General features: G+C 44.9%; 1 protein-coding gene and 1 long non-coding RNA gene across 5 annotated transcripts in view; one reads left to right on the top strand and one right to left on the bottom strand.

Annotated features, from left to right (window-relative positions):
* Positions 1 to 8,558: 8,558 nt before the first annotated feature.
* Positions 8,559 to 51,366, top strand: LOC123759604 (5-hydroxytryptamine receptor 1; the record flags this gene model as incomplete). Of its 4 annotated transcripts, XM_069316589.1 has the most annotated exon segments (6): positions 8,559 to 8,682; positions 15,332 to 15,379; positions 21,029 to 21,314; positions 27,867 to 28,057; positions 37,839 to 37,895; positions 42,696 to 51,366. In XM_069316589.1, coding segments are annotated over 6 exon segments (916 nt in total), but the record flags the coding sequence as incomplete, so codon positions are not given.
* An 8,884-nt stretch (positions 51,367 to 60,250) lies between these two features.
* Positions 60,251 to 61,592, bottom strand: part of LOC123759870 (uncharacterized) — a 79,848-nt gene continuing 78,506 nt past the window's right edge. The window contains exons 2-5 of the long non-coding RNA XR_006773083.2: positions 61,297 to 61,592; positions 60,992 to 61,152; positions 60,764 to 60,862; positions 60,251 to 60,546 (exon numbers count right to left, since the gene is read on the bottom strand). The exon at positions 61,297 to 61,592 is cut by the window's right edge and continues 70 nt beyond it. This is a non-coding gene — a long non-coding RNA (uncharacterized lncRNA). The remainder of the gene's footprint in view (positions 60,547 to 60,763; positions 60,863 to 60,991; positions 61,153 to 61,296) is intronic.

Here is a 61,592-nt window from a genome sequence, read left to right as displayed (position 1 = left end):
AGTCAATATTGGCTTATTTAATAAGTGCATATGTGACATACTAATTGATTGTGAATATTTTAGTTTACCTCGTAAAGCTTCATAGAAAACACCGACCTCACCTAACCTTCTTAGTATGTTAAGATAAGCATCTTATTGCTTCTTAATTACAATTATTACTTAACCTATACCGTTGATAGGTTAAGTAATAATTGTAAATAAGAAGCAATAAGATGCTTATCTTAACATACTAAGATGGTTAGGTGAGGTCGGTGTTTTCTGTGAAGCTTTTCAAGGTAAACTAAAATATTCACAATCAATTAGTATGTCACATATGCACTTATTAAATAAGCCAATATTGACCGCAAGCAAGTGCGAGAACGGGTTGACAGGCTAGGCCTTGTGAGCTCAGCAGATGTTTGACAACGAAGACTAAACCTTAAATGGAGTTGATTGGTCAAGGTGCAAAACGCAGTTCAGGAAATCCTTTGAAAATCTTGCACAATTTACCTTGAGGCAGCGACACAGCGCCAGCCACCCTCAGTCACAGCTGCTGCCTCTTAACTTAACTCCAAGACAAGCAAATTTAAGTTCGCTCGAAGGAAAGTGTGAATTAAAACTGTTGGTCGTCTTTCTGTAAGTTTGTTTCGTGGGAGTGTTTATAGGGCGGTTACGGACACGTGTCTGGGCGACACGGGCGGTTACGGACACCTGTCTGGGCGACACGGGCGGTTACGGACACCTGTCTGGGCGACACGGGCGGTTACGGACACCTGTCTGGGCGACACGGGCGGTTACGGACACGTGTCTGGGCGACACGGGCGGTTACGGACACCTGTCTGGGCGACACGGGCGGTGTGCCGTGCCGCTGCGGGACGACACGAGCGACAAGCCTGTTGACAAGCAGGATATCGTTCGTTACACAGAAAGGAAATGGAAGCTTAATGTGATTTTGTGAGAGTGGGCGGGTCATGGGTGATCAGTGTACTTTATGTTGTGGGGAGATTAGCTTCCTGTTAGTTTTTGATTAGCTCATCGATCGCTGGGCTGGATTGGGGTCGGGGGGGGGGGGAGGGGGAAGTAGCGCTCGGTGTGTGTGTGTATTCGCCTAGTTGTGCTTGCGGGAGTTGAACTCTAGCTCTTTTGGTCCCGCTTTTCAGCTGTCAATCAACTGGTGTACAGAGTCCTGAGCCTATTGGGCTCTATCATATCAACACTTGAAACTGTGTATGGAGTCAGCCTCCACCACATCACTGCCTAATGCATTCCTTCTGTTAACTACTCTAACACTAAAAAAGTTCTTTCTGACGTCCCTGTGGCTCATTTGGGTATTCAGTTTCCACTTGAACTCACAAGTGGATCTACGTGTGTGTGTGTGTACTCACCTATTTGTGTAAGCAAGATCGAGAATTAGCTCTTGGACCCCGCCGTTCTTGCCTTCTGACTAAAGCAATGACCATCTAGCCTATTTCTCTATCATATCTACTTTTAATTTTGAATGGAGTTTGCTTTTACAACCTGTTCCTTGAGTTCATTCCCTTTTCCCACAACTCTTACGCTAAATGAAAAGTTCCTAACATCTCTATGATTCGCCTGAGTCGTTAGATTAGCCTCCACACAAGCCCTATTGTTCTATTAGTATTCAGTGTGAATATTTCCTCTATTCCCACTCTGTCACCCTGAGTATTGTGTACGTCTCTATCATGTCCTCCCTCTCTCTCCATTTTTTCTTGTCGTTAGGTTTAGTTCCTTCAGTCTTCATAACCTATCCCTCGCAGTTCTGGGACGAGCCTCGTCGCAATCTTCTGAACCCTTTCTTGTTTCTTAATGTGTTTCTTTAGGTGTGTGTGTGTGTGTGTGTGTGTGTGTGTGTGTGTGTGTGTGTGTGTGTGTGTGTGTGTGTGTGTGTGTGTGTGTGTGTGTGTGTGTGTGAGGGGGGGGGGTGTACGTGTATGACGGTGTGTGATATCTCTTTCTCGCTCTTTCTTGTTCTCTTTCTCGTGCTCTTTCTCTCGCGCTCTCTCTAGCTCTCTCTCTAGCTCTCTCTCTCTCTCTCTCTCTCTCTCTCTCTCTCTCTCTCTCTCTCTCTCTCTCTCTCTTTCTCTCTCTCTCTCTCTCTCTCTCTCTCTCTCTCTCTCTCTCTCTCTCTCTCTCTCTCTCTCTCTCTCTCTCTCTCTCTCTCTCTCTCTCTCTCTCTCCCCCTCTCCCTCTCTCCCTCTCGCTCTCGCTCTCGCTCTCTCTCCCTCTCTCCTCTCCCTCTGAACTTCAGCTGTTAAACAGAAAACGGTGACTCCCAGGAGCGGTGATCGGAGCCTTATTTTAAAAGAGGCGAGTCAGGTTAGCTTCTCTGGTAACTGGACCGACCTTAATTGGGGTAACGTTTTGCTATATTCACTTCTTAACCTCATACGGATCCGCAAAGAATAGGTTGGTGGTGATGGTGGTGGTGATGGTGGTGATGGTGGTGGTGGTTGTGGTGGTGGTTGAATGTGGTAGTGGTGTTGAGGGTTGTGAAATATGGTAGGTGGAGTTGTTGTAGTGTTTACCTATATGTGACTACAGGGGAAGTGAGGTGTTAGTTACCTTAATCTATCCTCAAAGCTTAACCCCTTTTAGTCATTGATGGAAACTTTAAAACCTCTGAACTTTTTAACATTTTTGCTTTGTGCTTCCCAAGATGCGGATTCCAGGCCGGTGTTGCATACTCCAGTGTTGTTCTGGTATTGGATGTAAATGATGAGTGTAAACTGCGCATTTTATGTTTGGATTTTTTAGATGTACAAAGTGAGGATCACTACAAGTCGGTGGGTGGTTGTGGTAGTGGTGGTGCTGGGTGAGGTGGTGGTGATTGTGGTAGTGGTGGTGCTGGGTGAGGTGGTTGTGGTAGTGGTGGTGCTGGGTGAGGTGGTGGTGGTTGTGGTAGTGGTGGTGCTGGGTGAGGTGGTGGTGGTTGTGGTAGTGGTGGTGCTGGGTGAGGTGGTGGTGGTTGTGGTAGTGGTGGTGCTGGGTGAGGTGGTGGTGCTGGGTGAGGTGGTGCTGGGTGAGGTGGTGGTGGTTGTGGTAGTGGTGGTGCTGGGTGAGGTGGTGGTGGTTGTGGTAGTGGTGGTGCTGGGTGAGGTGGTGGTGGTTGTGGTAGGATGTGATAGTGGTGTTGGTTGTTGCGGTGGTGACGTGGTGGTGGCAGTTGAGGCGGTGGTGATGGTGCTGGTGGTGGTGGTGATGGTGGTGGTGGTGGTGATGGTGGTAGTGGTGGTGGCGGTGGTGATAGTGGTGGCGGTGGTGATGGTGTTGGTGGCGGTGGTGATGGTGTTGGTGGTGGTGGTGGCGGTGGTGATAGTGGTGGTGGTGGTGGTGGTGGTGATGGTGGTGGTGGTGGTGGTGGTGGTGGTGGTGGTGGTGGCGGTGGTGATGGAGCTGGTGGCGGTGGTGGTGGTGATGGTGTTGGAATGTGGCAGGAAAACCTGTACCTTAGGAGGGATATCACACACACGCCGCACTCCTCCTTGTGGGAAGATAGGATAACAATCTGTTCTTGATGTTATCCAACCATGGCAGACGGAACAAGAACCCCCCCCCCCCGCAGGCCACGAGGGAGTCAACCACCAAGCACAGGAAGATTTGTCACTGTGCAGCCGAAATAACTCTAGATTCTGTGCTGCTGCTGCCCCTATCTCGGACGCCATCTTGCATTGCGGTCTTCCTAATTATTCAAACGCAACCCCATGCTTGATGTGGATGACGGCTGCAGTGTCCGGCGTCCTCTCTTGGTCAACGCTTCCTCTCGTTCGTTTAAATCGAAGTTTCTCTTTTGTCTCAATCATTAATGCGAGTCCACCGATGACATAAGGAGCTCCCAGTTGCTAGCTCCCGCTACTGAGGGCCTCCAAGGTGCGAGTCTACCCTCGCTCTGATTGGCTAGCGGCACAGTCTCTGATATTTCGACCAATCCCAACGAGTAGTATGTCTCCTGGCTCTTCATTGGATTACAGCTCCGTGGCACGAAAGGAGAAACTCTCCACAGGGCTCGGGGAGGCGACATTTCTTTAGGCTTCTGACCATTTTTGACAAACAAAAGATCACGTTGTTTACAATGCAGTAACTATAACGATAACAGATGACCCAACAATGTTGATATGATGGAATAATTCGCTGTATGGCTCTCAGAAGAGCCGAGGTGACCTTACACACTCTGCAGCCAACAGCCTCGTAACTGAACATCTGTATAGCCACATCGAACACTTGAGTGTAAACTGTGTACTGTAAAGGATACCAGTACACTTCAGCGAGTCGCTATACCTCCTCTTCCCGCCTAGACACGCGTGACGCCAACTCGGGTTCAACAATTCGTGGAACGGCACATTCAAGTGGGTGTAATTATGAGAACATTTAGCACCAAACATATGTGTTACACCCCACACATGGTCACAGGGATGAAGACATGTGTATACGCACATATATATGGTATTATTTACATGGTCGTGTCACTGGGGGGGTTTGCAATATGGTACTGGTTGCATGGTAGCACCACTGGAGGACTGCAACACTGGTTGCATGGTAGCACCACTGGCGGCCTGCACCACTGGTTGCATGATAGCACCACTGGAGGCCTGCAACACTGGTTGCATGGTAGCACCACTGGAGGCCTGCAACACTGGTTGCATGGTAGCACCACTGGAGGCCTGCAACACTGGTTGCATGGTAGCACCACTGGAGGCCTGCAACACTGGTTGCATGGTAGCACCACTGGAGGCCTGCAACACTGGTTGCATGGTAGCACCACTGGAGGACTGCAACACTGGTTGCATGGTAGCACCACTGGAGGCCTGCAACACTGGTTGCATGGTAGCACCACTGGAGGCCTGCAACACTGGTTGCATGGTAGCAGGTGTAGTAGGAACATGAAGTATCAGGGAGTGTGCTGCTGTTGGCTGGCCGGCCTCGCTGGTGGAGGGGAAAACACCTGTGTACTGATTAGCCATTGTTCCCTGATGGCTGAAATTAAGCGCTAGCTACGTTAAAAGTGCCATAACGGGTTTAATCACTCCTCTCCATCTCTCTCCTTTCCCTCCCTGCATCCCATCTCTCTCTCTCTCTCTCGCTGCCCTCTTCCATTGACCTCCCACACCCCATTCCCTCTATTTTTACCCCTTCCCATGGCTTCCCCTCAACTTTTCTCTGTCACGTTCACAATCCCTCGCTTTCCATTCCACTTAGCTCCTTTCTGTGTCCTTCCCTAATACACCTTTCTGGCCCCTTTTTGAACCCTTTTCATGCCTTGATCACAAACCCTCTCGATATAATGCGAGTTATGATTGCTGGATGACACGATATCATGATAGCAGGTGAGCTGCCCGCCTTGCTGACACGATTGTGTGTATGTGTGTTTGGCAGCTAAGCTAAGCTTGCTCTCTCTTGTCAGGGAGCTTCAAGTGTGAGTAAGGTTATTCACATGTATTTCAACATATACAATGTGTATGTTTATTGATGAATTATGTGTAGCATGAACATATGTACATCCAGATTCTTATGCACATGTTTTCCTGATGCTCTTTCCACGACCACATATTTTTTCATGGGGAGTTGTTTCCAAGTCTGGATTTAAGCTTGTAATTATGTAGAGTAGGTCTAGGTTTGCCCTTGAGTGGATCGTAGGTCTTGGACCAATAGCTCTGGCTGTAGAGCATTTCATCTTGTAGAAGTAGTAGTAGAAGACATCCATCAGTCTCAGGAGACTATGGAGTTGCCTGGTTGATACCTGGTTACCTGGTTGATGGGGTTCTGGGAGTTCTTCTACTCCCCAAGCCCGGCCCGAGGCCAGGTTCGACTTGTGAGAGTTTGGTCCACCAGGCCCTTGCGCTCTGGTTGTCGGTCTGGAGTGGCCTCTCCAGGGCGCAAAGCCACGGTAGGTTAATATGGAGAAGAAGGTGTCACGTCTTGAAGTAATCTTTCTAGAAGTGGGTCTTGGAACATTTCGACGGTATTCGACACCCTGGTGGCTTGCTGTCGAGGTCTGATGTTCAGAGATTCGTGGAGCTCCTGGATAGTGTGGTATGTTAGTGTGTGTTTAGTGGGTGTTTAGCAGGTCTTGTTAGTGCAGACTGTCGGTTGTTGACCTCAGTGGAGGGGCCAGTATGTCCTCATACTCCCTTCGCCAGACTGAAACAATCATAATTATCAGTCCTACTAGGTACCAGTGTGACTTTAAAAGATGTCAAATGCTCGGTTTCATTTACAAATAGATTTCAAAGAGCAGACGACCTAAAAGAAAGCATAACGATTTGATCTATAGAATATCGGCACCTCACAAATACACAAGTTGGTTGCGTCTAGTGAGAGATTTTTGTTGATATTTTTATACAATCAAAATATGGAGGTGTTCCGGGTATAATTAACGACACAAGGGGTTCAGGTTATCTTGAGATGATTTCGGGGCTTTAGTGTCCCCGCGGCCCGGTCCTCGACCAGGCCTCCACCCCTAGGAAGCAGCCCGTGACAGCTGACTAACACCCAGGTACCTATTTTACTGCTAGGTAACAGGGGCATAGGGTGAAAGAAACTTTGCCCATTGTTTCTCGCCGGCGCCTGGGATTGAACCCGGGACCACAGGATCACAAGTCCCGCGTGCTGTCCACTCGGCCGACACAGCTTTCACCTTGACGACCTTGAGCTTGATCCACACGGAAGTAACTAGTATTAGTGTTGATCAGTCTCTCAAACTTTCCAACAGTTGACACAATATACAGGCGACCTATGGACCCAAAGGTCACGTGTAGAGCGTTGACACAATATACAGGTGACCTATGGACCCAAAGGTCACGTGTAGAGCGTCGCCCATGCACCTCCCTCTACCCAAAGATATTAGTGGCAACTTCCTCTCTCCCATAGACCCAGAGACAGCAGGCGATGAGTCACAATAACGTGGCTGAAGTATGTGACAATCGACTTGAGAATGGTCCAGGACGGACCGAAACGTCGTCGTCTCTTCAATTTCTAGTGTGTGGTCTGGTCAACACCCAGAGACAGACTAGTGGCAGCTCAAACACTCTGCCTCGTGACGATAGATAAACTCAGATGAATCGAACGTCCTCCGCACGGATGCTTGACTTGGACAGCAGTAAAAAAGGATAAATCAATGGGGGGGGGGGGGGTAGGAGGGTCGGAGGGAGAGGGGAGTGGTGTGAGGGGGGGTTCAGTAGTGTAGGGGAGGGGAGGCGGGGGGGATAAAAACAAAACACTAACGTGAAGCCACACCACTGCGGCGCGATATTCAATCTCCGTCACGTAATTGCTTTTCGCCCTGTTTTTTTCTCGCTAAAAACGAGACGACGATGAAGGTGAATTGAACAGCCACCACCCCTGCCCTGTGTGTCTGTGTCTGCCCTGTGTGTCTGTGTCTGCCCTGTGTGTGTCTGTGTCTGCCCTGTGTGTGTCTGTGTCTGCCCTGTGTGTGTCTGCCCCTGTGTCTGCCCTGTGTGTGTCTGTGTCTGCCCTGTGTGTCTGTGTCTGCCCCTGTGTCTGCCCTGTGTGTGTCTGTGTCTGTCCTGTGTGTCTGTGTCTGCCCTGTGTGTGTCTGTGTCTGCCCCTGTGTCTGCCCTGTGTGTGTCTGCCCCTGTGTCTGCGCTGTGTGTGTCTGTGTCTGCCCTGTGTGTGTCTGTGTCTGCCCCTGTGTCTGCCCTGTGTGTGTCTGTCTGCCCTGTGTGTCTGTGTCTGCCCCTGTGTCTGCCCTGTGTGTGTCTGTGTCTGTCCTGTGTGTCTGTGTCTGCCCTGTGTGTGTCTGTGTCTGCCCCTGTGTCTGCCCTGTGTGTGTCTGTGTCTGCCCTGTGTCTGCCCTGTGTGTGTCTGTGTCTGCCCTCTGGGGCTCCCCTGCGGCTCTCCTGTGCCTGCCTTTCACAAGACATGTCGAATTATTCCGTCTCAGATAAGAAATACCATTGTGTTATAATGCTGAAACTACTGAGGGCGGGACTATATAAAATAAAAAGAATCATTTTGCCTGAGATTGTGTGTTATTATCGCTTTCACTCTGAGCACATCCATCACCCAAGCTCTTAAACCCATTGTACATGTATGTGTACATACGCACATACAACCTACTGTATCTGCTTGTGTATATATGTATGTATAAATAAAATTACTGCTATGCCAAGCTGAGATAAGGGGTTAAATGGCCCTATAGGTAAAGACTGGAAATAGGTAAATAGGTAATGCTGGTAAATAGGAAACTAGGAACAATTTAGTTCCTTACGAGTAAGTTATTTTTTGAATGCCATATATAATGTGTTTTTCTAGCTGATAGCATAATATATTCTGTATTGAGTGTCGATCATAGCTATAAACTAATATGTCTGGAAATTTGACCAGTGAATCTGGTGGTTTACCTGTAGTTGGTTTCAAGAGTTGTGTTGCCCTTCAAGTTAGATCTGGGAAGGGCCAGGCTTGTCTAATGCTAACTTGCTCCACCAGGCTGTTGCTTGCAGCTGCCCCCTGCAGGTGGTGTGAGGGGGTTGGAGGAGGTTGCCTGAAGCCTACTAATGAGGTACCTTGTCTATTCCGTCCCTCCATTTCCTCTCCTGGTGCAGGTACAGCGTGGTGGAGGTGAATAACGGTGGGGTGGAGACCAGACTAGCGCCGGACGCCCCAACTCTCTGTTCCAGAGGAGAGACTGGAAGCCTCTTGGGCCCAGAAAGTCCACACCATCTGGAGGTGAGCTCTCTCTCTCTCTCTCTCTCTCTCTCTCTCTCTCTCTCTCTCTCTCTCTCTCTCTCTCTCTCTCTCTCTCTCTCTCTCTCTCTCTCTCTCTCTCTCTCTCCACGTCTGCTGCAGCAGATAATTTAGCGATAACCAGATACATATTTGTTATATATTTACATATTTATATTTATATATTTACATATATAATAGATACATATTTGATACATATTTACGGGATATTATATTTGATATCGGTAATTATTCCGTCTTGAGTGACGTCGGGGTAAGCCTAATACAAGGTTGAAAATACTCTGGTAAAGTGTAAACCATAAACTTTGTGGTACACTTCTGGTAATAACTGGGTCGTCTCCCTCTCAGTAACCTAGTACCAGTCCCAGCATCTTGCTTAGTACATAGCTGGTGTTAGTCCCCGTACCTGGTAATATCCCGGCACCTAGCCTAGTGCCTAGCCTAGTGCCAGTCCTCCTACCCGGCCTAGTGCCAGTTTCAGCACCTGGCACTAAGCCAGTCTCAGCACCTGGCCTAGTGCCAGTCTCAGCACCTAGCACTAAGCCAGTCTCAGCACCTAGCACTAAGCCAGTCTCAGCACCTGGCCTAGTGTTAGTCTCAGCACCTAGCACTAAGCCAGTCTCAGCACCTGGCCTAGTGTTAGTCTCAGCACCTAGCACTAAGCCAGTCTCAGCACTTGGCACTAAGCCATTCTCAGCACCTAGCACTAAGCCAGTCTCAGCACCTAGCACTAAGTCAGTCTCAGCACCTAGCACTAAGCCAGTCTCAGCACCTAGCACTAAGCCAGTCTCAGCACTTGGCACTAAGCCAGTCTCAGCACTTGGCACTAAGCCAGTCTCAGCACCTGGCACCAAACTGTTATGACGGCAACTGACGCTTTTGGGCGAGTTAGTCCAACATGTCGTGCACAACCTGTTCCTAAAGTTATGTCACAATGCTACGTGTGCTCTGTTGTGAATGCCTTTTATATCTTCATAATTTCCCCTTCTGTATGGTAGACTTGTGCTTTCTGCGCCCCCCCCCCCTTCCTTGAGTAAGCTATACCTACCTGGTACCAGATACTCAGGTGTGAGTACACTGTGGTCACTCATTATCACAGGGGGAGGTCACTCATTACCACAGGGGGAGGTCACTCATTACGACAGGGGAGGTCACTCATTATCACAGGGGGAGGTCACTCATTATCACAGGGGGAGGTCACTCATTACGACAGGGGAGGTCACTCATTACGACAGGGGAGGTCACTCATTATCACAGGGGGAGGTCACTCATTACGACAGGGGAGGTCACTCATTACGACAGGGGAGGTCACTCATTACAACAGGGGAGGTCACTCATTATCACAGGGGGAGGTCACTCATTACGACAGGGGAGGTCACTCATTATCACAGGGGGAGGTCACTCATTACGACAGGGGAGGCCACTCATTATCACAGGGGGAGGTCACTCATTACGACAGGGGAGGTCACTCATTACGACAGGGGAGGTCACTCATTATCACAGGGGGAGGTCACTCATTACGACAGGGGAGGTCACTCATTACGACAGGGGAGGTCACTCATTACGACAGGGGAGGTCACTCATTATCACAGGGGGAGGTCACTCATTACGACAGGGGAGGTCACTCATTACGACAGGGGAGGTCACTCATTATCACAGGGGAGGTCACTCATTACGACAGGGGAGGTCACTCATTACGACAGGGGAGGTCACTCATTATCACAGGGGAGGTCACTCATTACGACAGGGGAGGTCACTCATTATCACAGGGGGAGGTCACTCATTACCACAGGAGAGGGGAGAGGGCCTTAGCTAGTTCGTCGTCACCTCTCATTCTCACAGATCTCCAGTATCAGCTCTTGATACTGGTAATGGCTTAAAATGGCCACCACTTACGGGCTATTTATGCCCATGCCACCTTTTTGGGTTGCTTCATCTTAACACATTCACAAGGGAGACATCTCCCGTCATGCAGGGTGCATTCGCACCTCCACAGATCTCCAGTATCAGCTCTTGATACTGGTAATGGCTTAAAAGGGCCACCACTTACGGGCTATTCATGCCCGTGCCACCTTTTGGGTGGCTTAATCTTCATCAATCAATCAATCTCTCATTCTTGTCGATCATAAGACGTGCTGGCTTAAAAAGTTTCTAGTTGTCACGTCCAATAGTTTAGCTCTCCATGTTTCTGTGCCAGCCCATAACTTTTTTGTTACTTCTCCCAGTCTATATTTCCATGGTTGAAATCTTCCAAGAATACCAGTTGGGATCGAATCCTACAGGCGACAAAAACTGATTTTTCTATTATGGTAATAATCAACATGTTTATGCCGTATTCCTGTCTCGTTAGTGGAGGGCTGTACTCACGTAATTGTGCTTGCGGGGGTTGAGCTTTGGCTCTTTGGTCCCGCCTCTCAACTGTCAATCAACTGATGTACAGGTTCCTGAGCCTACTGGGCTGTATATCACTGCTATTACTACCACACTCTTTGGTTTTCCCATTATGATGGTGCCTGCTAGGTAGTCCCTAAACCCTTCACAGCCAATTACAGCAACATTACATATGAATGAAAGTAACAGCAGAGGACTTATTGGCTCATTCGAGGCAGCTCCTATGTATATCCACCCAATCACATTCATATATATATGTCTAACGTATGCTTGAAACAATCAAAGGATCGTACCTCTATTATGTTACACGGTAATTGGTTCCACAAATCAACAACCCTATTACCGAACCAGTATTTACTCAGGTCTTTCCTAAATCTAAACTTATCCAATTTATACCCATTATTGCGTTTTCTGTTGATACTTTTAATACCCTATTAATATCCCCTTTGTTATGCCCAGTCATCCACTTGTACACCTCTATCATGTCACCCTTAATTCTTGTCCTTTTCTTGAGTATGCAATTTAAGCTTTGTCAGTCTTTCTTCATATGACAAGTTTCTAATTTGCGGGATTAACTTTGTCATCCTTAGCTGGACGTTTTCCAGTGAATTTTTATCCATTCTATAATACGGCGACCAAAGCTGAACTTCATAATCTAATCTAAACTGAACTTCATAATCTAAGTTCATAATCTAATCTAAACTGAACTTCATAATCTAAGTTCATAATCTAATCTAAACTGAACTTCATAATCTAAGTTCATAATCTAATCTAAACTGAACTTCATAATCTAATGAGGAAACACTTCAGGATATGTGTATGTGTATTACATCATATTCTACAAGATAGGTTCTTGCAAAATATTCACTAAATTCATTATTAATAACTCGGGCATCGCCTTGTATTATTCAGTTACAGCCCCGCTCCCGTGCCAGGTAAGTCCACTACGGGCTCACCATAGCCCGTGCTACTTGGATCTTTTTGTTCCGAGTAGCTGAATCTAAAACAACAAACAATAACAACAGCCTTGTTCAGTTACACACACACTCACACACACACACACACACACACACACACACACACACACACACACGCACACACACAGTCTATTTAACACACGGGGCACACGCACTAGGGGGACACAGGTGGAAACTGAGTGCCCAAATGAGCCACAGAGATATTAGAAAGAACTTTTTTAGTGTCAGAGTGGTTGACAAATGGAATGCATTAGGGGGTGATGTGGTGGAGGCTCACTCCATACACAGTTTCAAGTGTAGATATGACAGAGCCCGATAGGCTCAGGAATCTGTACACCTGTTGATTGACGGTTGAGAGGCGGGACCAAAGAGCCAGAGCTCAACCCCCGCAAACACAACTAGGTGAGTACACACACACACACAGTGTAAGCGCAGTGGAAGCGTGCTGGGCCCATAACCCAGAGGTCCGTAGATCGTAACTACGGTTTTTTTATATGACAAAGAGTGCTGGGAAGACGGGACACCACGAGCGTAGCTCTCATCCTGTAACTACACTTAGGTAATTACACTTAGGTAATTACACACACACGAGTGACTCTAAAGCCGTCCCAACCCGCCAAACACACAGCGAAACTACGACGTTGGTACAACGTTCGAACAAGTTTTAACACCTAACCAGTTATAACAACCAATATAGCAAGTTGTAACAACGTTCTAATACGTCATAAACACGTTAAGCCAAGATGCAACAACTTTATTGCAAGTTGTAACAAGCGGAAAATAGAGACAGTTTCAGTTTGTGTTTCCAGGGAAGAGTGTATTTGGCGAGATCCGAACAGCTTAGTGGCAAGCATCTTGACTCCCAGTGACTGCAGCGTGTAGTATGCCCTTGGAACGAGGCTTTAATTAAACTCTTAGATCACAATTACCTCATTGTTGACCAACAATTACCTGTCGCTAATCTCCACCACAAGCCAGTGTGACTGCGTCTGATGCGCCTGATGCGCCTGATGCGCCGACGCCGCCTGATGCGTCTGTCATCAGCTTTCAACCCTTGAAGCTAAATCCCTCTACACAACACTGTAAGCTCTCTCTAACCTCTCAACACAACATGTCATTAACAAAGGTCAAGTGAACGCTAATCCACCCGCCAACACAACATGTCATTAACAAAGGTCAAGTGAACGCTAATCCACCCGCCAACACAACATGTCATTAACAAAGGTCAAGTGAACGCTAATCCACCCGCCAACACAACATGTCATTAACAAAGGTCAAGTGAACGCTAATCCACCCGCCAAACCGCCTGTTTATAAGCTAAGAACATTCTACATACAAACGACTCACAACTCAGGGCGTTCGAACTTTTTTCGAGCGATGCCTCACTCTCCTCCCGCGTTCGAATCGAGGCTCAATCTCTCACCCACGTGCTCCGGATACAAACAGATGCTAATGGAACGTAGACGCCTGATCTATCTTGGATTTTACAGAAAACAGAAATGTGGGAATGTTAATTTATATTTTGAATACGCAGTTAGGTAAAAATTTGTGAATACGACTGTGGGGTCGGCCGCCGCTTGCACTAGTCTTGTCTGAGGACCGGTTGGTCAGCGTTACCAGTGCACTCTCGGCTGTCAACAAGGCACCAGTGTGTACTCAGCTGTCAACAAGGCACCAGTGTGTACTCAGCTGTCAACAAGGCACGAGTGTGTACTCAGCTGTCAACAAGCCACCAGTGTGTACTCAGCTGCCAACAAGCCACCAGTGTGTACTCAGCTGTCAACAAGGCACCAGTGTGTACTCAGCTGTCAACAAGGCACCAGTGTGTACTCAGCTGTCAACAAGGCACCAGTGTGTACTCAACTGTCAACAAGCCACCAGTGTGTACTCAGCTGTCAACAAGCCACGAGTGTGTACTCAGCTGTCAACAAGCCACCAGTGTGTACTCAGCTGTCAACAAGCCACCAGTGTGTACTCAGCTGTCAACAAGCCACCAGTGTGTACTCAACTGTCAACAAGCCACCAGTGTGTACTCAGCTGTCAACAAGCCACCAGTGTGTACTCAACTGTCAACAAGCCACCAGTGTGTACTCAGCTGTCAACAAGCCACCAGTGTGTACTCAACTGTCAACAAGCCACCAGTGTGTACTCAGCTGTCAACAAGCCACCAGTGTGTACTCAGCTGTCAACAAGCCACCAGTGTGTACTCAACTGTCAACAAGCCACCAGTGTGTACTCAACTGTCAACAAGCCACCAGTGTGTACTCAGCTGTCAACAAGCCACCAGTGTGTACTCAGCTGTCAACAAGCCACCAGTGTGTACTCAGCTGTCAACAAGCCACCAGTGTGTACTCAGCTGTCAACAAGCCACCAGCTGTAAACAATAGAATCAATATGAAATTCTGTGTATCCAAGGTCGGGTTTGATGTTTTTTTGGTAATATTTCGTTTATACAACTTTCTAAAAGTTATATACAAAGTTATAAAAGTTATCTTTCTAAAAGTTATATAAACTTTCTAAATTTAATAAACTATTTATATAAAGTTTTGACAAGGCAAATATATAACTTTCCTTGTCAAAGGAGTAAGATAGGTGTATCATTTTTCATTGAGCATGTAGAAATACCCTGTGAGGGGCAGCTTAGCTGTACAGCTTATGGGAGTATCTTGTATAATACTGCCCTGTGGCGCGGTAGCATAAGCACTGATGGTTTAAAGCATACTGATCCTGGGTTCGATACCCATTTAGTGCACGTTTTATATTCACTCGACGCCTCTGTTTACTTAGAAGTAAATAGGTTACCTGGGAGTTAATTGACTGTTGTGGGGTTGCATCCTGTAGCAGGTCAGTCATTGGCTGAGGTCCTCAATAAGCGAACAGGTTGCAGATAGTGGAAACCCCGTACGATAGTTACGTTCCAGCATATGGGTAGCGTCACCATCCAACGTATCGTAGGATGATGACGCTACCTACACTCACTGCAGGTAGTGTAGATACCTGCTGCGTGTGTCTGAAGCACATTGCTGCCTTCCCTCTCACTGTAGCAACGTCTTCCCCTATATAAAGGCCTCCCCCCACTGCTACGTGTTGTACCCTATATAAAGGCCTCCACCCACTGCTACGTGCTGTACCCCTATGTAAAGGCCTCCACCCACTGCTACGTGTTGTACCCTATATAAAGGCCTCCACCCACTGCTATATAAAGGTCGCCCTCGCTGCAGGAACATGTTGTACCCCTATATAAAGGCCACCTTCTCCTGCAGGTTGAGAGTGTGGGGTCTCCACAGTCCGGCCAGAAAACTTGTGCTATGGTAAGCGTCCTCTGGAGACATACTATGTAGCTTTATAGACATAGAGTAAACAAACACTTTAGTGAGCAGTTTATATATATATATATATATATATATATATATATATATATATATATATATATATATATATATATATATATATATATATATATATATATATATATCGATCATGGCTTCATGTGTGCTATGCATGTGTTGTAGAGGCGAGTTGTGTGCTTAATTAATATGCAGTTTACATACATATTTCTAAGATGGGATGATGGATACCAGAAGCGTACACTGCTTCTCGGTGTATACCCACACATGAGTTTACCTTCGTCCAGAACTACGTTCAGTATGCTTGCTGGTTAGTATAAGCTAATTACAGAGGTCTTGTTAACCATTCCGCGGTTTGGTAAGCCTTAAATCCAACCAAACCAAATCAAACATTTTTTGGTTGGTTTTTAAATTGTTGTGCTGGAGTTTCATTTGGGACAATGTCGTCATTGTATTGTTCATTGGTCCAGAACATCTCTTACATGCCACCAGGTGCTGTCCTTCGTGTATATTTTGTATATACATTTATTTGGTTTTCAAAACTGGTATGATTATAGACCTATGAATGTAAAAGACCACTAAGATGGGAATAGATAATGCATGTAGAAGTAGATTATGGTTATAGATACTAACATTAATAATGTATAATAATAGATTATCAATTATGGACTAAAATGATATAGATAATGATTTGACATGTTCATGATTTCTATGGATGATTCCACATTACAGATTCAAACTGGTAAATAATATTCAAAAATTATATAGAACAAATTTATGTAATTACTGCAGATAATGAATAAAGATATCATGCATATTATGCAGTTAACAGACAGAAAAGAATTCTCAAAGTAGCAAACGACCTGCTTGGAGGAAGGTGAGTGTTTAGGAGGGATGGTTTATAGTTTGAGGAATTTGTAAATTTCTATAAATTTCTATAAATTTCTATAAATTCTATTTCTATAAATTTCTATTTCTATAAATTTCTATAAATTTAAATTTCTATTGGGAACGTCTACAAGCATGATGGAGGCGGAAGCTATGTTAAGATGGAGGATAATAGCTGAAACGTAAGCTTAGTAAGCAATTAGGAAGGGACTGTAAATTGGGGGATAATAGCTGAAACGTAAGCTTAGTAAGCTATTAGGAAGGGACTGTAAATTGGGGGATAATAGCTGAAACGTAAGCTTAGTAAGCTATTAAGAAGGGACTGTAAATTGGGGGATAATAGCTGAAACGTACGTTTAGTAAGCTATTAGGAAGGGACTGTAAATTGGGGGATAATAGCTGAAACGTAAGCTTAGTAAGCTATTAAGAAGGGACTGTAAATTGGGGGATAATAGCTGAAACGTACGTTTAGTAAGCTATTAGGAAGGGACTGTAAATTGGGGGATAATAGCTGAAACGTAAGCTTAGTAAGCTATTAGGAAGGGACTGTAAATTGGGGGATAATAGCTGAAACGTACGTTTAGTAAGCTATTAGGAAGGGACTGTAAATTGGGGGATAATAGCTGAAACGTACGTTTAGTAAGCTATTAGGAAGGGACTGTAAATTGGGGGATAATAGCTGAAACGTAAGCTTAGTAAGCTATTAGGAAGGGACTGTAAATTGGGGGATAATAGCTGAAACGTACGTTTAGTAAGCTATTAGGAAGGGACTGTAAATTGGGGGATAATAGCTGAAACGTAAGCTTAGTAAGCTATTAAGAAGGGACTGTAAATTAAATTAAGTGAACACTAACTCGGGTAAATATGTTCTTTGTTCATTTGATTACTTATATTTTCAGTGCCTTTCTTAATAGTTTACAAAGCCTATATTGTAGCTATTATCCCCAGTTCATCATAGTTCCCTTCTTTATCAACTTGATTTGTTTTTAAATCTATAATGTTCATAGTATCTTTATTTATTCTTTGTATATCGTAGCCATCCGTTCCATTATCCTTCCCCGTTCTCTCTCTCCCAGTGGGTGAAGCATTTACAAACGTGAAATTCGAACACAGAATGCCAGCGAAGCTACTCTCGAAATGTTCGAACGTCTTCAGTTGTCAGTCGTGTGTAATGAGTAGGGGGGTGGGGGGGAGGGGGTAAGGGAACTCAAACAGGGGGGGGGAGGTGGGCAGGCAATTGGGTTAATGAGTATTTGACCTTCGTTGATGAGGCCGGACTGTGTCTTTATATCCTCACGTTCGTAAAATTGATCTAGTCTCATTATTATTATATGTGAAACAGAGTAGGAAGGAGAGTCGCTTTATGTATAGTATGTATGGGCGTGTGTGTATGGGCGTGTGTGTATGGGCGTGTGTGTATGGGCGTGTGTGTATGCGTGGATTCTTTATTACACAGCTTCTGTATACAATTGTGGCATACCAAACGAGGCCCCGTGTCCAATTAGGGCATGTTGTATGTAGAGAGAGAGAGAGAGAGAGAGAGAGAGAGAGAGAGAGAGAGAGAGAGAGAGAGAGAGAGAGAGAGAGAGAGAGAGAGAGAGACACACACACACACACACACACACACACACACACGAAGATGATAGTAAGCTTAGTGCGAGCAGGGCAGTGATTTGTGTAGAGTTTACAAGCATCGTTAAGGACTGTTGAAGACTGTTGAAGTGCTCAACTACACAGAAGCTCATTATTGCAGCTTGTGTGTTATTAGCACGAGGTGTATTGAGTTAGTGTGGGCGAGACGGAGGTAGTGTAGAGGCCAGGTAGACGGGTAGACGGGTAGACGGGTAGAGAGTATTGACAGCGTGTTTGTTGGTTGTCATTAGTGGTGGTTGATGAATACTCCCCGAATACAATGATACAATACTATGATGAATACAACATTGGTGGTAGTTATTGCGCGGGTCCGTAATGTGCAGGGGGAAGGGTGTGGGGGAGGGGGTGGTCATGGACATGTATTAAGCTCCGCTATTTTGGGGCCCAAATTCACGAAGCAGTCACGCAAGTACTTACGAACGTGTACATCTTTTCTCAATCTTTGACGGCTTTGGTTACATTTATTAAACAGTTTATAAGCATGAAAACTTGCCAATCAACTGTTGTTATTGTTATAAACAGCCTCCTGGTGCTTCGGAGCTCATTAACTGTTTAATAATTGTAAACAAAGCAGCCAAAGATTGAGAAAAGATGTACAGGTTCGTAAGTACTTGCGTAACTGCTTCGTGAATCTGGCCCATGAGTCCTACCTGTTGATTGTGTACTTACCTGTTAGTGATTACAGGAGAAGTGAAGTCTAGCTCTTCATCCCCCGCCTACTTGCCTTGTTGTATTTGTTACCTTATAATTTGAATATTCTGACATCTGAATTCTTTTATCACATCAGGCCTTAAAGTTGTGGATGGAGGTGGCTTCCAGACCTTCTTCTTTCATTGCATTGCACCTGTTGATCACCGGAGTATTTCCATACACATATATTACTCATATGCGCTTCCAACCTTTGTCCTCTCATCGTACTTTCTCCCATGTATGTTGTGATCATGTCCCCTCTGTTCCTTCCATCCAGGATTGTTAAGTCAAGTTCCCTTAACCTATCTGCGTAGTTTAACCCTCTTAGCTCTGGCGCTATATCTTGCTACAATCACCTCTGCTTATATGTATCATAAGGTGCAGTTTCCTGGCCGCACCTTGTGAAGCAAAGTGTTCTAGTATTGGTCTAGCAGAAGCTGTGTGAACTACCTTGAGTGAGTCCTAGTTTAGGTTGCTAGATAATGCCTTAATGTTTGCAAGCGTTTGCATGCTGCTACTGTAACCCCTGGTGATGTGGAATTATATCCACTCATAAATCTTTTCTCTCTCCATCTCTTGCAGTTGCCTAATTCCCATGGGAAGGGAGAGTGTGTAGGAGGGGTCATAGGTAGGGGAGTGTGGGGAGATGGGGGGGGGGGGGTCTCATAGGGAGTGTGTATGTGTGTGTGTGGGGGGGGGGGTCATGGGGTCAGAGAATGAGGGGGGGAGGGGGGGGGGGAGACTGAAAATTGGAGCTGAGACAAGCCATCTTTACAACTATTTATCGTGAAGCATCAGGCTAGTTAAGATGGAACTTCTTGATTTCGTAAACATACAGTACAGGAGGCCTGGTCGACGACCGGGCCGCGGGGACGCTAAGCCCCGGAAGCACCTCAAGGTAACCTCAAGGTAACCTACACTAAACATATAAATATATTAGAGCAAAGTGAACATATTGAATTTAACCATTACGTCGACGAGGCAGACGCTAAACTGATATAATTAATTAACTCTAAGCTGTATGGAGTTTTGATTTAATATTAGTATGTTATCTCCCAGGGAAGAGTTGTGTGTATGTTATCTCCCAGGGAAGAGTTGTGTGTATGTTATCTCCCAGGGAAGAGTTGTGTGTATGTTATCTCCCAGGGAAGAGTTGTGTGTATGTTATCTCCCAGGGAAGAGTTGTGTGTATGTTATCTCCCAGGGAAGAGTTGTGTGTATGTTATCTCCCAGGGAAGAGTTGTGAGTATGTTATCTCCCAGGGAAGAGTTGTGTGTATGTTATCTCCCAGGGAAGAGTTGTGTGTATGTTATCTCCCAGGGAAGAGTTGTGTGTATGTTATCTCCCAGGGAAGAGTTGTGTGTATGTTATCTCCCAGGGAAGAGTTGTGTGTATGTTATCTCCCAGGGAAGAGTTGTGTGTATGTTATCTCCCAGGGAAGAGTTGTGTGTATGTTATCTCCCAGGGAAGAGTTGTGTGTATGTTATCTCGCAGGGAAGAGTTGTGTGTATGTTATCTCCCAGGGAAGAGTTGTGTGTATGTTATCTCCCAGGGAAGAGTTGTGTGTATGTTATCTCCCAGGGAAGAGTTGTGTGTATGTTATCTCCCAGGGAAGAGTTGTGTGTATGTTATCTCCCAGGGAAGAGTTGTGTGTATCTTTGACTTTGATACACAATACACTGTCTTAGATGATACACACAGTTGTTACACCGTGAGAAACAATCGCTACTTGCCGAGAGACGCGTTCGGTACTCAATATGTACTTAACGTGTACTCAACACGTCCTGTACTCAATATGTACTCAACGGGTCCTGTACTCAACATGTACTCAACACGTCCTGTACTCATCGGGTCCTCTACTCAATATGTACTCAACGCGTCCTGTACTCATCGGGTCCTGTACTCAATATGTACTCAACGCGTCCTGTACTCAACATGTACTGTACTCAACGGGTCCTGTACTCAATATGTACTCAACGCGTCCTGTACTCAACGGGTCCTGTACTCAACATGTACTGTACTCAACATGTACTCAACGTGTCCTGTACTCAACATGTACTCAACGCGTCCTGTACTCAACATGTTTTAACCCTGTTAGTTCAGAATCCTCGCCGATCCCACCTAAATTTCAACCCAATTTGGAAAACTACGGCAAAACAAAACTCCCGCTACCCAATAATTAGTTCCCAAAACACACACAACTAATCAGTGTTAAAAAAAAACTTGAAACTCTAACGTAACACAAATTATTGTACATACCGACTTGTATTTCGCCTACAAGACTCCCTCGAGTCCCGGGGTATTGTTTCCAACCGCCTTATAACTGTTATGTCAAGTCAAAAATTTATAGATTTAGTATTGTAAGATGATCATGGGTTTCAGGTTCCACCCCGGTTGGTAGTGTGTAGTTCTTCGGTGTCTTCGGCCGCTTCCGCCGACTCCACTACGGGGTCCCGATGGTCTCTTTGTGAGACCAATGGCAAGGCCCACCCGCCCACTTCTCCCCGTACGCCCACACAGCAGCCCACGCACGCCCACAACTGCTATAACGCCTGTCAGTCCACTAACGGCTCCGGTGATCCAAATTCTCCCAGAAAGCGCATTCAGCCGCCTAAGACCAAGTTGAAGTTTGCGCTCGCTAAAGAGCGCAAGGCCTCCACCACTCTAGGTAAGCACATGGGTGTATATTTCTGGAGTATATCTCTGGAGTATATCTCTGCCTTGTTATGATGCTGTAACCGTCCTAACACTTTTTTGTGTATTATGGATTCTTGATATGTATACAACGCTTCTAGACCACCTTATGTATTGTCATTTATGTATACAATGCCCCCTTCCATCTCATGTATTATCACCATTATGTATATAACGCCCCCCCCCCCCGACACCAGCTTATGTATTGTCACTATTATGTATACAATGCTCTCAGACCATCTTGTGTATTTTCACTCTTACAGGCAAATCATTCGAAAAATCTAACACATTCACTAAAAAACATGTATTATAAATTCATGGAAAATCTGTTGTTTATATTCACCAGTATGAACAGAATTTGTATACATACAGCAGAGATCGTTTGCCCGCGCGTATACATGGAGCAGAGATCGTTTGCCCGCGCGTATACATGTAGCAGAGATCGTTTGCCCGCGCGTATACATGGAGCAGAGATCGTTTGCCCGCGCGTATACATGGAGCAGAGATCGTTTGCCCGCGCGTATACATACAGCAGAGATCGTTTGCCCGCGCGTATACATGGAGCAGAGATCGTTTGCCCGCGCGTATACATACAGCAGAGATCGTTTGCCCGCGCGTATACATACAGCAGAGATCGTTTGCCCGCGCGTATACATACAGCAGAGATCGTTTGCCCGCGCGTATACATACAGCAGAGATCGTTTGCCCGCGCGTATACATGGAGCAGAGATCGTTTGCCCGCGCGTATACATACAGCAGAGATCGTTTGCCCGCGCGTATACATACAGCAGAGATCGTTTGCCCGCGCGTATACATACAGCAGAGATCGTTTGCCCGCGCGTATACATACAGCAGAGATCGTTTGCCCGCGCGTATACATGGAGCAGAGATCGTTTGCCCGCGCGTATACATACAGCAGAGATCGTTTGCCCGCGCGTATACATACAGCAGAGATCGTTTGCCCGCGCGTATACATACAGCAGAGATCGTTTGCCAGCGCGTATACATACAGCAGAGATCGTTTGCCAGCGCTAAATGAACAAGCAATGAGCGCATATTATGGGTATTTGAAAATATTTTGAGTACATGTATCAACAGTTGAATTATTGCAAAGTCAATATGTATAAAATTAGAGGTAAAAATGCTCACAGTAAACATGGTTGGAATCGGCCCGTTCACGCTCATCAAACTATATAGAGAGTCCAACAGTCAACAGTTTGGTAATTGATCTTTCCACAGTGTTAGGCATGACTGTTTACCCGAAATAGCACCAGCGAGGCATGTAATATATATATATATATATATATATATATATATATATATATATATATATATATATATATATATATATATATGTCGTACCTAGTAGCCAGAACGCTCTTCTCAGCTTACTATGCAAGGCCGAATTTGCCTAATAAGCCAAGTTTTCATGAATTAATGGTTTTTCGACTACCTAACCTACCTAACCTAACCTAACTTTTTCGGTTACTTAACCTAACCTAACCTGTAAATATAGGTTAGGTTAGGTTAGGTAGGGTTGGTTAGGTTCGGGCATATATCTACGTTAATTTTAACTCCAATAAAAAACAATTGAACTCATACATAATGAAATGGGTAGCTTTATCATTTCACAAGAAAAAAAATAGAGAAAATATATTAATTCAGGAAAACTTGGCTTATTAGGCAAATCGGGCCTTGCATAGTAGGCTGAGAAGTGCGTTCTGGCTACTAGGTACGACATATATATATATATATATATATATATATATATATATATATATATATATATATATATATATATATATATATACTTGAGACGAAGTTACCCCGTTGAGAGGACTGGGTAATATGTTCCTGCACTCTGATTGGTCTACTGGATCAGTAGGTGCGGGGTGCATTAGTACTTGTATCGTGCTCCAAGCAACAGCCTGGTGGACCAAGCTCTCACGAGTCAAGCCTGGCCTCGGGCCGGGCTTGGTGGAGTAAAAGAACTCCAAGAACCCCATCAACCAGGTACATGAACGCGCACGACTGTCTCCCCCTACGGATTAAACAGGAGCCATAGGCGATCCTGTCGATAGGAATCAGCAGGAAAGACCTTTACAGCTGTAGGACTTTCCTGCCGATATTCGCCTGCTAACGAGACCTCTTACACTAATATCCAGATACTAATGGTGCTCCTGCGATAATATCCGGTTAGAAATGTTGTCTCCAACGCAAATATCCGGCCGCAAATGAGCATCCTTCGAAAATATCCGGATATAAGTGGCTCGTACGATGATATCCGGACACGTGTTTGGTTTATATGTTATCTCACTCCATCACCTTAAAAATATGTCCGATAAATTAATTCCCACGTAGTCATTCCCACGCTGACATAATCATTCCCACGCTGACATAATCATTCCCACGCTGACATAATCATTCCCACGCTGACATAATCATTCCCACGCTGACATAATCATTCCCACGCTGACATAATCATTCCCACGCTGACATAATAATTCCCACGCTGACATAATCATTCCCACGCTGACATAATCATTCCCACCCTGACATAATCATTCCCACGCTGACATAATCATTCCCACCCTGACATAATCATTCCCACGCTGACATAATCATTCCCACGCTGACATAATCATTCCCACGCTGACATAATCATTCCCACGCTGACATAATCATTCCCACGCTGACATAATCATTCCCACGCTGACATAATCATTCCCACGCTGACATAATCATTCCCACGCTGACATAATCATTCCCACCCTGACATATTAATGGTTTCAGCATTATCACGACGGAATTGATAATCCACAATTGAATCCCGGGAAGCTAAAAACGTTCACTGAAGTCACAATTTGCATGTCGGATTCAAATTCTTACGCTCGCAGAATTTGTCAAACGTTGCAACTGATTAATGTGATTAATGTGATGGTTAATGTGACCCATCATGAGGATAAGGCCTGAAGAAGCATGGAAATTACTCTTCATTCATCAGACAGACATTGAATTAGGACTAATCGCCTATCAGAGAGGCTATACACTATTGTGGTGATGGTGGTGGAATGTGCCAGTACTCACCTAGTTGTGCTTGCGGGGGTTGAGCTCTGGCTCTTTTGGTCCTGCTTCTCAACTGTCAATCAACCTGTGTACAGATTCCTGAGCCTATTGGGCTCCCCCGGTAGGCTGGGGAGTGTTGTTTGTGGCGATGGTGGTCGAATGTGGCAGCAGTTTTACCCACAATACGGGAGCCGGTCGGCCGAGCGGACAGCACGCGGGACTTGTGATCCTGTGGTCCTGGGTTCGATCCCAGGCGCCGGCGAGAAATAATGGGCAGAGTTTCTTTCACCCTATGCCCCTGTTACCTAGCAGTAAAATAGGTACCTGGGTGTTAGTCAGCTGTCACGGGCTGCTTCCTGGGGGTGGAGGCCTGGTCGAGGACCGGGCCGCGGGGACACTAAAAGCCCCGAAATCATCTCAAGATAACCTCAAGATAACCTACCCACAAGGTAGGCGGGTAAGTGGTGGTGATTGTGGTACTAATGTTTGTTACCTCAGGTTAGTACAATACAAGTCGATTCCTTCCTCAACGTGTCAATAAAAAAATAAATATCAATAAAGAAAAATGAGCGCAGTCTTGATAAGAACAATGTTGTAGTGAATGACCGTCTATCTCATTCACCTGGGCTGTATGGGTCTCGAACCCTGGACCCCACGATTGTGAGGTCGAAAGTTTTACCGTCTATTATAACAACTTAATGGCCAAATTTCAACATCATGGTTTCCCGGAAGTATACAAAACATAGCTAAACCTGTTTTAAAAGCTTTAACAGAAAGGGATAACGAAATAGATTAGACGAAAGCTGCAACAAACCAGTGATTTGTAGGTATTAGTGATTTCCTGATGTTGAAGAGTATACCCTGTTTCTGCTCTTTATAGCAAATTGCCTGAAGTGTTTCCCTTCCAGTTATATAGAAGGGTTATATTTGATATATCCTTCTATATATATATATAGAAGGAAGGGTGAGGTATTATATTGCCACGAAGGAGCTGGGTGGGTGCCATAAGCCCCGTGTGGGGCTCGAACTATGGGTGCCACAAGCCCCCCTGTATGGGGCTGAAACCATGGGTGCCACAACCCCCCCTGTGTGGGGCTGAAACCATGGGTGCCACAAGCCCCCCTGTGTGGGGCTGAAACCATGGGTGCCACAAGCCCCCCTGTATGGGGCTGAAACCATGGGTGCCACAAGCCCCCCCTGTGTGGGGCTGAAACCATGGGTGCCACAAGCCCCCCTGTATGGGGCTGAAACCATGGGTGCAACAAGCCCCCCTGTATGGGGCTGAAACCATGGGTGCCACAAGCCCCCCTGTATGGGGCTGAAACCATGGGTGCCACAAGCCCCCCTGTATGGGGCTGAAACCATGGGTGCCACAAGCCCCCCCTGTGTGGGGCTGAAACCATGGGTGCCACAAGCCCCCCTGTATGGGGCTGAAACCATGGGTGCCACAAGCCCCCCTGTATGGGGCTGAAACCATGGGTGCCACAAGCCCCCCTGTATGGGGCTGAAACCATGGGTGCCACAAGCCCCCCTGTATGGGGCTGAAACCATGGGTGCCACAAGCCCCCCTGTATGGGGCTGAAACCATGGGTGCCACAAGCCCCCCCTGTGTGGGGCTGAAACCATGGGTGCCACAAGCCCCCCTGTATGGGGCTGAAATCATGGGTGCCACAAGCTTTAAATTACACGTCATAAAGACCAGTTCAATTTTAACATCAGTCTCCAGGGCTCCCAAACATGGCGCATTTGTAAAACTGTAAAAAAAAAAAATCCACACATTTCGCTACACATTTTTTCGATTTAGATCTAAAAGGAAGAGAATATGACTTTCTTTTTTTTTTTGTAACCTAAACGGCGAATCAAACGAATCAAACAAAATCAAACGAAGGGAAGTGGAAATTATATTTTCTAGTCGCACAGTGTTCTCCTTCTGTGTCTTTATCAATACATTGTGTTCACTACCGATACAATGTGTTCGTTTCCCCTCGCCCAGAGGAAGAACGGCGTGTGTTGTCTTTCACAAGAGATGATTAGAAATAAAATGTGAAATTGATAAAGAATGAAACACTGATAACGACATTGATAGCTCTAATTGATATATTTAGATAACGATATCATTGGACCATTAATGTCAGCAGGAGTGATAAGAACTATGGTGATAACATTAATGATAACGACTATAATAGGACCGATAATGTCAGCAGTGTAATAAAGTAAGTTACATTCAATAATGTCACTACTGCACAACCGCAACGGCAGGTCCAGGGGCCAGATTCACGAAGCAGTTACGCAAGTATTTACGAACCTGTACATCTTTCCTCAATCTTTGACGGCTTTGTTTACAATTATTAAACAGTTAATGAGCTCCGAAGCACCAGGAGGCTGTTTATAACAATAACAACAGTTGATTGGCAAGTTTTCATGCTTGTAAACTGTTCAATAAATGTAACCAAAGCCGCTAAAGATTGAGGAAAGATGTACACGTTCGTAAGTACTTGCGTAACTGCTTCGTGAATCTGGCCCCAAGCTCGTAAGTACAGTACTTGCTTCGTAGGCCCCTGGTCGTGTCTTTGTCGTCCAGCTGTTTCGCTGCCAGTTACTGGCGTCTAAATCTGGTTGTTATTGGTAGCAAATTAATGAAACTCATCTATGTACTTACTAATTTTTCTTTGAACTTGGTTTTGTCAACTCATAATTTGTTTAAAATCATTGTCCTTGTAGTTTGATCCATTCGGTAATAGATTAAAGCCACCATTGCCTGTATAGCATATATACTTAATATTTTTGTATTAATAAAACCCTTCATATATTCTACATTATGTTTATTGCATAATCAATTGGAATGTTTATCAATCTCGAGAGGCCTATATTATATATCTATCCATTTATATATTTAAGTATTGAATGACTTCCATATGTGGAGATATCTTTATTTCTGTCTGTGTACACTTGTACGTTATCATGAGAATAGTGGTTACAGCATAGTGAGCTTGTTGGTCATAATTGTTGTTTGTTGTTGTTTTAGATTCAGCTACTGGGAACAAAAATTTCCAAGCAGCACGGGCTATGGTGATCCCATAGTATTGCTCCAGTGTGTGGTGATTGATAAAGATTAGGCCACCCAAGAGGTGACACCGGCATGAATAGCCTGTAAAGGCCAGTATGTGGGTTTGATCATCATATATATATATATATATATATATATATATATATATATATATATATATATATATATATATATATATATATATATATATGTACCCAGTCACAGGAGACATCTCCCGTCACGCAGGGTGCAGTCGCACCTCCACAGATCTCCAGTATCAGCTCCTGATACTGGTAATGGCTCAAAAGGGCCACCACTTACGGGCTATTCATGCCCGTGCCACCTTTTGGGTGGCTTAATCTTCATCAATCAATCAATCTGTACCCAGTGTATCATGCGGGTGTTGCCTTGCAGGAATTATCATGAGCGCCTTCGTGGTATGTTGGCTGCCCTTCTTCGTGTTGGCCTTGGTACGTCCCTTCAAGACGCCCTCGTCCATTCCCGCCTGGATCTCCTCTCTCTTCCTGTGGCTGGGCTACGCCAACTCGCTCCTCAATCCAATTATCTACGCCACTCTCAACAAGGACTTCAGGAAACCCTTCCAGGTAATGCCTGTTAATTGTTCAGTTACCTTATGTCAACGAGTATTTTATCTTAACCTTTCTTGGCACAAAACTTGAATATTGTGACCCTTTCAGCTTACGAGGTATTTAGGAAGCTTGCAGATACTGCTAATATTTACTTTAGTTACAATAACTTAAAATATCATTTAATTTGTACGTGAAAATCAACGAATTTAAGTTAGCAAGATCTGTAAGTTACATACTTCAGGGATCCTTCAGTTGCTTATAATTAAATTCAGGGACTAACAAGAGCCACGTGTAGCTGCTTCAAGTCATGGTTAATCTATATATATATTATAATGTGGAGAAGCCATGATCTTGAGGTAACTTCTCGGGTTAAATATTTGTATTTTGACTCAGACTGAGGTTATGACACTAGGAAGCTGCGACGGGCAATTCGTGTATCGTCTATCACATGTCTTATAGCAGTGTCTTTTAGATTTTTAAGATATATTGGACTCTTCAATATATATTGGACTATAATATCTTATATTGAACTAATCTTTCAACTCGGAGGCTCCTGAAAGATATTGGACTATTATCTTTCAACTCGGAGGCTCCTGAAAGATATTGGACTATTATCTTTCAACTCGGAGGCTCCTGAAAGATATTGGACTATTATCTTTCAACTCGGAGGCTCCTGAAAGATATTGGACTATTATCTTTCAACTCGGAGGCTCCTGAAAGATATTGGACTATTATCTTTCAACTCGGAGGCTCCTGAAAGATATTGGACTATTATCTTTCAACTCGGAGGCTCTATTTAGGCTCTGTTGTTCCAAAACATCCCCAGAACTACTGCCAGGCCTGTGTCTTTTTGTATTATTCTGATGAGTGTACAAATATCTTTTATTTTTTTTGCTGGCTCAACCAATTTCCTTAAAACATTCTCTAATCTAATTATAACGTGAATTACTTCAGCTTTTCTGGCCTCAGTTCTTCTAAATAATTGTACGTTTCACTTCATCGTAGATATCTTCTTATTCATAGTGCTGTCGACAGGACCAAGAATATTTAGGTCTTCAGTGGTGGGCCTCATATTTTGCTAACGCCACCAACGACGACATCATTAATTAACATGTTGCCGTTAATCCTCGTTTGTGTTCCTTCGCTCTTTTCACTCCGGTAAATCTAGAAGGAATTGGGGACCTGATAAAAACACGGCTCTAAAAAAAGACATGAATGGGTCCCCCCTGTATGTAGCCTTTTGTGTACATTACAGTAATGCTGAGGACGCATGAACGGTTCTCTGTATGTGACCTTTTGCGTACATTACAGTAATGCTGAGGACGCATGAACGGTTCTCTGTATGTGACCTTCTGCGTACATTACAGTAATGCTGAGGACGCATGAACGGTTCTCTGTATGTGACCTTTTGCGTACATTACAGTAATGCTGAGGACGCATGAACGGTTCTCTGTATGTGACCTTTTGCGTACATTACAGTAATGCTGAGGACGCATGAACGGTTCTCTGTATGTGACCTTTTGCGTACATTACAGTAATGCTGAGGACGCATGAACGGTTCTCTGTATGTGACCTTTTGCGTACATTACAGTAATGCTGAGGACGCATGAACGGTTCTCTGTATGTGACCTTCTGCGTACATTACAGTAATGCTGAGGACGCATGAACGGTTCTCTGTATGTGACCTTTTGCGTACATTACAGTAATGCTGAGGACGCATGAACGGTTCTCTGTATGTGACCTTTTGCGTACATTACAGTAATGCTGAGGACGCATGAACGGTTCTCTGTATGTGACCTTTTGCGTACATTACAGTAATGCTGAGGACGCATGAACGGTTCTCTGTATGTGACCTTTTGCGTACATTACAGTAATGCTGAGGACGCATGAACGGTTCTCTGTATGTGACCTTTTGCGTACATTACAGTAATGCTGAGGACGCATGAACGGTTCTCTGTATGTGACCTTTTGCGTACATTACAGTAATGCTGAGGACGCATGAACGGTTCTCTGTATGTGACCTTCTGCGTACATTACAGTAATGCTGAGGACGCATGAACGGTTCTCTGCATGTGACCTTCTGCGTACATTACAGTAATGCTGAGGACGCATGAACTGTTCTCTGCATGTGACCTTCTGCGTACATTACAGTAATACTGAGCTCGCGTACCTCTAAGATTGCGTCTATATTGGCTTCTCTATTTCACTGCCAGTCTGCTGTTTAATCCGTCCAGACAAAATGTCTAATTACTTCAATCCTTCTGATGAACCTTAATTCTCTTTCCATTAACTACTACGTTTGCAAGGTTTTGTTCTGCGAACCGTTCTTTTTGTTCACTGATGATTTCCACAGTGCAAATAATGTCCGCTGTTGTTATACAGATAACTTCTTGCACTCAAATGCTTTCACACTAAATCTCGCACTTTTGCAGACCATTTCGCTTATGTTTGATCTTTAAACCATCTCTCTTTGGAGAAAATAAGAATTCAAAAATTCATTAAACAAAGCAAATTGTTTAGCCAATTGTATAATCGTTGACTTTTTTCTAGTCACCACTTTTTTATATCGAAATCTTCAAAACTCAAATCAAAATGCAGCCGTTATTAAATATTTGAGACACATTAACTTTCGAACTATCGTAAAAAATAAATTCTTCACTTGTGACGTGCCTACAAGTTACGTTCCTTCTCTCTCTTCACTCCGGTAAATCTAGAAGGGGATTTTAGATTTAGAAAGGGGATTTTAGAAGGGGTAAATCTAGATGGGAACTCAATGAAAACACGGCTATAAGAAAAAGACTGAAAAAAAGACTCTTGAAGGCTAAACGATATTTCAGTTTCAGTTGATTCAAATCTACTGAAGTCTCATTCGATTACTGCTCTTACGTGAGGGGAAAAATCAAATATTATTAGATTAATAATGATTAAGTGATTAATAATAAGTAAGGGATAATTATAGTTGAACTATTTCAAGATTATATTAAGATGTATATTAATTATTTATTGCTGTTAATTAATGGATTAAGATCATTATTTATCGGGAGTCAGTACATTATTAAACAAGTGGCGGTTAGAAAGGCGGGGTCCAAGAGCTAACAACTCGGTCCTGCAGCATAAATAGGAAATTAAAAATAGTAAATGCCCACACACACACACACACGGAATGCATTAGGAAGTGATGTGGTGGAGGCTGACTCCATACAAAGCTTCAAGTGTAGATATGATAGAGCCCAGTAGGCTCAGGAACCTGTACATTAGTTGACCAGACCACACACTAGAAGGTGAAAGGACGACGACGTTTCGGTCCGTCCTGGACCATTCTCAAGTCGGTCGTCCTGGACCATTCTCACAGTCGACTTGAGAATGGTCCAGGACGGACCGAAACGTTATCGTCCCTTCACCTACTAGTATGTGGTCTGGTCAACATACTTTAGCCACGTTATCGTGACTGTACATTAGTTGATTGACAGTTGAGAGGCGGGACCAGAGAGCCAGAGCTCAACCCCCGCAAGCACAATTAGGTAAGTACACACACACAGGGGAAATAGGACAGGAGTCATTGCTATAAACAACCGGTGGCTAGAAAGGTGGGATCCAAGAGCCAATTCTCGATCCTGCAGGCACAAATATGTGAGTACACACACATTTACATTTTAAGGTCAGATTCGACAAAGATTTCAAACATGAGAATAGTTCAATTATAACGCCACACGAGAGGCTGGTAGGCCGGGGTCAAGGAGCTAGACCTCACTTCCCAGTAAGTCAGGGTTCCGTAAGTGCTGATAGGTAAGTACGAGTTTGATATATGACTTTAAAATACTTTTGAAATAAAAAAAATTAAAATACGTTAAAAATGTAGTGCAGAAATCGTAGTTACCCGTTGCTGTATATACGAAAATTAGAAAAAAATATATAACACGTAAATGGATAATGCATTTTCGAAAATGGCAATATAATCATATTATTTCCTGAAATGTTGGAGATTGGAACCCGTATTTGTTTACTGCAGTCATACCAGCGAAACGTCCATTTTCTTTTGCATTATCAAAGTGGAATTGTATATTTCATAATTGAGTTAATTTTTTGGGGGCGATTGGAACTAAGTAATGCAGACCAAATTAAGTGATAAAAATGTGTTATGAGGTTTTCATTTTTGAAAAGAATGAACGGAATTTTTCAGTTTCGAAATCACTGTGGAAGTATTTAATACCAAGACGGTAGGAGGGGGGTGTGGTTTATATATATATATATATATATATATATATATATATATATATATATATATATATATATATATATATATATATATATATATATATATATATATATATATAAATCGAATTCGATTCATAGGAAACGTAAATATGTATGAATCGTTACTTTTTCATTGTAGGGTTGCTTTTGAAACGTTGATTTCCTTAACGAAGAAATCGTGGCCAATTAGTCAAGAGCAAAGGTTGCAGTCGACTGCTCTATACAGATATCTTGCTACAAGAACTTCAAAAACTAGACCTGAAAAGTATCACAGAGTCCGGTATTGCAATTTCTCTGAGCTCAGATGGACAGAACAACAATTGTGAATTCCGTTAATGGTTACTTTACCCCCTTATTCCTCAAAGTTCAAATTCTAAAAGTATGTGGCTATACTGGAGTGATTTTTAGCACATATGCCTGACCGAACCGGCGACCATGAAGCCTCCTGGAGCATATTCCTGACCGAACCGGCGACCACGAAGCCTCCTGGAGCATATGCCTGAACGAACCGGCGACCATGAAGCCTCCTGGAGCATATGCCTGACCCAACCGGCGACCATGAAGCCTCCTGGCGAATATGCCTGAGCGAACCGGCGACCATGAAGCCTCCTGGCGCATATGCCTGAGCGAACCGGCGACCATGAAGACTCCTGGCGCATATGCCTGAGCGAACCAATGGTCACGAAGACCGAAGTATAGATTTACATAAAAGCGAGGATCAAGGGAGGCAATTACTGCTGGAAGTGGAGTGGAAGAGAAACATAAGGAACGCAGCATGTTGGACGAGGCAGAGGCACCCAAGCACTCAGGTCAATTCCTAATTCTCAACTCCCTGTTGAATAAGAGAGAATTGGTACTGGTGGGTCTGAGAGCTCTGAGCCACAGTTCCTGAGACTGGTGCATTATGTAAAGAGCTCTGAGGTGGACGAATTCTGCACTCAGCATTTCGAGTGCATTCCAAGCAAAGTTAGAATGGTGATTTTTCGTTTTTTTCTTTCCCACGAGGAAGAAGGTTGTGAGCTGGATAAAATTTGGTCTCTTTGCTAGAAGTACCATTTGTGGAGACGGGTTTAATGATTGAAACTTTCTTCTGAATAGCTTTTCAAGTCTGGCAGCTTGTGTACGTTTTCTTAGGTGTCCGGCATTTCATTTTTGTCATATCAAATCACGCTGCTAGTTAAGTACATGATTAAGAAGCTCATCAAGATCAGTGTTGGCTCAATTAAGTATGACCTGCAATGTTCAGGTCTTAGGGACCCAGTGGTGGGGAAAAATATCTTTTTTTTTCTGATCTCGGGAAAATTAATTAAACAACTTCTATGGTTTATACTTTGTCCTTAGCATGGTGAAACCACTTTGATGTTCATTTTTATGACATGACTTGCTCACAGTGCAGCATGCATGCATTCTGTGATCTAAATACCGTCCACATCTTTTATACAACCTTTCTATACACACCTTTTATACAACTCTTCTATACAACCCTTCTATACACACCCTCCAATAAGTCCTGAACGTATGCCGTCCCTCACTAAGACACAGAAAAACTTACTAACAGAGATTTAATGAGACAGAAACAGAGCGCCAGAGTGACATGGACAGAAACAGAGACAGAGACAAAAACTGACAGACCGGTGGCGACCCGAGCCCTGCCGGGTACTCTAAAAAATCCATTCATAATACCCTTCAAACCCTACTTATATACTTAAATGATATAGTTTTTGACCTTGGACTTTCTGGACCTGATGTTAATGAGTAGGTCAACAGGTCTTTCGTGTTTCTTAATTCTTATACGTTTACGTTCTTTCAATAAAATTACCTATTGAGGCCTAACTGACAACATGGTGGTATCATGTCGAACCTTAAGCTGTATTTTAACTTGTAACTGTAGTTATAATGGCAACTAGAGGAGGCGGGGCCGGGAGCTAGAATGTTTAATAACATCTTCCATGTTCACCTTTGCTGGATATTTTTTACCTTGTATGAACTCTGTTTATAACAGGTTATAGATCAGGCTTCTAATTTCAGTAAAATAAAAAACTAAATCTATTTTTATTTTAGTCACACCTTTAAAACAGTTTGAGGGTTAACACTATCATCTTAGTTTCTTCATCAGTCTCCATGCTGCAGCATAAGGCTGAACATCCCACGCATTTGCACATAAGATTGGTCGTGAGGGGGAGGGGGAGGATCTGACTGCAGACATCATTTCATCGAGTCTTCAAGCTCGGCAGCGGGGCTTTGAAAGGCAATATTAGCGCCAGCAAAAGGCCTGGGAAGCCGTAGGCATGCTGGGGGAGGTGTCAACACCGCCCTCCGTCCTAGTCAAAGGTAAAGAGGGAAGCGAGAAGCGCGCGCGACCGGCTGAAAAGGCTGCGGGAAGGGGGTAGAAGAAAAGGGGGACACGGAATATGAGAGATAGGGGAAGATGGAAGATCAGTAGAGGCTGTTGTGGTTAGGAAAATGATGTACGATGTCTCCAATGCACACAACCGGGCAGTCTGCTAATCGTCTTCACCTCACCAGCCTTCTTGAAGAAGGCAGCGGCTTATATTACATTATATTATATATAATGCAATTGCAAATATTATATTAAAAGTGTAGGTAATGGGGTGTTACCTATGGGGTGTTACCTATCCCTGCTTCCTCTCTCAGTAGCTAGGGGGAGAACCGGTCTGGCCCTACAAGTTTGCTTACGTTCATCTCAGTTGATTCGTATGCTCCTGCTCAAGATGCTAATGTGTCGTTCTGTTTAATTCCTTGCAGACTTTCTTGACAGTTTCCCTTCTATGTCTCATAATCTAGTCAATTGTTGCTGTCATTCTTCTTTATGGTTCTTGAATAGCTTGGTCTTTTCTTTGGCACTGGGAGCTATGTCATTCTCAAACTTCTCGCTATTTCTCTGCTTATCATATGAACATAAAAGTAATGGAGACTGCAGATGGCTATTGGCCCATGTGAGGCAGCTCCTAATAATATCAATCAAAACACATTTATATATATATATATATATTATATATAATAAAACCTGCGCTTTGGCAATTCAGCGCGATTCCAAGAATACTTCGTTACCCGGAATTATATTCCATATATCAATCACCTTCTTTCTAAACCAATATTGACCCAGAATGACCAAACCACACATCAGAAGGTGGTGATTGGACGACCTTCTCGGTTCGGTCTGCTGCTGGCGTGTGTAGTTTGATCATCGTATCTTCAGCCACGTTATTGTGACTCACTCTCTGTATTTTACCCACAGGAGTTTTCTACATCTAAACCTGTTAAATTTATACCCAGTGTTTCCTGTTAAGATTTCTCTCTCTTCATGAGGTATGTAATCCCTGGAATTCTAACTGTTATTCTTCTGTATGCCTTAAGACTTTGTCTATTCTATAGTGTTGTGGGCCAATGAGCTACATAATCAAAATGGCGTCTAAGAAGAAGATAAAGCTAAGATAAAGTCTAAGAAGAACAAGATAAAGCTCAAGAATCACTTTTTTCAATATCGTATCACGTTAGTCATTTCCTTGTGTATTAGATGGCCTAATTCCTAATACGTCTTAAATCCTAATACGTTTTGTTTCGAATCCGCTTGGTGTTTTCTTTTGATAATTACTTGTTACGAATCCTCTTGTATTTACCTTATTTTAAACATTTATAAATTGGTTTCTTACTTAATCTTAGAACCTTACTTTTGTATTGAACTACATCCAGCAATTCATCGTCGATTCTGTTTTATTTTTTTTTTTAAGAAACAAAAGCTTTCCATGAGGCACAGAACCAAAGGCCTCTCTGCTTGCGACCACTCTCTTCTGTACCTTTTTTTTTTATTAATACATGAGGTACATCTGCATTAGTGCAGCTGCCCTAGACTATATGAAGTGGAGTACAGTGTGTCAAAAAAGCTAACTAGGTGATGCTATAAAATCTCCATCACACAGGATGGTTAGTCATACAGAGGCATGTGATAGGCAGTTTGCACTGGCAGACTCCGGAAGCAGTACCAGCCACTTACCTGTATTTTCAGTCTTCGGTATTTGACCTCCTTTTCACAGTCCATAGACTTATGGGATAACGAAGTCTGTTGTGGGTTAGGCTTTATCATAACCAGGCTTTAGTGGACCAAACTCTCACAAGTCAAGCGTGGCCTCGGGCCGGGCTTCGGGGGGGTAGGAGAACTCCCAGAACCCCATCAAGCAGGTAAACCCCGGCACCATCCACCACCCAGAGAGCCGGTCGGCCGAGCATACAGCACACTGGACTTGTTTGTGATCCTGTAGTCCCGGGTTCGATCCCGGGCGCCGGCGAGAAACAATGGGCAGAGTTTCTTTCATCCTATGCCCCTGTTACCTAGCAGTAAAATAGGTACCTGGGTGTTAGTCAGCTGTCACGGGCTGCTGCCTCGGGGTGGAGGCCTGGTCGAGGACAGGGCCGCGGGGACACTAAAGCCCCGAAATCATCTCAAGATAACGGTGAAGGTTAGGCCCGTGCACGCGAGTAGGAATGGTGACACGTGCCGCGGATGGTGATGATGGTAGATGGTGATGTTGGTAGATGGTGATGATGGTAGATGGTGATGTTGGTAGATGGTGATGTTGGTAGATGGTGATGTTGGTAGATGGTGATGTTGGTAGATGGTGATGTTGGTAGATGGTGATGTTGGTAGATGGTGATGTTGGTAGATGGTGATGCTGGTAGATGGTGATGTTGGTAGATGGTGATGTTGGTAGATGGTGATGTTGGTAGATGGTGATGATGGTAGATGGTGATGTTGGTAGACATGTGACGAAGGCGTTAGTTGGGGTTGCTGGTATATGTGAGCAGGTATGGTATATGTAAGTAAAGTAATATATATATATATATATATATATATATATATATATATATATATATATATATATATATATATATATATATATATATATATTTAGGTGGTATATGGTGCTGGTGGATGATGGGATTAGAGTGTTTGAACGCTTTATTGCCGTCTTGGCTAACCATACATAATTATAAACCCACAGGCGGCGGAGGGAATGGTGGTTGATTGGTAGGCGATGGTGGTTGATTGGTAGGCGATGGTGGTTGATTGGTAGTCGATGGTGACTGATTGGTAGGCGATGGTGGTTGATTGATAGGCGATGGTGGTTGATTGGTAGGCGATGGTGGTTGATTGGTAGTCGATGGTGGCTGATTGGTAGGCGAGGTTGATTGGTAGGCGATGGTGGTTGATTGGTAGTCGATGGTCGCTGATTGGTAGGCGATGGTGGTTGATTGGTAGGCGATGGTGGTTGATTGGTAGGCGATGGTGGTAGACGACATGGTGCTTGAAGCCGTAGATGTCTAGATAGGAGGAGAGTGATGAGTCTAGCTACGTCTGATGGGTCGTCTCCTTGTGCCAATGTTTTGCCCCTGCAGTCATTCTCCCTTGACCCCCCCTTCTGCTTTGGCATCAGATCTCTGTTATCTCTCTCTCTCTCTTTCTATATTCTGATGGTTTCTTTTGTTTCTAAAATGCTCACTACTATATTTTATTTTGCGCCAGGTACTGACTAGGAACATAGAACACACCAACTCGCTAACCTCGTATCAACACAGTTTGGTAAGTGCAGGATCGAGCCTCGTAGTTCAGTCATTCAGCCAACCAGTTGCTGCTTGGTTAACGTCTTCCCTGTGGCTCTCCTCTTGGCACTGTGCCAGTTGCCCAATTGCCCTCCAGTTCGCTTCACTGCTCAGATCACGACAACAGCATCCTCACTCTCATTGCACAGTCATTTATATATAAATATATATATATATATAGAGAGAGAGAATTTATCAATCTGTATTCATTGTTTCACAGTCATACGCCGTCAATGGCTGTGCTGATCACTGTAGGTGTTGTCCCCTGCACCTCTGTACACTGTAGGTGTAGTTTCTGCACCTCTGTACGCTGTAGGTGTAGTTTCTGCACCTCTGTACACTGTAGGTGTAGTTTCTGCACCTCTGTACACTGTAGGTGTTGTCCCCTGCACCTCTGTACACTGTAGGTGTAGTTTCTGCACCTCTGTACACTGTAGGTGTAGTTTCTGCACCTCTGTACACTGTAGGTGTTGTCCCCTGCACCTCTGTACACTGTAGGTGTAGTTTCTGCACCTCTGTACACTGTAGGTGTTGTCCCCTGCACCTCTGTACACTGTAGGTGTAGTTTCTGCACCTCTGTACACTGTAGGTGTAGTTTCTGCACCTCTGTACACGCACATTGATGTTGTAGCGATCTATTAGTAGTCCGTGTCACAGCTTATATTGATACGAGTCGACTCAGTTTTATCACTTTGCTTCCAGAGAGTGGTGGAGGTCACACTGACCTGTGACCTTGGTTAATTACCCTCCCCCTCACTTTCTTCGGGTCACTCGTCACACCTGGGGTCACTGGCCACACCTGGGGTTACACCTGGGGTCACTAGCCACACCTGGGGTCACTAGCCACACCTGGGGTCACTAGCCACACCTGGGGTCACACCTGGGGTCACTGGTCACACCTGGGGTCACTAGCCACACCTGGGGTCACACCTGGGGTCACTAGCCACGTGCCATTTTGACACAAATTGATCACAAACTTATTTGCTTATGTTTCGTCTCTGTAAGAGTCTTGTACCCCGCAGGCTCGAGCTTCAGCTCTTGGGCCCCTCCACTCACGCTGCTGGTTGTATAATGCAATATGACTACTGAGCTATTTTTCTATCATATTTACCTCTATAACCTGCTGGTGTTATAGAGCAGGTTATAGAGCTTTTATGCTGAAGCTTTGCAGTTTCTTACCATTCTTGTCCGATTAAAAGCTTCGTAACATCTTTACAGCTGACCTGTTTCTCCAGCTTCCATCCGCGCTTTTTTGTTCTGTTGGCATAATTTTTTTTTTTTTTTTTTGAGATATATACAAGAGTTGTTACATTCTTGTACAGCCACTAGTACGCGTAGCGTTTCGGGCAAGTCCTTAATCCTATGGTCCCTGGAATACGATCCCCTGCCGCGAAGAATCGTTTTTTCATCCAAGTACACATTTTACTGTTGCGTTAAACAGAGGCTACAGTTAAGGAATTGCGCCCAGTCAATCCTCCCCTAAATGGCAAACATTTCCTCTGTTTATCCCTCTACGTATTTTATACGTCTCGTGGCTCCTCATTCTTCCGATTTTTCTAGCGACGATAGGTCCAGTACTTTCAGTCCCCCTTCATATCTCATCCCTCGTAATTATGGGACGAGAATCATTGTAAACCTCTGTACCTTTTCAAGTTTCCTTGTGTGCTTGTCAAAGGTGGGGCTGCATGCTCTAGAACTGGTCTCATGTACGTGGTGTACAGTGATCTAAATGTCTCCTTATTCAGTCCAATAAGGAGACCAAATCACCTTACACTTGCTAGTGTTGAAATCCAGTAGCCATTTCTCGTTCCAAAGCAAATAGTTCTTGAATGCTATTTTGACGTTCGACTCATATCGAGTATGCTGCTGATGCTGACTTATTTTCTCGAGGCCTACGAAATTAGGCCTACGGAATTAGGACTAGTATTATATCCACTCCTAGATCTTTTTTGGCTTGTCATTACAGGGAAGTAGTTCCGTCCAGTGTGAGTCGTACCACTGGTCTCCTCTCAAGTGATCCGATCTGTAAGGTCTTTATCACCTTACACTTACCAGTGTTGAAATCTAGTAGCCATTTGTCGCACCAAATCTGCTGCTTGTACAAGTCATCTTCGAGTAATTTGATGACGCATTGTCTGTGAGCATCGATATGCAAGACTCAGACCTCTTATTTAGGTCATGAACATGGATGAGGAACTGTGGCTCTTAGCACCGATCTTTGAGGTATTTTTGAGTTTTAGCCTCACATTGCGACTCTGATTCCTGCCTGCTCGGTACTCTCTCAGCCGTTTCAATGCTCATTCACTCACTATCGCCTGCTTCTCAAGCTTGTTTAGCAGTCTTTTATGCTGAAGCGTGACGGAAGCTTTTTGGCCGTCTAGAAATACGCAATCCTCCCATGCTTTTATATCCTGTTAAATGGTGTACCAGAGTACTGGTAGGTGGTGTACCGGAGTACTGGTAGGTGGTGTACCGGAGTACTGGTAGGTGGTGTACCAGAGTACTGGTAGGTGGTGTACTAGAGTACTGGTAGGTGGTGTACTAGAGTACTGGTAGGTGATGTACTAGAGTACTGGTAGGTGGTGTACTAGAGTACTGGTAGGTGGTGTACTAGAGTACTGGTAGATGGTGTACCAGAGTACTGGTAGATGGTGTACCAGAGTACTGGTAGATGGGTGAACCAGAGTACTGGTAGATGGTGTACTAGAGTACTGGTAGATGGTGTACCAGAGTACTGGTAAATGGTGTACCAGAGTACTGACAGATGGGTGTACTAGAGTACTGACAGGTGGGCGACTTGGCTTATTCCTCCACGAAAATTCAAATTCCTTCACGAAAGATGAAAAATAGATTTGCTCTGGAGCTAAAGATCTCTCAGCAAATCCAACTTCAGTCCCACCAGAGGACGAAAAATTCCAGTGATGAATTGCTGGCGACGTGCAGATTTGACGTTAAAACTCGAAGTTAGAGAGAGAGAGAGAGAGAGAGAGAGAGAGAGAGAGAGAGAGAGAGAGAGAGAGAGAGGTGCCCTCATGTCTGTAATAAATCATTTCAAGGCATTCGTATCTCGAACGTGAAACTTTGTCATGATGAATCTAACATTAATCTCCCGCATTGCGACAGGCTTAAAAACGAACACATTAGAACACTGGGCAACCACAAGAACAATCATTTATATATCCTTCAGCCATTCTTGAATATATATATATATACAAACACACGCGGCTGTATCCAATAGATCAAATAAGATCCCGAGACGAGTAAATGGAAGCGGGAGGAGGAGGGAGAGAGATCTCGGCTCCACCGTAGCAAGATTGAGGAAGAGAACGCCAGCTGGGGATGGCAGATAAAAGCTTACTCGTGTAGGATCGTCAATGTATTCACTACCCTCCCTACTTTCCCCCCCTCACACCCCCTTCCCCTCTCCTCTACCCTCCCTACTTCCCCCCCCCCCTCACACCCCCTTCCCCTCTCCTCTACCCTCCCTACTTCCCCCCTCACACCCCCTTCCCCTCTCCTCTAGCCTGATGCCTCTCCAAACCTCCCCCCCCCCCCACACACTGAACTCCCACCACCTTCGATATATTTTACCAACCGTGTTAAGATGTCATCCTTTTGGGGTTCGTATCGTGGCATCTTTAATGTTCACACGTAGAGTTTCAATTTTTTTTTCCCCCTTATGAAACTTGGGAACTAATTTGATTTATTTTTGCTTTCTTGCGTGTAAATTTTTAAGTCTCCTTGACCACCTGGCTATCCTTCAACCACCTGGGCCACTGTTATGTTACTTGACCCCCCCCCCCCCCCCTCTGCCTTCAGTCATAGAAGGACCGCGAAAGAATATCTAATTTCGCTCAAGAAGAAAACATTTAAGTATTTGATACCAAATAATTGCCAACAAAATCTAACTACCAAAGTTACGCCTAACTATTTAACATATTCTAGTATTTAATATAATTAACTTTCCTATAATTAACTAGCTGATATTCCTGAAATATTGTTTGATGCTGTATATTTCGTGTTCACGTCCCAGTGGCAGTCTTTGACCAGACCTCCTGATTGGTCCAACTGCTCGCAGCTTGACGTATGAAACAGAGGGAATTATCAAGGGAAAGCGCCAAGCTATTACGATTATATAGCAGTTGGAAGGGGCCAGGATAAGGATTTGGGATGGGACGGGGGGGAAAGGAATGGTGCCCAAACATTTGGTCGGGGATTGAACGTCGACCCGTATGAATCAGAGCCTGTTTATCAAGCGCTCTGTTGAACACAGTGAGAGGTCGGCCAGATATGTCCCTTGTGAATAGAGGGAGAGTGTTGAATAGTCTTGGGCCTTTGATGTTGGTAGAACTCTGGCGCAGCGTACCTATTGCACCTTTGCTTTTCAGTGGAACTATTCTGCACATCCTGCCATGCATCCTGGACTCATGTGGTGTTATTTCCGTGTGTAAATTTGGAACCAGTCGTCCTAGAATTTTTCAAGTGTAAATTAGCATGTATCTCTCCCACCTGGTTTCTAGGGAATACAGATTTTCAAAATTTAAGCCATTCCACTAATTTAGATCGACGGAATGTATTATGTCTTCTCATCAGGACTGCATGACTGTGGGCACGTTTGTGTACACAGACATCATGATCATCTTAACTGCATAATATTGCAGTTATAGATTACCCGATTTCTCTATGCATATTAAACATGTTAAATCATTTCAGTTTCGAATCGCATTGCAGATTTTTTGGTGCATGTCAGTATTAACAAATCTGTGGTGTCGCCCCGCAGGAGATCCTGTGTCTGCGCTGTGCGTCACTCAACCTGCTGATGCGAGAAGAGTTCTACCACTCACAGTACGGCGGCCCAGACACCCCTACCCTCTCCGCCGTCAGGACCCACACTCACACCAACCCCAGGAACTCCTCAGAGATCCACTTGACCATTAACGAGCCCAGGGAGCCTAGCGTCTCCGAGGAGGCCCGCGAGTCCAGGATCTGAGGGACCTGCAGCGAATCTAGTGAGGTCTAGACCCAGCTGCATCGCAGATAATGGCAGCCAGTGGAACGGTCCTCTTCCCACTCGACCAAGGGAGGTTTGTGGCGATGAAAACTTAGATGAGATACGGGCTTAAAATGTACACGATCTCTCTCATACACACACACACACACACACACACACACACACACACACGTACGTTCATAACACACTCAATATTCAAGCTTAATATACGTAATCAAGAAAAGTGTGTCTCGACCCAGGACCATGTCGAACCACTGGTAGCATTTGTCACCTTACCAAAAGATGCGTGACAAGAGACCCCCACCAGAGACGACCTGTTCAGAACTCACGTTGGGGGCACTATCCTGGTGTGCGTGCGCGTGCGTGTGTAATTCAGAACAACCCAAATATATACGAATTCCTCACAGAACTCCAGGAGGAGCTCGGAAGATCGCAGTCGGGAGGTGACGCGGAGGACTCCTTACTGAAGTTGTACCGAAGACGCTGAAAGATGCTTCGTGTTAATGCAAGTCAATCGGAGTGTGACGGACAAAAGCGCTCAGACTCTTGAGTGTTATGCTCAGTATCGGTATTAAAGAGGTTAAACGCAATGTAAGATATTGAAATATCTGTATATATCAAGATACTGGGTCTGTGTTTACAGTCTCGCCCTGTGTTACAGAGGCCATTACAGTCTCTCCCATTGTTACAGAAGCCATTACATTTCGACAAGACCAACAAGAGAGATTATTGGGGGGAAAGTTGCAAACTTTTATCATAGTGAGGCTGTAATTTTTAAAGTTGAGGTCGTGTACTATGCTGTAACTGGAGACGAGACATGTAATGTTCTCTGTATTTGAGAACTTTAGCATTTTACAGTAGCAGAAAACTTGGCCAGTGTTTACCTGTGATGAAGCACAAGAGTCCCGGGAACCCGAGGGCTCTGACCACTAGTCTGCCATGCAATATTGCTTATGCAATAAGTTAGGCAATAACACGTTTGCTTATTCCTCTTTAAATAATACTCAAAGGCTTTACAAAGAATAGTCGAACATCAACTGCATTCATATATGAAGGAGTTCCTTGATGCGAAGATAAACCTAATGAAATGTACTCTAATATACGTTTAAACTGAGTACATAAGTATCATAAACCAGAGTACTAAGCCACGATGGCTTGTCATAGTGCGATGTGAATAATACAAGGGCGAAATACCTCAGGCTGTTGTAAAATGTTATAAAGTGTATCCATTATACATCTACTAGACTTATCTATCGTGTGGGGGATTCTGATGCCCTGTACAACAGTTTGGGCTTCAGTTATGGGAAGTGTAGTGGTGGCAACCACAGACTCAACCATGGCCTCATGACTCAAAAAAATTATGAGTCCTTGGGTAGATGGGAATCCAAGTTGCATAAATTACTCCGTTAACAGGATTCTTGACTTTGGTGTCTTGAAGCATGAATATGAACCTGTTTTATTCATGCTGTGAGTGACTCTTTTTAAAGAATTGATGTTATACCTGACCACACTGAGATTCAAAGGTAAACGCCGATTATACTGTGACTGACAGTGTTGTGTATTATACTGTGACTGACAGTGTTGTGTATTATACTGTGACTGACAGTGTTGTGTATTATACTGTGACTGACAGTGTTGTGTAATTATACTGTGACTGACAGTGTTGTGTATTATACTGTGACTGACAGTGTTGTGTATTATACTGTGACTGACAGTGTTGTGTATTATACTGTGACTGACAGTGTATTGTATTATACTGTGACTGACAGTGTTGTGTATTATACTGTGACTGACAGTGTTGTGTATTATACTGTGACTGACAGTGTTGTGTAATAATACTGTGACTGACAGTGTTGTGTAATTATACTGTGACTGACAGTGTTGTGTAATTATACTGTGACTCAGTGTATTGTATTATACTGTGACTGACAGTGTTGTGTATTTCTTATATAATGATCAGTATTAAAATGGCACTCTGTATATTAATGACATGAATCAGTGAGTGTAGTTCTAAATATATTTTAACATCGGGTAATGGGGGGTGGCGCCCCCGTGTGGCTGGCGCCGGCACCACGTACACAACAGGAGACAATATCAGAGCGCGATGCGTGTTCTAAATCCAGTCAAACGGTAAGAAGCATTTACAACCCGATTTTACGCCTTGTGAGAAAGGTTAAAGATTTGTTTTTTTGTACCCTGTAACAGTTAACTATCGTTAAGCATGATTGATCTTGAATAGCAGGTATATATATATATATATATATATATATATATATATATATATATATATATATATATATATATATATATATATATATATATATATATGTGATCAATAGGCTGCTAGTTTCTGCATTATTAGCGCCACTATTTCCAAAAAGTGCGTCTATTGAAGAATTATAAATATATAAAGCACGCGAAGGTTTGTCAAGATGAAGTAATCAGTATGACGGTAATCCATAAATAAGTGAATTCCCATTCTCTTGTGCGAGATAATTAGGCGATATCTCTTCTTTTTCTTTTTTTAAGTCACGCCAGATAAAGGGAACTTGTTGCCTGCTCATATCCTGCCCCGCCACGTGCAGGAGAGATGGATAGAGAGATTAGCGCGGTAGTTGCTATATGTAGTCCATTCAGATTGAATATGTGGACAGTAACATGATCTATGAAGGCCATATTATCTTGAATAAATACACACACACACACATACACAGACACTGATATGACTTATGTTATGAAACAAGTACACCAGGTTACTAAGGCTGGATGCAACAAAGACTGGGGGATCAAAGTCTCACTGAGGATACTAAAAAGTCTCGGAATAACGTTGCTGAGTATATCACTCGTGGCAATATTGACCGTGAAGCTGTAAATTGGGAAAGCTGCCAGGCAACTAGAAGATGGCATATGCCATCCCAATCCACATGCAGGAATAAGGGAAGAGAAGAACCAAACAAGAATCTAGTGTCTAACATCATATGCATAATATGTTAGACGCTAGAATGGAACAATTTGAAAGAAAATAATGGACCTTTTTTTAATAATGATAGACTTCTGTAGCAGAACAGCAGTATGGTTTTAGGAAAGGCAAATTTATATAGAAAAGCACACAGTAGTGACTGGAGAGACGCCAACCTGCTGAAATATATCACGTGGATTCTCAGAGGAGTTAGTCTCCAGATTGTTCTTAAGATATTCTTAAGAAACAAGCCATCAATTACACTTCGATGTTTGTAAACGACACGAAATCTAAAAATTTAGTCTGAAGAAATGGTTACTAAATGTTATGGATCGTTAACCACAGTGACTGATTGTATGTTCAATTTACAGTAACTGTCACGTAACTGTAACTGACAGTTCCAAGAACTGTCACGTAAAGTAACCATTGCTATCATGGACACGTGACTGGCCATTGTAGTTTAACCCTTCAGCTCCGGTACACGCTGTGCTAGTAAGGTTAGGTCAACACCCGACACTTTACATTGCCCATGATCAGTTAATTTAAGGCAAGATTAGTGTGATACCTGTAACATTGCAAGGTACCGAGACCATGGAATTTGTATGTTTTTATAACACAAATGGATAATTAAGCTGAATGGCGAGCAATTGCAGACTCTAGACTTATCCTGGCAAGCATGACTTCCAAAAAAGGCTTTTGGATCTGGTGTGGCTCTCATGATGCGTGTCAGCTCTGCTCTTGTTAAAGTAGCCGCATCTAGCCACGGCAGCTAAGCGTGTAGATCAAATTCCGGGTAAAGTTTTTTTAGCAAGTTGTAAACATAAGTTTAGGTGTTTTAGCCAAATGATGAAGTTGCTTCATCTAATGAATCCAGTTTAAAGTTTCACGGTAAGTTTCGGACACAGGATCAGGTATAAGTTTGGGCAAGTGCACAGAGTTGGGTTTGATGCAAAGGTTTACATAAATATTCAGTGTAGGCTGAAAGAGCATCGCTTCCCAATAGCAGCCGTTGGGTTTGTTCTGATTGCCACATTAATGATTGAGAAAAGTGAATTATGCCTTTTGTACATAGCCATTTATATCCCTCATCCGAATTTCTGTCGACTTTTGTCACTAAGTTTTACGGTAACTTGCCGTCAGATTTTGGGCTGCTATTCACTCTGGTGATAAGTGATACAACTTTACTGATTATTCCATGAACCCACTTGCTCACTAATAGGGCATAAACGTCTCTCGGTGTTTTTAACCTAACCTAACCTTCCCGCCCTCCCATCAGAGTATTCTGGGTGGACGATACAAGTTCCCTGCGCGCGCACATCATGACCTTCTACATCAAGCTTTCTCTTAAAGCAACAATTACTGCCTGCGACGTTTGCCGTCAACAGGGTCAAGACAGAGGACACTAATCGTATTAAAATATAGTTTCTTTTGGGTGGGTGGGTGTCTTAGCCAAATGTCATATAACTGGCTGAAGATTATTTGTAGTGGAGGATGAGTTGCATTACTGCACACAGGACGTTTGAGAGGATTATCTGTTGTAAACAGTGTAGGGCCTTTAGGCTATCTTCATATGTTGTGATACATTAGCGAGCCTCACTCTTATGTTGTACAGGTATTGTATGATACACTTTAATATGAAGCATGTTATTTCTTATGTGTCATGTGTTATATATATAGATGTGTCCTCCGTGCTCTCCTGAGCCACGAGACGTTATGTAGTATCAGAGAGGCGAACAGGGCCGGAAATTCTTGATATTTATAGACGTTAATAACTGCCTCGGCATGATACCAAATCACAGAAGAAGTCTTTCAGGTAGACTCAAACTTAACAGGTGCTTATGGTGTTACCTTTACTCAGATATCATTTAAGTTGCCGCCAAGACGGTTCCAAGTTGCCGACTGGACGGTTCCAAGTTGCCACCTGGACGGTTCCAAGTTGCCACCTGGACGGTTCCAAGTTGCCACCTGGACGGTTCCAAGTTGCCACCTGGATGGTTCCAGGTTGCCACCTGGACGGTTCCAAGTTGCCACCTGGACGGTTCCAAGTTGCCACCTGGACGGTTCCAAGTTGCCGACTGGACGGTTCCAAGTTGCCACCTGGACGGTTCCAAGTTGCCGACTGGACGGTTCCAAGTTGCCACCTGGACGGTTCCAAGTTGCCGACTGGACGGTTCCGAGTTGCCACCTGGACGGTTCCAAGTTGCCGCCTGGACGGTTCCAAGTTGCCACCTGGATGGTTCCAGGTTGCCACCTAGACGGTTCCAAGTTGTCACCTGGACGGTTCCAAGTTGCCGCCAAGACGGTTCCAAGTTGCCACCTGACCGGTTCCAAGTTGCCACCTGACCGGTTCCAAGTTGCCACCTGGACGGTTCCAAGTTGCCTGGACGGTTCCAAGTTGCCTGGACGGTCCCAAGTTGCCTGGACGGTTCCAAGTTGCCTGGACAGTTCCAAGTTTCCTGGACGGTTCCAAGTTGCCACCTGGACGGTTCCAAGTTGCCACCTGGACGGTTCCAAGTTGCCATCTGGACGGTTCCAAGTTGCCGACTGGACGGTTCCAAGTTGCCGACTGGACGGTTCCAAGTTGCCTGGACGGTTCCAAGTTGCCTGGACGGTCCCAAGTTGCCTGGACGGTTCCAAGTTGCCTGGACAGTTCCAAGTTGCCTGGACGGTTCCAAGTTGCCACCTGGACGGTTCCAAGTTGCCACCTGGACGGTTCCAAGTTGCCACCTGGACGGTTCCAAGTTGCCTGGATGGTTCCAAGATGCCACTTGGATGGTTCCAAGTTGCCACCTGGATGGTTCCAAGTTGCACCCTGGAGGGTTCCAGGTTCCTCTACTTACAGTATCGCGGGTGGGGCGTGTTACTGGCCTCTAGTCATTGCCAATACTATAGTGTGTTTAATGTTTACTTTCGTTAGAGTTCAAACTTGCATCGTGTCGGGCAGCGAGACTGATTTGCCAACGAGCTAATATATATATGGCAAATAACCTATATATATATGATGACAAGCTGGGTAGAATCATTATAGAAACTGAAGCGGTTTGTTATTGTCGGTTATAAGCCGCAGAGTTATATGTTCAAGTCCAATACTGTATACAGGAATCTCATTTGTATTGTTTATTTGTAGTCATAGTTTATGTATAATAGAAATACAATATGTTGTAGATAATATATGTAAACATGTAAAAGAAAAACTGTCAGGAAGCTGTTTCTAGCCCTTTTTTGTGAATCGTGTGTGTGTGTGTGTGTGTGTGTGTGTGTGTGTGTGTGTGTGTGTGTGTGTGTGTGTGTGTATGTGTATGTGTGTGTGTGTGTGTGTGTGTGTATGTGTGTGTGTGTGTGTGTGTGTGTGTGTATGTGTGTGTGTGTGTGTGTGTGTGTATGTGTGTGTGTGTGTGTGTGTATGTGTGTGTGTGTGTGTGTGTGTGTGTGTGTGTGTGTGTGTAAGTACTGTACCTCAGTGTCACACGATGTAATGTGGAGGGTAATTCTTTATGTGATTGTAATGTTTTTATAAACAAGGACAATAGACATGCTTGTTTCCCCTATTTGTAAATCTCTGCATATGACGCAGGCGTTCAGTAATCGATTGTAAAATAAACCAGGTTCTAGAGACTCGTCAGCGTGTTAGACCGACGGCGGCACCGAGCGACTTCCTATATGAAGGCGCACACAGAGGTCCTAATTATATATATTATTTTATCGTGTTTTGAGAACAAAATCTGTGTTTGCGCATCAGGTGTCAAGTGTCGGAGGTTCGAGTCCCCCTCCCCCTTTCCCAGCTCTGTGGTTAGTTAATGTGGTTAATGTGAGCCCAGAGTAGCAGCCTCAAGTGAGGGGATATTCAGCGAGAAGATGCATATCGGAGATATCAACTCTTATGGGTATATTATTAAAAAGAGGTTAATAATGCTATGATCTATTATGTATGGATTTCAGTATTAAGTTGTTCTTTGTAATATAAACTCTGTGAATAATTTGTATTCATTGGATTAGAACTATTACATGTTCAGTAACATTTATTAACAATCAGTAACATTTCTTCTTCTGCAGCTCTTTCTTGTCCCCTCTCCTTCCACCTCACCCTCTCCCGTCTCTCACACTCTTCCATCTCTCACACTATTCCATTTCTCAACTTTTTCCTGTTCCACCGTCCTTCAACACTTACCCACTCTCTCATATATATATTAAGTCTTAAACAGCCAAACTAATTCCTTAGTCGTCCTAAGATATACAATGAAACATAATTAACATTTACACAGAGATCACAATAGCCTGATATATCAAATGAATAAATCCACAAGGGCCGTGATGAGGGTTCGAACTTACGTCCAGGATGATTCCAGACGCGCTTTAATCGACTGAGCCACGACATGGTCAAAAGAATTGCAACTGGGAGTGCTACTGCTCTCACACGGATCCTGCAGCCTCTCCGAGACACAAACCGGGGGTTTTACACAACTCTCCCCATGCACCCGGGCTATGTCAACACGCTAGTCTACCTCTTCGCCCTTCAATACACACAGAAATCACAATAGTGTGATGCATCAAAAGGAATAAATCGACTATATTTAATATATCTAATAGATATATAAATTAATAAATTGTGTATTGAAGTAAGGGCGGAAAGGTAGGATAGCGTGTTGACAGAGCCCGGGTGCATGGGGAGAGTTGTGTAAAACCCAGGTTTGTGTCTCGGAGAGGCTGCAGGATCCGTGTAAGAGCAGTAGCAACCCCAATTCAATTCTTGCAATTCTTTGCAATTCTTTTGACCATGTCGTGGCTCAGTCGATCAAGGCGCGTCTGAGATCACTCTGGGACGTAAATTCGAACCGTCATCACGGCCCTTGTGGATTTATTCATGATTTAACATTTCTCATTAATGTGGGGAAAATGTTACAACCATAATCACTGAGAATTAACGCAGAAGTAGTTAAAGACATTGGTCACATAACCTTACTGAAGTCAACAACTGAGTCACAATCACTCGTCCACCGCTTTGGTAAGACGTAAGGGAATAGCACTTTATGGGACCCAGGCTGGAATATAGCTGTAAGGAAAACAAATGACACATGCTGCTGATCTTATAAAGGGGGGGGGGAGGGAGGAGGGATGTTGAAACAAACTAGGAACCATCCGTGAACACTGAAGTGCGAAGCGACAATTGAACTCAATGTTTAAATGGTTATTTGGTTTCGTACATACAAACTAGTAGTACATATATATTATAAATATATACCAGTATGAGTTTACACCATAGACAAATACCGGTGGTGTAAAGTGATGGGTATACCAATGGTATAAACAACAGTAGCGTCTATACAGGTGGTATAAGCAACAAGACATTCCCAAAGAATAAGGAATAACTTTTTTCCTTCCCTTTCAGAGATGTTTGTAGTAGCCATATACACGTCCACTCGCGAATGTGCTGCAGTACTTGATGTAGTCATTTTGTAACAAAATAAAGTATTTTTGTACTTCTGTAGTTCTTTCATATTCTTATTCCTCCCTTGACTTCAAACAAGCAATTATCAAAGCGAGGAAGACTCTTGGCACCATTAGTGTCGCTAATGGTTACTAAGGATGCCAATACGAGAACAAAAGCACATAAGACGGGCGATATCGAAAGATGTCGGATTCACTAAGGATTCTATCGAGGGGAAAATGAGGAACATTAAGAAAGCAAGACAATACACACAGAAATCACAATAGCGTGATGTATCGAATCGTAGGTTCGAATCCTCGTCACGGCCCTTGTGGATTTGTTCAAGAAAATAATCGCCCTTAAAATCAGGACATTGTACATGGGACACAACTGTAAGTAGGAAAACAAAGAGCAAGGAAAGACGACGGAATGGTCAATTCCATCCGCAGACTTTGACCCAGCTGAGAACAGGGCGAGTTGCGTGGTGACCACCGGCCGGGTCGGACGGTCCTGAGGTCTCTCCGCTCTTGGCTAGTGTTTACGTTGGGTGATTGCTGGTTTGCCCGGCTGGTGGTGGTTTGCCACTGACAGCGTGACGTTTGACTTATCCATGAGGACTTCTCGCCCTCCAGTGAAGAGGACATTGTCAGCTGGTCTGGGGTTTACGGTGCCGGTGGACCATCCGATGGTTGGTGTCGCCCTGGTGGGCGTCCAGCTGCTTCAGGGCCACCGTGCTGTAGTAAAGTTCCACTTCCAGGCTGCCTTTCAGGCGTTTCTCGAGCCGTGTGAGGGGCGTGTTTACCCTCTCCCTGATACTGCTGGCTCCGTTAAGGTGGTGAATCTGAGTGTCACCTTGACGTCTGTGGCGGTGCATGGTGCCCCCTTCGAATTTCAAGACGACTTCTTGACCTGTTTTGAACGATTTGGGACAGTGTTAAGTGTTCGTTGGAACAAGGTCGTTGCCGGGCACTGTGTTGGTATGCTTGACGGCTCCCGCACCCTGACGATGTCGCTGAAGTGTAGTGTACCGTCGTCGATGTCCGTGTTGGGTTACACGCTCCGCTGCCAGTACCGGGGTCAACCGCGCACCTGTTATCGGTGTGGTCACGAGGGTCACCTGGCTGCGACGTGGGAGCAACTAGCCGGGTGCATGTTCTTCGTGCGGAGGATTTTCCGCACCTGTTGCGTTCAGACGGTTCTGAGGACGGAGTGGGTGCTGTGCCTGAGGCGCCTGATTGCCTGTCTGCTGCTCCCCCTGTTGAGGCGAGTTCTACGGCCTGTGCGACACCTCTGGCGACTGCTGTGGCCCCTGGGGGTGTTGAGCCGCTGTCTGTGGGGGTGTTGGGCCGTCGCCTGAGCTGCGTGTCGTGCAGGATGTCCCGGTGAAGGTCCATGTCCCGCCCCCGCCTGTGGATGTGATCCTGGCTCCTGGGGACGCGGTGCCTGCCGTGTCTTTGTGTGTTGACGACTGTAGTTCTGCTCTTTCCATCCCTTTGCAGAAGCGTGCGCGTCGGTGCTCTGAGGCTGTTTCCATGGATGATGTGGACAGTGTGGCCTCTGTGGGCTCTTCGGACGGTGCGGGTGTGGCCTGTGTGGATGTGAAGATAGTGGCTGTGCCTGCAGTGGGGCCTGCTGGGAGTGGTGTGGTGCGACCTGTCTCGAAGTGTTTGCGGCGGACTCGGAGTGTGTCTCCCCTTCGTGGTGTGCCTTGGGAGGAGGTGGGGAGGTGGGGGAGTATGGTGCTCTGGCGCCCCCCGCCGAGGATGATGGTGCTGTGTGGGGCTCCGAAGTTGCTACCTGTGCCCCCCCCCCCTCCTGCGTCACCTGCTGTTGGATCTCTGCAGTGGGGGGTTTGCCCCCCCCTGATGATCGGGACCTCGTCGTGATGTTGCGGAAAGATGTGCACCGTGGGCCTCTGCTCCTGTGCCCTGTGGTGGGGACGATGCCGCGCCTGCATCCCCTGCGGTTTCCCCTCCTTCATTGCCCCGGTCTGGGGGAAGCCTCGTCCCGCCTGCTGGGGTCGTGCCCTGTGAGGGTCCGGTGTTAGGCCCTTATCGGGATGCCCGGGTGCTTCCGGTCCCGTGGTGCTCCTCCACTGTCTGGGTGTCGCGGGTGAAGGAGTTTGTTTATAGGGTGCCGGATAAGATGTCTCTGCCCGATGACTTGTGGGTGATTTGGGAAGCGTACTGCTTGCGCTTTCCGATATACAAGTTCCCGGAGAAATATTAGTTGACGTCTAGCGGTGCGGTTGACGCACCACTACCCCGTGCGTGGATCAGCTGCCGCCGTGCACTAGACACCCCGCCCCACGGTGCGGGGTGTCTCCCTCTAACGTCCACCTCTGTTTCCGTCGCCACTCCTGTCTCTCTACGGCCCGCCACATCCAACACTTTTGACTTTCTTCTCCTCCTTAACGTCTACGTGTTTCCCTACATTTGTCCTGGTGCAGTCATCGGGAGGGTAAACCCTTCATGCAAACTGCACCTATTCTCAAGAAGAAGAGAACAGGGCAATGGAGTGCAAATAAAGTGGTAAAGGAAAAGGTGTTTCAGAATTGTAGGAGGGGTTTAAATAAGGCACAGGTGAGTCAAGGTCTTGCAAAACATTGCCAGTGGGGACCCTCCATCAGGGGGAGGGAGTGGAACGACATAAGGAAGGATATTGCAAGCGCGAATAGAAATGGAATCTTGAGGCATCCTTACAGAAAATAGAAGGGGGTGAAGGGCAAAAGGGGCCATCTGCGGGGTAACAAAGGTATAATCGAGTGAGGAAGTTGAATGAACCGTGAGAAGTAACGAAGGTAGTGATGATTATGATAAAACGCCAGTTTCAACATACAAGCTCTGGGAAGGGGACGAACTAATACACGAGAGCTTGGGGACAACACAGGATTGCGGGAGAGGCCGAGGAAAAGACGGAGCAGCCATTATCAAGGTCAGACAGCATGAGAGAAGAGTGAAAATACAGATGTGTGTCAATCGGCTCCTCTGGAAGCACGGGGGTAAGACCAAGTAAGATAATAATATTCTGAACAATGTCATCCTGGACGTTAATAGTTATTGAAGTGTGGACATTTATGCTTTATAATAAGTTAAAATCGCTTAATTTGTCATTAACGAGAGAGAACTTAAGTCAATTGAAAAAGGAAATGTTTAATATCATCTAAAGTATTGTGTCAGGAACTTTGGGTTGTTGGGTTTGTTAGTCTGTTGTTGCATATATTGTATATTGTAGTTGTCGAGTGGCCATTAGCAGTGCTTGACTGACGGACTTCACTATTGCAAATGTTGCTCTGTTGTTCTGTTGCAACAAATACAATAAAATGTTGTTTGGTTTGTGAATTAGATTTTGAAATGAACAACTTCAAACATTCAAGCTGGGGATCATTACTGGTTCATTTAGACTCGTTCGTATTTGGGGAAGTGAAGGAGTGGTTGTTGGCCATTGTTAATTGACACTTCAGACTCGCAAAATGTAAACCAATGGGGCGAGTTTTAGGGTGAATGTCAACCAATCAGCGGCCGGGTTTGGTTGGCTGCTGGTTATAAAAGGGAGGATGAGACAAAATACACTTCAGTGTGTTTTACCTCACTTTTGGTGTACAGTTCCAGGCTCGTCTCTGGAGGTTTGTATGTGGTGGATCCCCCCCCCCTCCTCTCCCCCTGCCCCACGTGGCTGAACCCCCCCCCCCCCTCTTCCCCTGCCCCACGTGGCTGAACCCCCCCCCTCTTCCCCTGCCCCATGTGGCTGGTCCCTCCCGCCTCTGCCCCTGCCTCATGTGGCTGGTCCCTCCCCCCTTTGCCCCTGCCTCATGTGGCTGGTCCCTCCCCCCTCTCCCCCTGCCCCATGTGGCTGATCCCCCCCCTCTCCCCCTGCCCCGTGTGGCTGGTCCCCCCCTCTCCCCCTGCCCCGTGTGGCTGATCCCCCCCCCTCCTCTCCCCCTGCCCCATGTGGCTGATCCCCCCCCTCTCTCTCTCTCTCCCCCTGCCCCATGTGGCTGATCCCCCTCCCCTCTCTCTCTCTCCCCCCTGCCCCATGTGGCTGATCCCCCCCTCTCTCTCCCCCTGCCCCATGTGGCTGATCCCCCCCTCTCTCTCCCCCTGCCCCATGTGGCTGATCCCCCCCCTCTCTCTCCCTGCCCCATGTGGCTGATCCCCCCCTCTCTCTCTCCCTGCCCCATGTGGCTGATCCCCCCCTCTCTCTCTCCCTGCCCCATGTGGCTGATCCCCCCCCTCTCTCCCCCTGCCCCATGTGGCTGATCCCCCCCCCTCTCTCCCCCTGCCCCATGTGGCTGATCCCCCCCCTCTCTCCCTGCCCCATGTGGCTGATCCCCCCCCTCTCTCTCTCCCCCTGCCCCATGTGGCTGATCCCCCCCCTCCCCCGATCCCCCGTACTGGAACTAGTGAAATGTATTGGGGAAATCTGCCATCACTTCAGGTGATGGCAGTCTTGCCACAGCCTTGACGAGTCGAAGCTTGGGTCAAGTAGTGAGCATAATGGTGAGTGTGGCGCTACAGCACACACACTGACCGATGACGCTCCTCTAACACACACACACACACACACACACACACACACACACACACACACACACACACACACACACACACACTCACTTGTATCATGCGAGAGGCTAGCCCTTAACGTCTGGCTTTAAAACTTTAAAAATTCGGTTAAATATATATTACAAGTAAAATGTGGTTATTAATTTTTAAAACTTCAAAACTACAAATTCAAAACTAAATTTAAAGTTTTAATAATATGACTACTTAAATTCGGCAGGCTAGAGATATAATTATAGTAATGGGTTATCTTCTTGAGGTTAGATTAAAATGATTTCGGGGCTTTGCGTCCCCGTGGCCCGGTTCTCACTCAGGCTAGTTACACACACCCAGGAAGCAGCCTGTAGCAGCTAACTCCCAGGTGCCTATTTAAGGCTAGGTGAACAGGGCCATCAGGGCTGGAAAAACTCAGCCCATTTGTTTTCGCCTCCACTGGGAATCGAACCCGGAACCTTAGGACTACGAATCCCGAGCGCTGTCCACTCAGTTATTAGGCCCTAGAGGGTAACGAGAGATTTTCCTGACGTTCCTAATGATGGCTTCCTCTCGTTCACAGGTCCAGCCAGTTACGGCCAGACAAGGAATGGCATTGAGGACAGTCTCTGTACTGAACATGACGACGGAATACAGCGATGTACTGCCCATGACCACTTAGTCTTCTGATCTGAGAGCTCGCTTTCTGATGGCGCCTCACGCTGATTCTTGACTCAAACATTGAATTTCAATACTAAATTCCTACCTCAAACACTGGCATTTTATCCTGTCTTTCTTATTTGTGATTTGCACTGCTAGGCACACTTCTCGCGGCCCGGTCTCTGACTAGGCTGTTACATGCTGATATCCTGAGCCCACATCCCCGAATGATCGGGTATAGTTTAGAGGTGTTCATAAACCCCCCTCCCCCAGAATCTAGTTCAAAACCTCCTCTCTCCATACAACACCTTCCTCGTATCTTATATTTAGTAATGCCACTGAAGCTTAACCTTATGGGTGGTAAGAGCTCTTGGTTAGCTCTTGGCAAGACTTGACAGTACTATGTACTCCCTCGGTAGGACAACCCTACTATAGCGTTCTATAAAGAAATCCTCATGGGCCGTGATAGGGGTTCGAACTTACGACCGGAACGGTTTGGTGCCTTTTTGATAATTACTTAAGACCGGGATGATCCCAGACGCGCCTTGGCCAAAAGAATTGCACATGAGGGGGATTTGCAACCTTGTGGATTTGATACAACGCGCTATTGTGATTTGTATCTTTTCATATAAACTTTCAGAAGGGGCTATAAAACCACCCATTAGCTCCACAAGCGGGCAAACTGCAACAGAGGTTGCACATGTCTGCAGAGGAACCGAAGGCCGACCTGTAGAGGCTTACTTTCCAGTTATACCGTAATTACATTGTTGTCGCTGGTTTTCAGATTCGGCTACTCGGAACAAAGTTAAAAATAGCACGGGCTATGGCGAGCCCGTAAGTAGAGGCTCTTTGGAGCCGGTACCAATAGCTGATACTGGGGATGGATTGGGGTCTTCATGGTGGTTTTCAGCCCTGGAGGGCTGGCTGTAGCAGTTATGGAGCTGGTGGGGTTAGTGTAGACCTCCAGGTCTTCCGTTCTTTTCTTTGCCTGAGACTTTGGCTGAGCCGTGCTGTCGTTAGAGTTTGGTGAGGTAGCCTCCATGAGTCCTTGTACCGAGTAGGTTTATTTTATTATTAACATCTTTATTGACAAAATTAATTACAATTTTGCCTAATCTGAGGATTTTGATAGTCTTATTAAATTGAGGTTAATGCTGAGTAGGTGTCGTATTTGTGGTACGGCGGTGGAGCTCCTATTAAGATTACCTCGTCTGAGGAGTCTGTAACCTCCATAGTTGGTGTTTTCGTCTTTCGCCTCGCAGCCTTAGGTAGGTAGGCTCAGGTATTGTGGATTGTTGGTAGAAGCTGTATGTAGTTACATTGAACTGGTCTGGTTAAATACTAGTTTGTGGTTCTGGAGAGATGGGAAGGTGCGCGAGTGTTCCCCAGGACCTGTTCTGTGGGTACCAGATCACCCTCGGGATTGTTCTCGCCTACTTGTGCTTGCGGGGGTTGAGCTCTGGCTCTTTGGTCCCGCCTCTCGACTCAATCAACTGGTGTACAGGTTCCTGAGCCTACTGGGCTCTATCATAGCTACACTTGAAACTGTGTATGGAGTCAGCCTCCACCACATCACTGCCTAATGCATTCCATCTGTTAACTACTGACACTGAAAGTTCTTTCTAACGTCCCTGTGGCTCATGTGGGTTGTCAGTTTCCACCTGTGTCCCCTTGTTCATATACCACCAGGGTTGAATGGTTTATCCCTGTCTACCTTGTCAATTCTCCTGAGGATTTTGTAGGTAGTGATCATGTCTCCCCTTACTCTTGTTTTCCAGTGTCGTGAGGTGCATTTCCCGCAGCCTTTCCTCGTAACTCTTGCCTCTCGGTTCTGGGACTAGTCTAGTGGCATACCTCTGAACTTTTTCCACCTTCGTCTTGTGCTTGAGTAGGTACGGGCTCCATGCTGGGGCCGCATACTGCAGAATTGGTCTTACATATGTGGTGTAAAAGATTCTGAATGATTCCTTACACAGGTTCCTGAACGCTGTTCTGATGTTAGCCAGCCTCGCATATGCCGCAGACGTTATTCTTTTTGTGGGCTTCAGGAGACAGGTTTGGTGATATCAACTCTTAGATCTTTCTGTTCGTGTCATTAAGTGCTTCATCTATTCTGTAAGTACTTCATCTATTCTGTATCCAGCCTCCTGTTTCCACTGCCTAGTTTCATTACTTTGTATTTACTCGGGTTGAACTTTAGCAGCCATTTGTTGGACTAATCATTCATGTGGACCAATCATTGTGTGTGTGGGGGGGGGGGGTAGGGGTAGGGAGTAAGAGTGGGGATAATGGTGCGACGGACAATGGGACGGGAAATGGTGAGGAGGGATGGGGTGACGGAGTGACGGGGTAGGGTAGGGAGTTCTAAGAGTCGGCAAACCGGACAATCTCCACAGACAATGGAATCCACAAATAGTATACCCACAAGCATTGTAAAATTAAACATTAGAAACGTGGGATCTCCATTTAACCAGACAGCCACAGCAACACGTGGCCGGTTACAGCTACTTCGGAATATGTGTACTCGTGTAGCTAAATATTCTGAAGTAAATGTTATTCTGGGGTCGAGAGAAAATAGTTTGAGAATGATGCCTTTTATATCGTTCCTTTTGAATATGTAGAGCGCGAGCTGTGTTCTCTTCCCGACTTTATGCCTTTGATAATTACTTACTCTTCTGGTGGATAGATTAGGACTTAATATGTTTGTGATGTGTGTCTATGTATTAACACGTTGTACTGAATGGGGTGAGAATAGCTTGAGCTACCTCATCCCTTTGTGTGTATTCTACCTCAATAAACTTATTTCAATTTCAATTTCAGGACTTGAATTCATTAGTCAGGATTACCTAGAGGGAACTTATAGTTCCTCTATTCCCGATTACTTGTCTGACCAATTTATTCAGTTTATTATAAAACTTGAGCGGGTAGGCTGTTCCATGGGTTTATACCCCGCGGGGTGAAGTCTCTTGCGTCAAGCAGTTGGCCCCACTTTCATGCATTACCTTGGACATTAAAGTCTGAAATACTGAAGTTTGATAGCCACGTGCTTAACTAATTTGTAGATTTACACTTTGAAATTTGTATAATGTTTACCATTCTTTGATATATGACTCCAGATGGACACCTGTAAATGACAATTAGGAATGGTTTAAATAACTACTGATGAGTTATTAAATTTCATTGTCCAGCCTGAAGATACGATTTTTGGTTTGCTTCTCCCCCAATGAACCTAAAACTAGAAGTTTAAATTGTTCCATCTATAGCTATTTATGTAAAATAAATGCAATTTAGATATATTTATTACTGGGTCGCAATATAGACAGCAGTTCTGTGGATAGAGAAATATAGCCAACCAAACAGTCATTTAGTTGCGTTGTTAATTGCCCAGTTGGAATGGGTTTAAATATAACAATTTAAAATGTATTTTCGAACACTGGAGAGTCGAGCCAGCGTTAAAGTTTCCAGATACTAACTCTGCCCAATGTGTCATTCATCGTAGATACCTACTGGGAGAGGCCCTAAATGGTGCCACAACCAGGTTTTACAAGTAATCCACCTACACCCTGGTCTGTGGGGGTGGGTGGGGGGGGGGGGTACTAATGTACATATAATGGTTCACATGTACCCCCCCCCCTCCCTCCCCCCTTTTGCATTGTTACAAATGTCATTGTGACATTGTAGTCACACGCCATTAACACTTTTCCTTAACTGAGGAGGAAAGGATTTAATAATTTTTACCTGATAAAACAAGATTACCCTAACGACACCTCGGGTTTCTAGTGTAGACACGAAGCCTTGAGAGACTTCGGCCAAGGGATTAAAGGAGATAGACGGTTAGTTTAAAATGTTAATATTTTACAACTTCACCAATCACGAAGCTAGGTCATTTTCTGGTAAAAAAATCAAAGGCTGGTCTCTCAAATGACAGACGAGGGTGACGGGTAATGTCTTGCCACTTTATGCCGTCGTTATAGATGGTCTTCAGTACTCGGAGAACAGTCCTCGTTGTCTTCCCTGTTGCCTGGCGGTGGTCGCCCGAGCCTGGGGACGGAAGGAAAGACTTATCACAAGATTTAAGATCTTATCACTAAGGATTATAATAGTTGTGTTAAGTTAATCTTAAAAGGTTTCAACGGCTCTAAAGAGCTCTTGAAAAGTTAAGAGTAACCTGCCCTTAAATGCCTACCAAATGCCCCCCCATATATAAAGACAATTTGAGCTGTATGACATTCATAAAGTAAAAACAAGCCATACGAACCTTAGTGTCAGACCAGTTTGTGTAGGACTGAACCGGGTGACCACCTCCAGGTCCTCCTGCCTCGTTCGTTGCCGCTTGTACACACAAACTGGATCCCACCTAAAAATATTACGTAAATTTTAGGAACATTCTTGGCCATTTAGTAAATAGTAGTCCAGCAGGATCACCATATTTAAAGCACATGTATTTTAATGATTTTTAACCAATGTTAAACACTAATAAACACACTTCCGGTGATAACGCTTTATGAAGTCTTCCTTGTCTTTGATACTGACTAGCGGGGAGCCTCTACCAAGACGCTAGGCAGTAAGAGTTGGCTTGATCACAGCTGTAGGTACTAGTACTCACTCTGAGATACTTTAGTTCTTACCCGCCCTCGTTTCACGTGTCTGAAACAGTGGACAAATTTAGCAAAAGGTGACAAAATGGCCATGTTGAGGATTCTAACCTGTATCCATAGTACTCCAAGCACAGGACTAGTTAGATCTATAGCGTTTAGAATCTAATCTAACTAGACCATTTTACTACGTTACCAGGTATTCCAGAGGATGGAGTGTAGAGTTCCTTGTGGCCTTGAAGGAAGAGACGTGTACGCTGGGACTGAGGGGCGAATGGAAGCTGGGATTTACAATGCCGGAAGGACACGGGTGCCGCGTGAAGAGTCGACTGTTGGACGTGATATGGTACTATAAAGAAACTTGTGTAGTTAGAACACTAATGTCTTGGAAGAACTGTAGAGGCGCTTCCCCTGAAGGACGACTTTTTGCGCAGCAAGAGACGAAATTAAAACTGGTGTAGACAACTGGTTTTGCTCAGGAGACGGAGGACC

Source organism: Procambarus clarkii, chromosome 8 (genome assembly GCF_040958095.1).
Source record: "Procambarus clarkii isolate CNS0578487 chromosome 8, FALCON_Pclarkii_2.0, whole genome shotgun sequence".
Taxonomy (NCBI): Eukaryota; Metazoa; Arthropoda; class Malacostraca; order Decapoda; family Cambaridae; genus Procambarus; species Procambarus clarkii.
This window is presented reverse-complemented; position numbering and strand designations above follow the sequence as displayed.